This window comes from Stenella coeruleoalba (genome assembly GCF_951394435.1).
Source record: "Stenella coeruleoalba genome assembly, chromosome: 4".
In the NCBI taxonomy this organism is placed as follows: Eukaryota; Metazoa; Chordata; class Mammalia; order Artiodactyla; family Delphinidae; genus Stenella; species Stenella coeruleoalba.
Window position 1 is genome coordinate 6,285,869 of NC_137149.1, and position 60,948 is coordinate 6,346,816.

Consider the following 60,948-nt stretch of genomic DNA (forward strand, 5'->3'; position numbering starts at 1 on the left):
TTCAATAAATTTTTGCATCCAAACTGTTTCTTAAACAAAGTATCATTAGCGTAGGAATCAGGAGGCCTGGCTTCTAGTTTTTGCCCTTCTGCTAATTAGCAATATGTCCTTGGGCACTTATTTCACCTAAAGGAGCCTCAAGAATTCTCTCTGTATGTATATAAATATAATATATATATGCATGTGTATGTGTGTATCTTTGATTTTTTTTACCATGTGTTTATGTTTATCTTTTTAATATAAAGAAAAATGAATAAACTTAACTGGATTGCTTCTAAACTTCTGTTCAGGTTAAAAAAGAAGCATTCTGTTATTTGCCATCAGTAAGTTATAACCATGTAATTACTTCTCTAGTAGAGGTAACAAGATTGCCCAGCTCCATGGCCTTTTTCTTGACTGGTTCTCCTGAGAAATTTGGATCTCATATTTTGTTTGTTTGTTTGTTTTGTTTTTATGGGTTTTTTTGCGGTATGCGGGCCTCTCACTGTTGTGGCCTCTCCCGTTGCGGAGCACAGGCTCTGGACCCGCAGGCTCAGCGGCCATGGCTCACGGGCCCAGCCGCTCCGCTGCATGTGGGATCTTCCCAGACCGGGGCACGAAACCGCGTTCCCTGCATCGGCAGGTGGACTCTCAACCACTGCGCCACCAGGGAAGCCCGAGGATCTCATATTTTTTAAGATAACCTATTAGAGCTACTTTGTGGTACAGGTGATGGTGAGAAAATATGCAAGACTTGTAATAATCTAACACACAATCTCTGCTAATGACTAGCTGGTAACCCCTAACCCTAAATCTAACTTTATTTTTTAACTCCTTTCTTTTCTTTCCCAAAAGAAACCCATGATTCTATTGCTTATATGAGGTCTAAGACTTCTCTATATGGAACAGTGAAATGTGAACTATTCACCACAATGCTTTTCTCTGCTGTATTAATTTTTCAAGAACAAGTATTGGCTAAGAGATACTAAAATGTGATGCACCCTTATAATAACTTAATCACACTGGTAAAACTCAATTGTATGTTCTTTTCTGTCCTTTTCAACAAGGGTGATATTTAATTAAATGTAATGTAAAGCCACATAAACAAAAAACCTTTCTTGTTATTATAAACTCTCATTTAACACGTTTTTCTTCTAGAAGTTTTGATATAAAGCTTTCAGATTTTCTTATGAATTATACTCTAGACGTGCTAAGTAAGATGTCTCTATTAAATTTGTGGATCCCTATTCAAGACATAAATTTATTGTTTGACCACTGCAGCATACACATACAGTGATACAAGCTTCATGTTTCTGTGCTGTATTTAAAACAGCTTTAGACATCAAAGATTTGCATTATACTGATGTGAATTGAATTATAGGGCCAAAGAATAGCCTTTTGTAGGGGGATATGGAGCTTAAAAGAAATAGCTAAGCGGTCATCCTTCACCCTTTCAAACTGCATATTTCATATTCAGTACCACAAGATGGTCTTTCTCTGAATAGCCTTCATTTCATGTGTCTGTTGGGGTGAGATAGCCTGTCTCAATGCAGGCTGGCTAAGTACTTGAGAACTGAAAGTTTCTTAATATACATACCCAGACCTCTCAGTCTGCAAGGGTAGATAAATTAGTTTAATTGGAGATGTATACTGAATATTTGTTCATGTAAATATTTGCATTAAGGGTAAAGTTTTGAAATACTGTCTTTATAGCATTAGTTACATAAAAGCTGTGTGACATTTAGCGTGGATGACCAACAGGGACCTACTGTATATCTCAGGGAACCCTGTTCAATGTTATGTAGTGACCTAGATGGGAAGGGAATTTGAAGGAGAATGCATATATGTGTATGTATGGCTGAGTCACTTTGATGTACACCTGAAACTGTCACAACATTGTTAGTCAATTATATTCCAGTATAAAATAAAAAGTGAAAAAGAAAAAAAATTTAAAAAGCTGCATGACAAATATGGAGTCCAAAAGAATAGGAGAAAATTTAGGAATCTGCATGTGGACTTCATGGGTCTCAGAAGAGGTATGCTTCTCTCTCTATCACACTATAAAAAGTACTTCTGGTGGCCAAAAGGTACAAACGTCCAGTTACAAAATAAATAAGTCCTGGGGATATAATGTACGGCATGGTGACTAGTATTAGTAATACTGTACTGCATATTTGAAAGTTTCTAAGAGGGTAAATCTTAAAAGTTCTCATCACAAGAAAAAAATGTATAACTATGTGAGGTGATGGATATTGACCATATTATTGTGGCGATCATTTTTCAATCCATACAAATATCTAGTTATTATGGTGTACAATTAAAACTAATACATCATTATATGTCAGCTATATCTCAGTATAAATACATACTACGTAAATAAATGAATGAATAAATAAAATTACTCTAGTCCCTTGTAAATGTTCTATATGCCACATTTAGTTATGCATTTTTACTTGTAAAACTATAAAACTCAATAGTAAAAAGAATAAGCAAAAAATACATAATAGGTACTCAGCATTTGGCTAAGGGGATATTTAGGACCTAAAGTTGATTTTAGTCATGAATTGTCTCCCTGAGAGGTGATTCTGTCAGAACTGAAGGGTGATGTGGGAATTGAGAAGTTGCGAGGAGAATTCTGGATTGAGCTACTCTAACTTTACATAAACACATCCCAGAATCTGCTTAACTACCTTATTCCTGCCAAAGATTTCTTTCAGATGAGAAACGTATCAACAAGATATAATAACATTTGAGACTCCATGAGTCTAATGTGAAGCCAGAGAAAGTATCAATATAGATTAAAACCTTCAAAGATTAAAAAAATCTTAATTGTATGTTTTCACTTATGACTATCAATTATAATAAAATAACCGTGATTAGCTGTCAAACTGACTAGAGCTAATTAGATCATTTTTATGTGTAAGTATGTACGTTATGTATCAGGATCATTAAAGAAAACAGAAACCACACTAGGTAATTCAAATAGAAAGAGATTTAAAATAAGGGTTTGAGATAAGGGAAAACATTTTTTTAAAATAAAAAACATCAATGAAACCAAGACCTGGTTTTTTGAAAAGACAAACAAAATTGATAAACTCTAGCCATGCTCACCAAGAATAAAAGAGAAAGGACCCAAAGAAACAAAATAGGAAATGAGAAATAATAACCGATACCACCCAGATATAAAAAGTCGTGAGTAGACTGTGAACAGTTATATGCCAACAAATTGGATGACCTAGAAGAAATGAACAAATTTCTAGAAACATACAGGCTGTCAAGACTGAGGCAAGAAGAAACAGACAACTTGAACAGACAGATCACCGAAAGTGAAATTGACTTCATCATTTAAAAAAAAAACAAAAAAAAACCTCCCAGCAAACAAAGGTCCTGACCAGAAGGCTTCACAGGAGAATTCTATCAAACATATAAAGGAGAACTAACACCTTCTCTTCTCAAACTATTCCAGAAATTTGAAGAGGAGGGAACAATCCCAAAGTCATTCTACGAGGCCACCAACACCATGATACTAAAACCAGACAAAGACACCACAAAAGAAAATTATATGCTGATATCTTTCATGAATATAGATGCAAAAATCCTCAACAGAATATTAACAAACCAAATCCAAAAATACATAAAAAGCATACTATACCATGATCAAGTTGGAATAATTCCCCGGTCAAAAGTATGGTTCAACATTCACAAATCAATCAATGTGAAACACCACATTAACAAAAGGAAGGATAAAAATTACATGATCATCTCAATAGACACAGAAGAAGCATTTGATGAAATTCATCATCCATTAATGATTAAAAATTCTCACCAAACTGGATATATGGGGAACATATCTCAACATAATAAAAGCCATTTATGACAAACCCACAGCTAACATAACATTCAACAGTGAAAAGCTGAAAGCCTTCCTGCTAAATTCAGGAACAAGACAAGGATGCCCACTTTCACAACTTCTATTAACGTAGCCCTAGCCACAGCAATCAGATAAGAAATATATGGTATCCAAATCTGGATGTGAAGAGGTACAACTGTCACTATTTGCAGATGACACAATACTGTATATAGGGAATCCTGAAGTCTCCACCCAATTAGAACCATTAGAAATAATAAATGAATTCAGCAAGGTTGCAGGATACAAGATTAATATATAGAAATCTGTTGTGTTTCTATACATTAATAATGAAATTTCAGAAAGAAAATTTTAAAAACTCCCATTTAAAATCACATAAAAAAATACCTAGGAATAAACTCGACCAACCATAAACTTAACTTAACCATGTCTTAACATGACATTTTTCATAGAACTAGAACAAACAATCCCCAAATTTATAAGGAGCCACAAAAGACACTCAATTGCCAAAACAATTCTGAGAAAAAAGAACAAAGTTGGAGGCATACCCCTCCCAGACTTCAGACTATACTACAAAGCTACAGTAATCAAAACAGCAGTGTGGGGCTTCCCTGGTGGTGCAGTGGTTGAGAGTCCGCCTGCCGATGCAGGGGACATGGGTTCATGCCCCAGTCTGGGAAGATCCCACATGCCACGGAGTGGCTGGGCCTGTGAGCCATGGCCGCTGAGCCTGCGCATCTGGAGCCTGTGCTCCACAACGGGAGAGGCCACAACAGTGAGGGGCCTGCATACCGCAAAAAAACAGAAAACAAAAAAAAACAACAGTGTGGTTTTGGCACAAAAACAGACACACAGATCAATGGAACAGAATGGAGAGCCCAGAAATAAACTCACATACCTATGATCATTTAATCTATGACAAAGGAGGCAAGAATATACAATGTGGAAAAGACAGTCTCTTCAACACGTGATGCTGGAAAAACTGGACAGCCACATGTAAAACAATGAGATTAGAACATTCCCTCACACTATATACAAAAATAAACTCAAAATGGTTTAAAGACCTAAATTTAACACCTGAAACCATAAAACTCCTAGAAGAGAACACTGGCAGAACACTCTAACATAAATCACAGCAATATTTTCTTGGATCAGTCTCCAAAGGCAAAAGAAATAAAAGCAAAAATAAACAAATAGGACCTAATTAAACTTGAAAGCTTTTGCACAGGAAAGAAAATCATCAACAAAACAAGAAGACAACCTATGGAATGGTAGAAAATATTTGCTAATGATGCAATTGACAGCTCATACAACTCAAAGTCAAGAGAACAAAGAACCCAGTCAAAAAAATGGGAAGACCTGAATAGATAATTCTCCAAAGAAGACATACAGATGGCCAATAGGCACATGGAGCTGCTCAACATCACTAATTGCTAAAGAAATGCAAATCAAAACCACAATGAAATATCACCTGCCATCTGTCAGAATGGGTATCATCAAAAAGTCTACAAATAAGTAATGTTGGAGAGGACGTAGAGAAAAGGGAACCCTCATACACTGTTGATTGGAATGTAACTTGGTGCAGTCGTTATGGAAAACATTATGGAGGTTCCTCAAAACTAAAAACAGAACTACCATATGATCCAGCAATTCCACTTCTGAGTATATACCCGGAAAAAAGTGAAAACACTAATTTGGAAAAGATACATGCACCCCGATGTTCACAGCAGCATTATTTACCAAGACATGGAAGCAACCCATTTGCCCACCAACAGACAACTGGATTAAGAAGATGTGGGATACATATGCACAATGGAATATTATTCAGCCATAAAAAAGAATGAAATACTGCCATTTGCAGTGACATGGATGGACCTAAAGAATATTATGCTTAGTGAAATACGTCAGACAGAGAAAGACAAATACTGTATGATATCACATGTGGAATCCAAAAAAATAATATAAATGAATGCATATGCAAAACAAAAACAGACTCACAGATATAGAAAACAAACCTGTGGTCACCAAAGGGCAGAGGTAAAGGGGGAGAAACAAACTAGGGAATGGGATTAACAAATACAAACTACTATATATAAAATAGATAAACCACAAAGATACTGGATAGCATGGGGAATTATACCCATTATCTTGGAATAACCTATAATGGAGTATAGTCTGCCAAAATACTGAATCACAATGCTGTACACCTGAAACTAACGCAATATTGTAAATCACCTATACTTCAATGAAAAATAAATAAAAAGGTAATAAAGCAAAATAAATAAATAATACAAGGGTTTGGGAGCTTAGAAAAAATCATTGAAAGGCTTAAGAGAGTTACAATTAAGATGGAGGTGGATGTCATTAGGTTTTAGTTTTGGTGTCTCAGTTTTGCTCCTGAGAGTCAAAACCTTGTTGCTCCCACTTTGAGTTACAAAACTGTAGGACACAGGTGTCAATGACACAACTGATCAGTAGCCTCAAGGCTGGGTATTGACAGGGAAGCATAGTCTAGCTGGCCACAACAAAACCTTCCATCTGCCAAAGTCCATGGGCCCACAGCCCTCTGGAGCTAGAACAAATGCCACAAGGTGGCAGCATGGTTGGTATTCTGGGCTTGGTATTGGGGAAAAAAACCCCAAAAAACTATGCCTAGAAATATACTAGAAGAAAATTCACTAAAATATTAACAGTATCTTACCTATGTTATGACAGTAAATGAGATTTTGGTCTTCAATATATGTTGATTTTTAAAAATTACATGGGATTATTGTAGCAATTCCATTTCTACTGATATCAGTTTCTTATCACTGCATAATAAATCACCACAAACTGAATGGCTTACAACAACCCATTTATCATCCTAGAGTTTTTTGAATCAGAAATCCGGGCACAGCTTAGCTGGGTCCTCTACTAAGGGTCTTGTAAGACTGCAATCCAGGTGTCATCCAGGACTGGGGTCTCATGTGGAGGCCTGACTAGGTAAAAACCCATTTCTAAGCTCATCATACTGCTGGCTGAATTAAATTTTTTGTAGTTATAAAACTCATGGGGGCTTGCTTCTTTAAGGCTTCTGTGAACTCAGGGAAAACTTAATCCTGGTTTTAAATGTCTTACCTGACTATGTCAGGTCCTCCCAGGATAATCTGTCTTTTATTAACTCAAAGTCAACTGATTCAGAGTCCTCAATTACATCCTTTAGCTTTTTCCTATATGGAGAAAGTAACATAATCTTGGGAGTGATATCCCATCACATTCACAGGCCCTGCCAACACTCAAGGACAGAAGATTACACAAGGGCTTAGGTCACTGTAAATTATTTTAGAATTCTGCCTACCGTAATTGTTAAAACAGAGATGTATTGGGAATTTTCTGCTTCATGCTACAGGGCACAACCTTTCAGGGTGTTCTTTAGTTGGCTCCATCAGAGTCTTAGGATAATAAATTTCTGAGGTGGGAAGGGAGTGGTCATGAGAAGTATTATTTTTCTCCACAGCAGAGAGAATTGGTACAATTTAATTCCGGAATCCTAGATTACATCATTCCAGAAATAGAATTTGCAGTAGGATGAACCTTGACATTCCTTAACACTAAAAAAAATAAATAAACAGAACGAGAATATGGGTTGTACAATGTCATAGTTAATTAGAAGTGTAGCCACAATCAGAACCTTCATCTCTTGACTCCCTAATCCAGTAGCATTTTTCGTAATACCACCCTATTGAGGCCAGGAGATTATAACAGGCACATTTGTTTATTAGAATTACAACTGTTTTCCAATTTCAATATAAGAAAGATATGACGCCAATCTTGTGCCTCGTTTATTGTTTTAACTGTACATATTTTTAACTGAGGCCTTGAGATTGTTCTATTTGTGTTACACCCAAATAATGGGTATTTAGAGCACAGTGATACAAAGAAAAACAGTACCAAAAAAGAGACGCGCTAGCTCCCAGATCTTCCCCTTATATTTCCATGGCCTGCTCTCTCATCTCCTTCAGGCCTTTAGCCAATGTGACTTTCTTATTTGAAACAAAAACACTCTCCCAATTCTTCCAATCTCCCTTGCTCCAAAGTACTGATCACCACCTTGTTAGCTTATTGTCTATATCAACCCAGTAGGCTGTAGGCTGCATGATGGCAGGGGAATTTTGTCTGATGTGTCCAGTGTTGTACCTTTGGTACCCACAATAGTAACTGGATATGTGTGGAATGAAAAAAATGAAAGAGTGGGTTAATTAATATTTAGTTGTAAGAGATCAGGCTCACCCTGAGAAGCAACATGGCCAAGAAAATGCATAGAAAATATGGATAAAAACCCGAGTAAACCTGGGAAGTTTTATTATAAAAATACTGGAAAAGTTTAAGTGGTAAAAACATACGGTTGGCCTAGGACATTAGACTCACTGCTTTAGATAACATAAAGCTATGACACGGGCTCACCTGTCATGAGCAGTTTAGAATACCAAACAGTAAGGCCCTTGATCAAACAAGTAACCTCCAACTCTGCTATTCAGGCCCTGGGAAATATCTATCAGAGATATATCATTGTTACAGGATGATATCTTAAGGAGACATACTAGCTACTTACTGCTCAAGTATTTTATATGCGTTTTATATACATAACTGCTCAGAAACTTGCATCAACTCTTTAGATGCTCACAGAAATACATTTATTTAGTGCAATCCAGGCTTAGAGCTTTACTTTTCCAAAAGGCAATGTAAGAATTAGCCCTATAGGTTCTACATCTATTTTGGGGTTGGTTGGTTGATTTTTTTGAGAAACTGACATAGAATCCTAAATGTTATTCAGTACCTCCTATATAATGCTTAACCTAACTTTCCTTTGAATTTAGTAATTAGCAATAAAACAAGCAAACAACACACACAGACACCAGGTTTCACAGAAGAACTGATTCTTTATACTTTATATATATATAAAGTATATATAAAGTATATATATATAAAGTATACTTTATACTTTATTCTTTATACGCCTCATAATGAGTTACATGATAAATAGCAACTTTTCATCTTTGCTTTGGCTGCCAGGATGTTTAGAACTATTGTTTTGGCTGCCAGGATGTTTAGAACTATTGTTACGTTCTTAGGGATGACCTGTTGCCCTGCTTCACCCGGGATTCTTGGGTGTCTCAGGACACAGGTCTTTCAGCACTAAAACTGGACAGTTTCAGGCTAACCAGGAAGGCTGGTCACCCTATATTTGATTACAAAAGAAATATATTTTTGTCTTTGAAACTTTAAAAGTTATAAATGAAAAAAACTGCATTTATTCAATAAATATATTTTACTTGTATATTTATAAATTTATAAAATTTAAAAAAAAGTAAAGTAGAGGGGAGACTTTCAAGATGGCAGAGGAGTAAGATGTGGAGATCGCCTTCCTACCCACAAATACATCAGAAATACAACTACATGTGGAACAACTCCTACACAACACCTACTGAACACTGGCAGAAGGCCTCAGGCTTCCCAAAAGGCAAGAAACTCCCCATGTACCTGGGTAGGGCAAAAGAAAAAAAGAATAAACAGAGACAAAAGGATAGGGACGGGACCTGCACCAGTGGGAGGAAGCCGTGAAGGAGGAAAGGTTTCCACACACTAGAAGCCCCTTCACTGGTGGAGACGGCGGCTGGGCGTGGGGTAAGCTTCGGAGCCACAGAGGAGAGCGCAGCAACAGGGGTGCGGAGGGAAAAGCGGAGAGATTCCCGCACAGAGGATCGGTGCCGACCGGCACTCACCAGCCCGAGAGGCTTGTCTGCTCACCAGCCAGGGCGGGTGGGGCTGAGAGCTGAGGCTCGGGCTTCAGGCGGAGCACAGGGAGAGGACTGGGGTTGGCGGCGTGAAGACAGCCTGCAGGGGGCTAGTGCGCCACGGCTGGCCGGTAGGGAGTCGGGGAAAAGTCTGGACCTGCCGAAGACGCAAGAGACTTTTTCTTCCCTCTTTGTTTCCTGGTGCGCGAGGAGAGGGGATTAAGAGCGCCGCTTAAAGGAGTTCCAGAGACGGGCGCAAGCCACGGCTATTAGCGTGGACCCCAGAGACGGGCATGGGACACTAAGGCTGCTGCTGCCGCCACCAAGAAGCCTGTGTGCAAGCACAGGTCACTATCCACACCTCCCTTCCGGGGAGCCTGTGTAGCCCGCCACTGCCAGGGTCCCGGGATCCAGGGACAACTCCCCCGGGAGAACGCACGGCGCGCCTCACGCTGGTGCGCAACGTCATGCTGGCCTCTGCCGCCGAAGGCCCGCCCCGCCTCCATGCCCCTCCCTCCCCCGGCCTGAGTAAGCTGGAGCCCCCGAATCAGCGGCTCGTTTAACCCTGTCTTGTCAGAGTGAAGAACAGACGCCCTCCGGCGACCTACACGCAGAGGCGGGCCCGATCCAAAGCTGAGCCCCTGGGAGCTGTGAGAACAAAGAAGAGAAAGGGAAATCTCTCCTAGCAGCCTCAGGAGCAGCGGATTAAAGCTCCACAGTCAACTTGATGTACCTGTATCTGTGGAATACCTGAATAGGCAACGAATCATCCAAAAATTGAGGCACTGGACTTTGAGATCAACAATATATATATTTTTTCTTTTTTCCCTTTTTGTTTGTGTGTATGCTTCTGTGTGTGATTTTGCCTGTATAGCTTTGCTTTTACCATGTGTCCTAGGGTTCTGTTTGTCCTTTTTTTTTTTTTTAGTATACTTTTTAGCACTTGTTATCACTGGTGGATTTAATTTTCGTTTTGGTTGCTCTCTCCTTTTTTCTTTATTATTACTTTTTAATTTTTATTTTTGATAATTACTTTTCACTTTTTATTTTAATAACTTTATTTTCTTTTCTTTTTTACTTTCTTTCTTTCTTTTTTCCTCCCTTTTTTCCTGAGCCGTGTGACTGACAGAGTCTTGGTGCTCTGGGCAGGTACGAGGCCTGTGCCTCTGAGGTGGGAGAGCCGAGTTCAGGACGTTGGGCCACCAGAGACTGCACAGCTCCACATAATATCAAACAGCGAAAGCTCTCCCAGAGACCTCCATCTCAATGCTAAGACTCAGCTCCACTCAATGACCAGCAAGCTACTGGGCTGGACATCCTATGCCAAACAACTAGCAAGACAGGAACACAATCACATCCATTAGCAGAGAGGCGGCGTAAAATCATAATTAGGTCACAGGCACCCCAAAACACACCACCAGACACGGTCCTGCCAACCAGAAAGACAAGATCCAGCTTTGTCCACCAGAACACAGGCACCAGTCCCCTCCACCAGGGAGCCTACAAAACCCACTGAACCAAACTCACCCACCGGGGGCAGACACCAAAAACAACGGGAACTACAAACCTGCAGCCTGCAAAAAGGAGACCCCAAACACAGTAAGTGAAGCCAAGTGAGAAGACAGAGAAACACACAGCAGATGAAGGAGCAAGGTAAAAGCCCACAAGACCAAACAAATGAAGAGCAAATAGGGAGTCTACCTGAAAAAGAATTCAGAGTAATGAGAGTAGAGATGATCCAAAGTCTTGGAAATAGAATGGAGAAAATTCAAGAAATGTTTAACAAGGACCTAGAAGAACTAAAGAGCAAACAAAATGATGAACAACACAATAAATGAAATTAAAAATTCTCTAGAATGAATCAATAGCAGAATAACTGAGGCAGAAGAACGGATAAGTGACCTGGAAGATAAAAGAGTGGAAATAACTACCACAGAGCAGAATAAAGAAAAAAGAATGAAAAGAATTGAGGACAGTCTCAGAGACCTCTGGGACAACATTAAATGCACCAACATTCGAATTATAGGGGTTCCAGAAGAAGAAGACAAAAAGAAAGGGACTGAGAAAATATTTGAAGACATTATAGTTGAAAACTTCCCTAATATGGGAAAGGAAATAGTCAATCAAGTCTAGGAAGTGCGAAGAGTCCCATACAGGATAAACCCAAGGAGAAACACCCCAAGACACATATTAATCAAACTATCAAAAATTAAATACAAAGAAAAAATATTAAAAGCAGCAAGGGAAAAACAACAAATAACATACAAAGGAATTCCCATAAGGTTAACAGGTGATCTTTCAGCAGAAACTCTGCAAGCCAGAAGGGAGTGGCAGGACATACGTAAAGTGATGAAAGGGAAAAAACTACAACCAAGATTGCTCTACCCAGCAAGGATCTCATTCAGATTCAATGGAGAAATTAAAACCTTTACAGACAAGGAAAAGATAAAAACATTCAGCACCACCAAACCAGCTTTACAACAAATGCTAAAGGAACTTCTCTAGGCAAAAAACACAAGAGAAGGAAAAGACCTACAAAAACAAACCCAAAACAATTAAGAAAATGGTAATAGGAACATACATATTGATAATTACCTTAAATGTAAATGGATTAAATGCTCCAACCAGAAGACATAGACTGGCTGAATGGATATAAAAACAAGACCCATATAAATGCTGTCTACAAGAGACCCACTTCAGACTTAGGGACACATACAGACTGAAAGTGAGGCGATGGAAAAAGATATTCCATGCAAATGGAAATCAAAAGAAAGCTGGAGTAGCAATTCTCATATCAGACACAATAGACTTTAAAATAAAGATTATTACAAGAGACAGAGAAGGACACTACATAATGATCAAGATATCAATCCAAGAAGAAGATATAACAATTGTAAATATTTATGCACACAACATAGGAGCACCTCAATACATAAGGCAAATGCTAATAGCCATGAAACGGGAAATCGACAGTAACAACATCATAGTAGGGGACTTTAACACCCCACTTTAACCAATGGACAGATCATCCAAAATGAAAATGAATAAGGGAACACAAGCTTTAAATGATACATTAAACAAGATGGACTTAATTGATATTTACAGGAAATTTCCTTCAAAAACAGCAGATTACACTTTCTCAAGTGTCATGGAACATTCTCTAGGATAGATCATATTTTGGGTCACAAAGCAAGCCTTGGGAAATTTAAGAAAATTGAAATCGTATCAAGTATCTTCTCCAACCACAACGTTATGAGACTAGATATCAATTACAGGGAAAAAATGTGTAAAAAATACAAACACATGGGGGCTAAACAATACACGACCTAATCACCAAGAGATCACTGAAGAAATCAAAGAGGAAATCAAAAAATACCTTGAAACAAATGACAATGAAAACACAATGACCCAAAACCTATGGGATGCAGCAAAAGCAGCTCTAAGGGGAAATTTAAAGCAATACAATCCTACCTTAAAAAGCAAGAAGCATCTCAAATAAACAACCTAAACTTAAACCTAAAGCAATTAGAGAAAGAAGAAGAAAAAAACCCAAAGTGGGCAGAAGGAAAGAAATCATAAAAATCAGATCAGAAATAAATGAAAAAAAATGAAGGAAACAATAGCAAAGATCAATAAAACTAAAAGTTGGTTTTTTGAGAAGATAAACAAAATTGATAAAGCATTAGTCGGACTCATCAAGAACAAAAAGGGGAGAAGACTCAGATCAATAGAATTAGCAATGAAAATGGAGGAGTAACAACTGACACTGCAGAAATACAAAGGATCATGAGAGATTACCACAGGCAACTATATGCCAATAATATGGACAACATGGAAGAAATGGACAAATTCTTAGAAAAGCACAAGCTTCTGAGACTGAACCAGGAAGAAATAGAAAATATAGACAGACCAATCACAAGCACTGAAATTGAGACTGTGATTAAAAATCTTCCAACAAACAGAAGCCCAGGACCGGATGGCTTCACAGGCAAATTCTATCAAACATTTAGAGAAGAGCTAACACTTATCCTTCTCAAACTCTTCCAAAATATACCAGAGGGAGGAACACTCCCAAACTCATTCTACGAAGCCACCATCACCCTGATACCAAAACCAGATAAGGATGTCACAAAGAAAGAAAACTAAAGACCAATATCACTGATGAACATAGATGCAAAAATCCTCAACAGAATACTAGCAAACAGAATCCAACAGCACATTAAAAAGATCATACACCATGATCAAATGGGGTTTATCCCAGGAATGCAAGGATTCTTCAATATATTCAAAGCAATCCGTGTAATAAACCATATTAACAAATTGAAGGAGAAAAACCATATGATCATCTCAATAGGTGCAGTAAAAACTTTCGACAAAATTCAACACCCCTTTATGAGAAAAACGCTCCAGAAAGTAGGCACACAGGGAATTTACCTCAACATAATAAAGGCCATATATGACAAACCCACAGCCAACATCGTTCCCAATGGTGAAAAACTGAAACCATTTCCAGTAAGATCAGGAACAAGACAAGGTTGTCCACTCTCACCACCATTATTCAACATACTTTTGGAAGTTTTAGCCACAGCAATCAGAGAAGAAAAAGAAATAAAATGAATCCAAATTGGAAAAGAATAAAGCTGTCATTGTTTGCAGATGACATGATACTATACATAGAGAATCCTAAAGATGCTACCAGTAAACTACTAGAGCTAATCAGCGAATTTGATAAAGTAGCAGGATAAGAAATTAATGCACAGAAACCCCTTGCATTCCTATACACTAATGATGAAAACTCTGAAAGAGAAATTAAGGAAACAGTCCCATTTACCATTGCAGTAAACAAAATAAAATACCTAGGAATAAACCTACCTAAGGAGACAAAAGACCTGTATGCAGAAAAGTATTAGACACTGATGAAAGTAATTACAGATTATACAAACAGATGGAGAGGTATACCGTGTTCTTGAATTGGAAGAATCAACATTGTGAAAATGACTGTATTACCCAAAGCAATCTACAGATTCAGCAATCCCCATCAAACTACCAATGGCATTTTTCACAGAACTAGAACAAAAAATTTCACAATGTCTATGTAAACACAAAAGACCCTGAATAGCCAAAGCAATGTTGAGAAAGAAAAACAGAGCTGGAGGAATCAGACTCCCAGACCTCAGATTATACTACAAAGCTACAGTAATCAAGGCAGTATGGTACTGGCACAGAAACAAAAATATAGATCAATGGAACAGGATAGAAAGCCCAGAGATAAACCCATGCACATATGGTCACCTTATTTTTGATAAAGGAGGCAAGAATATACAATGGAGAAAAGACAGCCTCTTCAATAAGTGGTGCTGGGAAAACTGGACAGCTACAGATGTGTAGTGAGGTGGATGGACTTGGTGACTGTCATACAGAGTGAAGTAATTCTGGAAGAAAAAAACAAATACCATATGCTAACACATATATAAGGAATCTAAAAAAAAAAAAGTTCTGAAAAACCTAGGGGCAGGACAGGAATAAAGACGCAGACGTAGAGAATGGACGTGAGGACACGGGGAGGGGGAACGGTTAGCTGGGATGAAGTGAGAGAATGGTAATGACATATACACACTACCAAATGTCAAATAGCTAGCTAGTGGGAAGCAGCTGCATAGCACAGGGAGATCAGCTTCGTGCTTTGTGACCACCTAGAGGGGTGGGATAGGGAGGGTGGGAGGGAGATGCAAGAGGGAAGAGATATGGGGATATATGTATATGTATAGCTGATTCACCTTGTTATAAAGCAGAAACTAACACACCATTGTAAAGTAATTATACTCTAGTAAAGATGTTAAAAAAAAAAAGTAAAGTAAGCTGTAGGCACTCAGTCTAAAAGGGAAATTCTATTTTACTAGTTGGATTAAGGAACCAGAACTAAGGGTGAGAGAGTGACTAAAGGAAAGGATTTGAAAGTCACTGATATGGAGAAACAGCTAAAGAACAGATGGTCCCTTTATGTGCCCTGTTGAGAGAAGCAAGAGACACATAATAAGTGGTAGGAAAAAAAGAAAATGGAGAACACAAGAAGAGAAGCTTCATCTTTTATTATTAGCTACAGCTCTTGTATTTTGTTTAAAAGTCTTCGTATCAAGATTCTATGTTCCTTGATAATTTCTTTATTGATTTTCACATTTTTAAACTGAGACTTCCTATCTTTAAACAGTGTTAAAAATTAATGGATTAGGTAGGTGCTAACTAAGGAGAAATGTCTAAACTAAGATAGCAATCTAAGAAGTTTCGGCCGAAATACTGTCACTGGAAAGTGACAAAGCTCTGAGTGGAGATGTTTGGGTTGCAAATGATGCAGAAAGAATTCCAGCCACTGCCACATATTGCAAAGCACTCCCTGGTGTCCCTGAATCACCACTTTCTCAGCCTGTCCTGAGCCAACATATTGTTTTTCTGTCCAAGTAATTTTCAGTAACACCCACAGAATCCCCAGCAGTGACTGCATTGAACATAACACCTGGCAAAAATTCAACTTAATGTGAGCAAAATGGCATCACAGATTTTATGCTCCTGAATGAAAATCTCCCTCCACATTCTGAAAGAGAGGAAAGGAAATGAACAAGCTCATGGTTATGAAATTAAGCAGTCTTTAGCCACTAATTCCAAGACAAAATAAATAAATAAAACATGCATATTTTATAACCTTGTTCCAGCACCACTAAGGAAAGCAAAATTATACAATTCTACCCAGAGAGCATCTGCATGATAGCAGCAGTTTAATAATTAAAACCAAGTCCTTTTCAGAGCAGCTTGTTCCATCAGATTCAGGACACATTCAAGGGGTCTTTCTTATGTTCCAGGGACTATGCTGGTTCCATTCACTTACACCATTATTTCCATCAGAGAAATTTCACCAACTATAGATGATTTGTAAATTTTTTAATTCACTTTGTATCATACCATCATTTTACACTAAGTTTACCATAAATGTATCATTTCTGACAACGCAGAGATATAAGAGAACGAAAACTGTAAAAGTTGCCAAAACATTTGCACTGTTTTGCTCAGGTTTTTATGTATTTATTTATTTATTTTTGGCTCTGTTGGGTCTTCGTTGCTGCACGTGGCCTTTCTCTAGTTGCGGTGAGCAGGGATTACTCTTCGTTGCGGTGTGCGGGCTTCTCATTGCGGTGGCTTCTCTAGTTTTGGAGCACGGGCTCTAGGCACGCAGGTTTCAGTAGTTGTGGCGCACGGGCTTCAGTAGTTGTGGCATGGGGGCTCTACAGCGTAGGCTCAGTAGTTGTGGCGAACGGGCTTAGTTGCTCCGTGGCATGTGGGATCTTCCCGGACTAGGGCTCGAACCTGTGTCTGCTGCATTGGCAGGTGGATTCTTAACCACTGCGCCACCAGGGAAGCCCCTCAGATTTTAAAAATTCAATCAATTGCTCTGTCACATGGAAAATTGGTCACCTAGATGTAGATTTTTCATGCACGAGACTTAATACCCACAAATCCCATTAGTAAATAACAGGATCTACAGGGCTTCGTTTGAAAATGTGCTCCCTTTGGTTTAAGCTGAATTTTGTCATGTGTACTGTTGACTAAATAGCCCAACTGTTAGCCCCATATCCACAAGCTGACATCCCAGCCTTGGCTCTGGTATAATGTTTTATGTTTTGTTCCGTTTGGAGGTACAGTCCTTAATTATACTAGAAGCTATTATAACCCCCTCGCCAATAAGACAGCTTGCTCTTGGTAGGGCCGTTCTTGCTGGACCCCACTGCTTTACGAGTAATGGTTTTTCATGACACTGATGATAGGACATGATCCTCTCAACATAGGTCCTTTTTGTCCAACAGCTGGTGCTGTTTTTCTATTCCACACACAAGTCTAGAACACACAGGAGAGTGTTCGAATAGTTGCAGAAAAGAAAACTTTTTCTCCAAACATTTTTACTTAAGATATTGTTCTATTTACTTTGTACTCTGTGAAAGCAACTCTCTCCAGGATCAACCTGCTTTTCCACTTCTTATGCTAGGATGGAAAAAAAACACTTTAAAAATGGACAAGCTGCACTCACATCGCTCTAAAGTTTCATGTCCAGTTCTGGGTATTAATAAAGCACAGTGGTCAAAAAAGTGACCTATGTCATTAGCTGACCCTGGTTTTGAAACCTGACTTTTTCTTGTATTACCTAGTGACTTCTGGGAAGTGACTCAGACTCTCTATATAGGAGTTTACCCATCTGTAAAGTGTACATAATAATAAATATCTACCTCTTAACGTGTTTGGGGAAGTTAAGGAAATAATGCCAGTATGCATTAGTAGTATATCTGTCACATAACTGCTGGTTATCATTATTGTTATTAGAAGACATTATAAAAGTAGGTAAAAATACATCTTTATATATCTAGAAAATTAAGATAACAGTCCACACCTTTAATAAGTATATAAGTTCTATGGTAAAATTGTACATTTTTTAAAAGAAAGTAACAGAAAAACACACATGCAAAAAAGTGTAGAGTTCCACATTAATAAAAGTGTTTTAATTCTAGCAAATCTTTTCTTAAAACATCTGCTGATACTAGTTCTGCGCATTCTCTCAAAACAGCGTAATAACCAATATTTACCCAAATCATTGATCATGAAGCAAATTATTGAAGGGCATATTGTTCAGAGAGACCTATTTCAGCATTTGCCCCAGGTCACACATGGATATATACTTAAGGGCTCTTCATAAAACTAACATTTGAAAGATCAGAAAGCAATTCCTCCCTGTAGCTCAAATCGTACCTACCAGGAATGAAATAGAATTCTTAGAGGCACAGGAAAACACCTGCAAAGATTATGACACCTAAGACACAATTGTTTGTTCTGATAATGTAACACCAAAAAAAAAAAAAAATCAAAATCACACCTTTTTCAAGGAACTCTGACACGACGTATGAAAGTAATTGGCGCTGCCCACCAATTCTGGCAGGCTAGACCCATGATGGCTTTTCCTGCAGAACGACAGAAGTTTCTAAGATACCCACAACAACTACAGCAGTGTTTTCAAAGAGCTTACGTCCATAGTCACTGAAGCTATACAAAATAAGGCCACATAGAAATTTCATGGCCACTAGTGTTTTTTTTTTTTTTTTTTAAAAAGGTGATATGAATATTTTCTACTAAAAAGAGACCCAGTCAGCCTCTTTCCTGCCCATTTTGAGGGGGAGGTACTATCTAGGGTGTAAAAGTGGTTATGAGGCAGGTACACAGGTTTTCCATATAAGATGCAGAAAAAAAAAACCAATCAAGCAAGAACACCCACCTTCATTCCGTACTTTTACTATTTGAAAAAACAGCCACCACTGCGCTTCCAACACACACACAGCACAGAACATCAGTGGGTTTTGTTTTGTTTTTTTTTTCCTTTTCCTTCCAATTCCAGAAAGAACTCTGTGCCAACAACCTTCTGCAAACAGGGCCTGGGTAAATTCTTTGGGAAGCCCCACAGCCCCGGCCAGGAGAAAGCATGGTTGCTTACACTTAGTATCCCTGCCTGTGCTCTTGTTTGCTATCTCCCTCCCAAACAGAGGGACTTGCAAGCGGGAAGATGACCAGAGCCGGACCGTGGGCAACAGCATTTGGAAACTGAGAACAAATTATATAGGGGAGTTGTTAGAATCAGTGAGAGATCTGAAAAAAGATGTGGAATGGGGAGGTTTCAGAGAAGAGGGATATGCGTAGTGAAGAGGGAATGGAGGGCTTCAGGTTTCCAACAATTCTGCAACTAGCAAAGTGCCCGCAGTTAGGTGGGTTCATATGTAATTCCATGTGATTAACGTCAGGCTTGCGCTTGTAATGGGATTATTTGGAAGCAATTAAGAATAATAGATGTGAGACCATTTCATAAAAATTCAAGCACAATATGAATGTGAAGTTTTAGTTGTAAGTGGTTATAGCTATTTTATCAAATGAAAGGCCTGGGGACATGGAAGAGATTTAAATTAACAGGATATTGATTAATCCATAGTTCATTCATTTTTAAATTCTTTTCTCATTAAAAAAAAAAAGAGGGGCTTCCCTGGTGGCCCAGTGGTTGGGGGTCCGCCTGCTGATGCGGGGGACGCGGGTTCGTGCCCCGGTCCGGGAGGATCCCACATGCCGCGGAGCGGCTGGGCCCGTGAGCCATGGCCGCTGAGCCTGCGCGTCCGGAGCCTGTGCTCCGCAACGGGAGAGGCCGCAGCAGTGAGAGGCCCGCGTACCGCAAAAAAGAAGGAAAAAAAAAAAAAAAAAAAAAAGAAGAGGGTAGTATAGGTATGAAAAAAAAATCCATTTGCCCAAATCCACATACCTCTTCATCTTCTAAATAGCACAGCAACTGCCTCAGTACCTCTTCAAGTCTTACAAACTACATTACCACAGTTGCCTGAAGATTCCTCAAACCACTGGCAATTGAGTTTTTGCACAGGGGTTATAAGACCCAACAGACTTACCCGGCTGATAAGCCCTTCAACTGTGTGGTCTGGAGTCAGACGATTCGATTCTCAGTCTTTTCTCGTCAGCCAGAGATTACACTGGCGTAATAGCTTGCATCGGGGCCCCGGATGCTTCACCTGTCCTTTTATAGGTGCCCTTTGCCACGTGACTTTGTAGCTCCTCCTTCTAGGATACAGTATATTTTCTTTCCTCTGACTTTGGCCTTGGCCATGTGACTTGCTTTGGCAAATAGAAGATGGCAGAAATGATGGTGTAGCAGCTCACTACCTACGCCGCCTCAAGACGCCTTGCAACTTGAAAGTTGCTTTCCTAATCCTCTGCTGTTGCCACGAGAAGGACTCGCCCTAAATATCCAGCTCATTAAAGGGAGATGACAGACCTGTGGGGAAGAACGGCCGCAGATGAGCCCAGTTTAGGTTACCCAGCCCCCAGGTGCATGAGATAAACCAATTCTTATCTTGTGTGCTGCTGAGAACTTGTGGTTGTGCGTTAAGCAGGTTTATTGAAGCAATTGTTAATTGATACACTGACCCTCCAAAGTTAATCACTTCTGCTGGCATCATGGGAGTGAGGTCAGCACCAAACCCTTCAGGCCCCCTTACACTTGGTCTCTTTTTCATTTGTCTCTCTATTCGCTCCACACAGCATCGATAGCCACTCCCCTAATCAATCTGCAGTCCCTTTTTTAAGCCATAGTTAAAAGAAATTAAAGAAAAAGAATGGAAAAATCCATGCATGGGAATATGCAAAACTTCTTGCACAATCCCTTACACCCAAAGGTTTAAATCCAGCATTTAAGCTGATCCGAATGTATAGCCACTAAAACGAAACAAAGCAGAGACTTAAAATCTGCCATTGCATTAGCAATCACACCGCTTGGGATGATACGAAGTAGGATGGGTTAAGAGTGACTCAGCTGTAGAGACACAGATGTAGAGAACAAACGTAGGGACACCAAGGGGGGAAAGCGGGGGTGGGATGAATTGGGAGATTGGGATTGACACATAGACACTGCTGTGTGTAAAATCGATAACTAATGAGAACCTGCTGTAGAGCACAGGGAACTCAGTGCTCTGTGGTGATCTCAATGGGAAGAAAATCCCCAAAAGAGGGGATATATGCATACATACAGCAGATTCACTTCTCTGTACAGCAGAAACTAACACAACATTGTAAAGCAACTATACCCCAATTTTAAAAAAAAAGAGTGACTCAGCTGTGCTCTTGGGTGAGCACAGAGATACCTTTGGAACCAGGCCAAAGCAGGTTACTGAAGGTAGGCACCAACTAAGTGTGTACACTTGGGAAGCTAAGTAAATTTTGCAAGCATCTCTGTCTTTCTTTGCCAAAGCGTGGATAATAATCTATTTCCTCAGCTTATTAAGAGGGACAAATGAGAAAAACATACTGGAGGCATTTATTGGAGTTACAGGCAGCCTCCCTTTTCTAACCAAAGATATGTATCCCGTAGTATCCTTACTATACTCTCCTTATTTTTGTTTAAACAAGTGATATTGTATTTCATGGTCCTTGCTACTACTAAACAGTAAGACGTATATTATTATCTCAAATGGAACTGTGTGAAACTCAGCTGAAGAAGCCCAGGGCACATACAATTTTTTCACCCTTATTCTACAAATCCATGCTCAAAGAATAAACCCCTTGTGTTTTTACTTTGATTTGGGATTCAAATAAACCTGAAAAGCCTATCAAGTTTTTTTTTTTTTTCTATTTGTGACTTTATCTCCTGTATTTCTTCCCTAAGCTCATAGGGATGGCTGAGAAGTCGATACTGCTTTTCTTAACCATCATCACCTGAAAAGTTCAGGATCCTCAATTAGCCTTTGGATCCAAGGACAGACTTGATTCCCACAAAATCAAAATTGGTAAGATTACTGGATACCCACTGTGCACAAACAAAAATTATGTTAACTTGATTGTATAAAAATTAATAAACACTAGTGTATTTTTTAAAAACATATGAGTATAGTGGCTTGTTCTAGTAGTTTAAAAGTGGAGCAAAAGAAATGGGTTACTTTTTTCCATTAGAGCCTTTCCAAATAAGCTAATAAACGTGAATAAATGTATTTCAAGATTTTCTCTGCTACATAATCCCCTCCCACAGATGCTTTCAGACCCTAAAGAAATTTTCGAAGATTAACCTTTGGAAAAAGATATCTTTTTAGAAAAGAATAAACAAAAGGAAAAAAACAAAACAAAACTATGTGAAATTTCCCAGAAAAACTCAATCTAATTTACAGTAATGGGCATGCAGGTCACATGGAAAATTAAACACCAAAATCTAAATTTTCAGGGCAACAGAATTTATGCACACAAATCCTATTACCAGCTAATGGGATTTGTGGGGATCCCCAGTGGCCTATTTAGAAAATTTACCCCCTGCTGTTCAAGATGAATATACCATGAGAGCTAAACCAGAATGCACAGTCCTACCGTTGGCTTTATCCCCAGTCTGTCAAGTGATCCCTCTTTGATTTCTAAAAAATGCTGGCAACCGTATCAGTTCGCATATCTGATTGACACTGCAAGATGACATCTATATTTTCTACCTTAAGTTCTCCAAAACTTGTTTCAAATAATTGTTCAAGTCTTCTTCCTTCCTTTCTCCTTTCTCTCTCCCCTCCCCTCTTCTCTTCTCCTCCTTTTCTTCCTTCCTATCTTCCTATTCTCTTCTCCTTTTCTTCCTCCCTGTCTTCCTAGTCTCTTCTCCTCCTTTTTCTCCTCTCCTCCTTATTCTTAAATGTAGAAAAGAAACAAAGCAAGCATCAAAGCATTAATATTCTCTTTCTGTCTGTACGTGGCTGAAGACATTGAGGCTCGTGTCACCACTGAAACACTTATCACCACTGTGGTTTCAGAACTCTCTCTGTGATACACACATACCCACATTTTTGGGAAACGATTCATAACGGGACTATCAGGCGCTGAGAAAACCAAATCACTGGAGTGACCAAACATGTGGAAAAGTTTGGCGGTGGTGAGATTGTATTCCTCCCTGTATAATGCTCCTTTGGCAAAACACCTATTTTCTCTGGGACGTGGGTTCTCACTACTCTCATGCAGTCCTCTGACTGGATATAAAATCACTCTTCAGATGGCATTGCCCCCTCCTTCAAAAGGGCATGTTTCTACTTACCAGCCAATGAAATATCTATCTCCTCAAAGCAAAAATCTCAAATTCTGTTTTGCAACATGCCCTCTGAAAACAAACATATAAAACCAAATCAAACTAAAGCACAATTGAATTATTCATCCTTAAACATATGAATTTTAAGAATGTTTTTATAACTAAAGGATTAAACTGTTTGACCGTGATGAGATACCAGACAACATCTAAGAATTATCAGGTAAGAAAAGAGTTTGGACATGAAATCCTTGGCATTACTCAGATCACCATACATAATCCCACAGAGACACTGATAAATTAAAGATGGGTAAGACTTAAAGTAATTCAGAATTGGATTCATGTGAAGCCAGTATAATGATATACAATAAAATAAGGTTCTTTATATAAGCTCTTTCTTACTTAACACCAAAAGGTTAGATTACTTACTGTTCAGCACCTGGGCCTTTTAAAACATGTGGAAATCACAATTTGTTTGGATATATACAGTTTATTATTGCATTCTTATTTATTTCATGTAGAAGTTGACTTTTCCTCCAAAATTTCAGAACATCCCTAGCAGATGCATTCTGTACACAATCATCGACTGTTTCACTGTCTATTGATTTGTGTATATCCATGACCTCTTGGCCTCATTCTTTTAACTCTCAGTATTGCTGAGAGTTATTAGACTTCTGGGTCATTAGACTCAATTTTAACTTTTGAGTTTCTTTTTTGAGCATTTTGTAAGGGTTGATATCTCATGAATCTTATTCTTTCTTAAAGATTTCCGAAGTTCAAACATAAAATTGTTAACAGAATAAAGTTCATTCTATTTTGTAATTACCATAAGCGTTCATGAGTCACTTTTATTTTTTAAAAAGATATACTATGTGAAATTAAGGATCTGTTTTTTCATGTCTTGAAATATTTTCGTATTTTGTAATTCTAGACATTATTTCATCTCTACTCTTCATTACACATCAATTTTTCTCAACTATCCAAAAAATCCCCAAATAATAAGAATCAAGAAGAATGATGAAATATGTAGAAGGACAATACAAAAGTGAAATAAATTATTCTTCAGCTCTCTTACTGTATTGTCCAAAGTAATGCATCATCCTTCAAGAAGGCATAAAGGAAATCTGCCTGTCATTATTTTTTGTAATCTGCTTTTAGCTTTCACTGAACACAGTAAAATCTCTGAATTTTTTTTCTGCCTATCTGAGCAAAGAGGAGAAAATTGACGGAGAAAGACATTTCACAACCATTAGACAAATCAGAAGGTGAGTGCAAAGAGAAAGAGAACAGCTCTCTGTACTACGACATCCTGGGGAAACTGATCATGTAAGCAAAATCTCAGACTATAGGTCTTCAGATTGATGATACCTTACAAGAATTTTTCAAACTCAAAATTGATAAGGAAGCAATACACTTCTAAGGACAAAAGGTAATATGGTTTTCTCATCCAGTCAGCCACTCAACAGGAAGAAAGACTTCATAACATAAAAATTTTGACAAAAACCTAGACCATCACATTTTGTTGGAAGGATATATGACTGTATTATTTCATATTTTATGAAGCAACATGCCAAAACTTACTTGATAAAAACAGTAAATGTCTTGATACTACTGTTAATATTTGATAGTTTTGTATAACAAAATTGATGAAAATATTAATAAAAATTAAGTAAATTAAACTTTTAATTTAAAAATTCTACAGATTACTTATAAAATGATTTAAAATATTTTGAAAATTAAATTCTAAGTGTTTATTAGGTCCAGAGAGTAAACAGTTATGATTATTTTTCCTGGCAAATTGAGGGTGAAGCTGCCTATATTCTAAATGAGAGAGCTTGTGTGTTCTAAATGAAAGCATTTTAGCAAATCCAATAAAACTATACTTCCTCATCTGGACTTCTAACGTTGGCAAAAGAAAGGGCTCACAGACTGATCGTTGCTACTCCCGGACCTGCAGGATATGAAAAACTGTAGAGCAAGGAGCCAAAATGAGAGGACAAAGTCCTGGGGTGACCTAAATTTTCTCTGAATGTATTTGCGTGCGCATACTATTTTCCTTATTTATTTCATATGGAACATATTACTGTTGAGTTTGGCATTTGAAAGATCAGCGCCGCTGATCAAATTACCAACTAGGTTGGTTTGAGATATTTCTCCAAAACTTTTGGATCCACCTCCCCAGTTCATCCCAGGCAGCACCATCAACACTCATGGCAGCGAGAGGGTACTATAAGAGGATCCTTTGTTGTTTTATGAGCAAGTGTCAAGCCAAAATTCCCATTGTGCACCTACATAACCAATGATCAAGACCACCATGTCAATTCAACTACAGTGCACTTATGTTTTTCCTTATTTGCAGACCTGTAATTACTTGCATTTAGCTCATACTACTTATCTTAGAAAACAGCCATAAAAAATGTCATTGGCTATACACATACGAGTAGGCCTCGTTTATGCTGTTGAATAAAATCTATCAATCCAATTAAATTAACCTGCAAGCTATGCTGAGTGGCAGAGCTCTCAATATACTGGTTCTTTTGATGATGTGGTAACAAAACACGTCCATCAGGTCCCAGGTCCCACTCATGTGTGTCAAGGACATTCAGCCATACAGACTGTTCAGTTAAAACTCATCTGCTTGGTCTCTATTCATTAAAGTCTCCCAACTGTGAACCATCAGTAGCAAGAATCAATCCAAAGTTTGGGGCAACGCTGCCTCCAGCCTGGCCCAGTCTCTTAGTTCCTATTGTAAAATTCTAGCCTTAACCTTCACGTAGCCCAAAAAATAAGCTTCTTAATACTCAAGGCCATTAGTTTTCCACAGTTCCATCTTAAGAGAGGGAAACTAAGAGTCTAGCCTTAAATTCATGTTCTTTACTTCTCCCCATTTCTCTCAATTATTTGTGTAAATCATAATAGCATTTTCAATTTATTTTTATTAAGACTATTTGTAGAGCAATTTTAGGTTCACAGCAAAATTGAGGGGAAGACACAGAGATTTCCCACACAGCCCCTTACCCCACACATGGACAGCCTCCCCTATTATCAATATCCCCTACCAGAGTGGTACCTTTATACAACTGATGAACTTACACTGACACATCATAATCACCCAAAGTCCACGGCCTACATTACTGTTCACTCTTGCCATTGTATATTCTATGGGTTTGGACACATGTATAATGACTTATATCCATTATTATGGTATTGTACAGAGTACTTTCACTGCCTAAAAAATCCTCTGTGCTCCACCTATTCATCCCTCCCCCTACCTGATCCCTCACAAACAATGATTTTTTCCTTCATAGATTTGCCTTTCCCAGAATGTCATATAATTGGAGCATACTCTACATAGCCTTTTCATATTGGCTTCTTTCACTTAGTAGTAATATACATTGGTTTCCTTTATGACTTTTTATCACTTAAGAGCTCATTTCTTTTTAATGTTGAACAATAGTCCATTGTCGGGATATACCACAGTTTTCTTTTCCATTCACCTCCTGAAGGACATCTTGGTTGCTTCCAAGTTTTATGAACAAGGAATTATGAACAGGCTGCTATAAACACCATGTACAGGTTTGTGTAGTTTTAAGTTGTGAACTCCTTTGGGTAAATACCAAGGAGTGCAATTGCTGGATCATATGGTAAGAATGTTTGGTTTTCTAAGAGGTCACCAAACTGTCTTCCAGAGTGGCTGTACCATTTTAGATTCCCACCAGAAATGAATGAGAGTCCTTGTTGCTCCACATCTTCACCAGCACTTGGTGTTGCCAGTGTTCCAGGTTTTGGCCATTCTAATAGGTGTATAGTGGTATCTCAGTGTTGTTTTAAGTTGCATATCCCTGATGACCTATGATATAGAGCATCTTTTCATATGCTGATTTGCCATCTGTATATCTTCTTTGGTGAGATGCCTGTTAAAGTCTTTGGTCCATTTTTTAATTAGGTTGTTTGTTTTCTTATTGTTGAGTTATAAGGGTTCTTTGTATATTTTGGATAACAGTCCTTGGTCAGATGTGTCTTTTGCAAATTTTTTTCCCAGTCTGTGGTTTGTTTTCTCATTCTCCTGATCCTAATTGGATTTAAATTTTTATTCTCCAATGGACCTTCTATAAGAGAAGGAATGTATAGCATAAAACTCATAAACAGGTTTATATACTATAGAAAACAGTATAGATGAACTTGATTTCTCTGGTTAAAGAAATATTTTAGAGAACCTACTATGCATCAGGTTCTATGCTAGTCTCCTGGAAGAGTTGGAAAAAAAAAATAAAACCAAAAATCTAAACAATATGTTGTGTCACAACAGAAGTTTATATCAGACTTTAGCATTCTATGGAATCAGGAAGGAGAAAGCACCAAGCTTCCGTGGGAGTACAGGGAAAGATTCACAGGGAGGGTGATGATTACTACGAGAATAATATTCTTCCAACTATGTGCCTATCAAATTGATCAATTTGCTATGTCTCCAAGTGATAGTGGACATTCTCTCTCATTGGGCTCTTAGAATCTCCCTTTGTTTTTAGACCAGAGCTGCCTTCTGTGAAGTCATTCTAATAATTCTCTAGTCTCTTGGAACAAAACTTTTATTTCTTTGCAAGACTCCTCCACCTAGCCTCATATGCCCTTCCTAGGAAAAAAATGCCTGTAATTTTGGAGTCTTTCCTGACTAAACTGCTTATTGAGTTAATTGAATATAATTGTTAGTCCCCTACAACTCTCTGCCCCTTGAATAAATCCACATCCCACCTCATTCCCACTTCCTTGTAACGGCCTCTTTTCATCTGTGGCTTCATCCTTTCCAGCAGCTTCTGCTGATTTATCATTCTAAATCCATTTTTAATTTTATAGCTTTTACAACATGAAAGCATAATCCTCAATAAAGCCGGGTGAGAGACGATTACTGTTTGTAAATGCTTTAGGGTTCATCCAAATAGCTCTGTTATTTTTTTTAAATTTCCATACTCTTGATAGGCAAGTTGAATGCATGTTGAATTCACAAACATTTGTATGTGTGTGCGTTTCAGTTTTCAAAGATCTGTGAATGCCATATGTAGAGAAGAAATCACACAAAATCAAGCTAATTAGTAAAAAACAGCCTAGAGGAAACAAACCTGGAATTAATGGGGACTCGGCCAACCTAAGAAGGCAAATGTCATTCTACAGGAAAATCCCAGAACATTCCTTTCTTCTTCTGAGGGTCTTAGGATCAGAGGAACAAATGCCGCAAAGGTAAATAAAAACCCACATAGCCACAGCAAATGTTGTTTGTGTAGACCAGACCCAAATAATCATGTTGGTTCAGAGCAGAGCTTTTTAATTGGAGACCTTTTGTGCCCAACTGAAGATGTCTTAATGAGACAGAACCACAAAAGGGAAGGTATATTAACACAAAGCTTGTTTATAAGTCAGCTGGAAATCATTATTTTCATAGGAAGCATTCCAAATTTTGTTATTTTCTACTAGTACTAGATAACTACTGAGTATTTTACAAATAGAAAATAAGAATAAGTTAATGAACTGGCAATAACAGAGTTGTTTTTTGGAAACTTTACCAAAAAAACTCAGACAAAACCACTCATACATGTGAATAAGCAAAAATCTATTCTTTTTTTTCCCCACATATGCTTTCTTGTTATTGAGTTACAAGATATAAGATGAGCAGCTCCCTTTCACTAGTGGAAGTCCAAAGTTCATTCATCTTGTCAAAGTTCACCTTTGGGTAGATTTTGGTCTTTCCTCTTTAATACAGAGAAAGATTCAAAATCAATTTCATGAGACAAATTAACTACATAGCTTTTTCCCAGTTACTATTCAAGAAAGCTTGTTCCAGTGTGGCTTCATTTGAATAAACAGTCTATTCAATGAATTTGACCTTATTTACTGAGTCTTCTGAAAAAAAGAGAAAGAATCTGGGAGCTAATGGGAGCCACTATAAAGATTTTTGTCCTTCCCACTCTCTTTGCCATTCTCATCTTGAAGTGTATTTCATTAAAGTTTTCTTTTTTAGTACTTTTTCTGCAGTTCTCTATAACGGGAAAATCATTTTACTAATGGAAAAGTTTTATTTTTTTTACCTCAAGGTCCAACTGAAACAAATTTGGAACTAGAATATCTTTGAGAGAGGAAGGGTTAGAAAACTCTGAAATCGTTCGTTGTGTTAACCCGAGGGTACATGATCGCAAAGAGTTTATTTTGGAGCATGTAATTCCTAATAACTTAGGTTGGGAAGTAGAACTGAGGAGTGTAGGGTCTTCTTTGAGTGTACAAGCAGGGTCAATTTATTTAAATTAAAACAGACATTGGCTTTGTAGTTTCTGGGCCAACATATATTATATATGTTATAAGATATATATTATAAATGTTGGATAATGTAATATTAAATAAATACATATTTTATATATATATAATATTCAGTGGTAACAAGGAGCAATATAGCATATTATTCTTGGAAACATCTGATTTTGAATGGACCAAAACAACTCTTCTGATCTGCTTTTTAAATCTAGTTAATCCTCTGAAGCTATGTACTGAGATAGCATAGTTAATTTCCTTTTGTATCTTGCATGTGTTTCTATTACTTAGCATTAAATATGATCTGTTTTAAGAATTGTTCATGTATATTTTATACAACTATCACACCAAATCAACCATTGTAGTAGTAAGATATAATGCCATATACATTTTGCATATTCAGTCTAGCATAATGAATGTCCTTTGACGTCAAGGTGTTTAAGAACTGAGATGAGGTGGCTCTAGATTTTAAAGTCACGTCAGGGTTGGGTAGAGACTTTCTAATAAAAAGAAAACTAAACTATTACCCCTCAAAAACACCACTTCCCATGACTGTTCATTGACATGTACCTGGTCACCCAAGAGTTCTGATGGAGATGTACAATGAGATTAATGTTGTTTCCATACTTACTAACACATTATCCATTCTGTAGCCCATGAATCAAGGAGTAATTTCAGGTCTTGTTATTCAAGAAATACATTTCATAAGGCTGTAGCTGTCATAGATAGTAATTCCCCTGATAGATCTGGGCAAAATAAATGGAAAACCTCAGAAGAGGATTCATCATTCTAGATGCCTTTAAGAACATTTGCGACTCATGGGAAGAGGTCAAAATATCAACATTGCAGGGGTTTGGAAGAAGTTGATTCCAACCCTCATGGATGACTTTGAGGGGTTCAAGCCTTCAGTGGAGGAAGTAACTGCAGATGTGGTGGAAATAGCAAGAGGACTAGAATTGGAAGTGGAGCCTGAAGATGTTCCTGAATCACTGCAAATCTCATGTTAAAAATTTCACAGATGATGAGTTGCTTCTCATGGATGAGAAAAGAGAGTGGTTTTCTGAGATGGAATCTACTCCTGGTGAAGATGCTGTGAAGACTGCTGAAATAACATCAAAGGATCTAGAATATTATATAAACTTAGCTGATAAAGCAGCAGCAAGGTTTGAGAGGACTGACTTCAATTTTGAAAGTTATGTGGGTAAAATGCGATCAAACAGCATTACATGCTACAGAGATATTTTTTGTGAACAGAAGAGTCAATCAATGCAGTAAATTCAATTGTTGTCTCGCTTTAAGAAATTCCCACAGCCACCCCAACCTTCAGCAATCACCACCCTGATCAGTCAGCAGTTATCGACATTGAGGGAAGATTCTCCACCAACAAACGGATTAGGACTCGCTGAAGGGCCAGATGATGGTCGCATTTTTTAACAATAAAAATATTTTTAAAAAAACACCACTTCCCTTGATAAACTTTGAAGTCTTACTTTGCTTAGTTGTTTTTTGTTATAAATTTATTTATTTTATTTATTATTTATTTTTGGCTGTGTTGGGTCTTCGTTGCTGTGTGCGGGCTTTCTCTAGTTGCGGCGAGCGGGGGCTACTCTTCGTTGCAGTGCGTGGGCTTCTCATTGTGGTGGCTTCTCCGGTCGTGGAGCACAGGCTCTAGGCGCGTGGGCTTCAGTAGTTGTGGCACACAGGCTCAGTAGTTGTGGCTCACGGGCTCTAGAGCACAGGCTCAGTAGTTGTGGCGCACAGGCTTAGTTGCTCCGTGACATGTGGGATCTTCCCGGACCAGGGATCGAACCCATGTCTCCTGCATTGGCAGGCAGATTCTCAACCACTGTGCCACAAGGGAAGCCGTGCTTAGTTGTTTTGAATGTATCATAGAACAAATACTGTCTTGATTATATGATGCCATAACTTCTGGGCAATTATTTTCATTATTTATTGGAATTGTAACGTAAATAACTTGGTAAATTGATATTCAAGAAACAGCACATTATAGCTCAAAAAAAGTAAAATTGAAAGTGGATAAAACTTCTTAGCAACAATGAAATACAGTAAAGGAGATTTATAATTTTTTTAACACATACCATTTGGGATGTATTTGAGACAATATGATTTTTAAATGCTTTATTTTTCCCCTACTTAATAGAACTTTCTTTTCCCCAAAGAATCCAATTATTTACTATGCTAAAAAGGTGAAAACCATAAGATAAAATCAAAATCAGCTGAACTATCTCTGGTTTAATTCGTTATTTCTCCCATTCCCTTAAATGAAGATGCCTACAGAAATAGCAACATTTTCATAAGAAACTAGAGACCCCAAAATGAAACCATATGTCCTGTTGAGCTTATTTCCTTAAGCTCAGGAAATACCAATTATCTTCATTGTTTTTTTTTTCTTTTAACTCCTAAAAATGTAGACATGGTTTTGAATTCCAGTTTGGCAACTATATGCAATTCCCCATCAATGTCACTCACTTTTGTGCCTTTTATCTTTTCTTTTTATGTTATGTTTGATGTTTTCTCAAATAATTGTTTTCTGAATGAAAGGAAAAAACTGTGATTTTAGTTCACAGTTTAGTTTTGAATCTTTCTTCACATACTCAAACCAACTCTGAGCAGGATTGGTGGAAACATCTTCTATTCTTTGCTAAAACTGAGTTTTATGGCTGCTGAAGACTGACCTCATTTTTAATTTTACAAGTATTGTATGGACTAGAATGTACTATTGCTTGAATATCCATTTACCATAAGTTATTTACATGGAACTTTTAATAAATAATGAGAATTAAAGAAATGTGTCACTTTGCTGCTTCTCATTGGGTGATATCTTTAAAATCCTCTTTTCTGCTAAAATTTCCTGGCTAGTACTTCTAAATTTACCCAGGAATGACCTATATCTACCATTTTAAAGTTTTCTGGGCCATAACTATGAATTCATCCAGTAAATATTTATTAACTAAACTATGGGATGAGAAACATGGTGGTAGAGCATCTCTATACAGGCTTTCTATCTTGGGCACTAGTGTTATTTGACAGTGAAGGGCTTCATCTTTTTTTTCTTTTCTTTTCTCATTTTCTCTGTTCCACATAAAGCAGCAGGTGGTGAGTGGCATAGTATGCAGGAGAATTCCTTCTGCCAGTTACTCTTCTGTTACCATTAGCGTTTTTCACGATTTAGTTTTCAAACATTTCGAAGTTTTGTTTGTATGTTTGAAATCAATTGTTTAACAATTTGGAAACAACTAAAGCTAATGGCAGTCCCTAATACTGGTAATTTTGTTTGTCTTGCTTTGTGTAGATAAAGCTTAGAGAAAAGAACTGAGATCTTTAATTTCTAGAGTCAAGTGTTTATGTCTAAGAACTATAATTGCAGAAGCGGTAGATATTTACAAAAATGGCAAAATCTTACTATGTCCTGAGAGCTTAACCTGGTAACTGTCAGGTTGGGAGCCTCAAAATATGGCCAGACAGAAACGTGGGTTGAACTCCATTTGCAGCTAGGGTCCTACCAAACTGCTGCCAGCCCTCAGGGGAATCACAATGGTCATTAGAAGGGACATTTGAATCAGATAAGATTAGTTTAAAAGTGCACTTAAAAACAAGAGCTTCCAAATCAAACAAACAGAATGGGATACCTATTTTAATTCGTACACGGTAGCCTCCAAAAGACTTCAAAATAGCTTCATTGAAAGATTCGTTGTAAAAGGCTAATGAGGGCTTCCCTGGTGGCGCACTGGTTGAGAGTCCGCCTGCCGATGCAGGGGACGTGGGTTCGTGCCCCGGTCCGGGAGGATCCCACATGCCTCGGAGCGGCTGGGCCCGTGAGCCATGGCCCCTGAGCCTGCGCGTCCGGAGCTTGTGCTCTGCAACGGGAGAGGCCACAACAGTAAGAGGCCCGTGTACCGCAAAAAAAAAAAAAAAAAAAAAAAAAAGGCTAATGAGAAAATTAAAGATATAAGACGCACCTAAAGCAAAAGACTATACGACGAACATAGCTCCAATTGTTCGCTTCCTTCCTTTACTTGTGCACTCATTCTAGTAATCCTCTTTCCAAATCGGTTTTTTTCACTCTAAAAAGACTACATGACCATAAGCAAAATACCAAGTTAATGGCCTTACAGATACCCCCATAGCTTCTTTCAAAGGAGGACCCCCATATGACCCTCTCCCAAAGCTGATGACACTCTTGAGGGATTTCTTTCTGGAAAACTGCTATGTTATTCCACTTAACACCCAGGGGGAAACTAAAATTAAAAGCAAAATTCCTACCAAAGTCAGCTCTCCCAGATCTCTGTTGGTAGTAGCCAGTGGAGACAGGAAAATAAAATATCTTTTGCACCCGCTTTGGGGACATCTCTTAAGTCCAAGGAATCGTTCAATATTGCCAGAAATATTTACTGGTTGTCCAGCTAAAATATTGACAAGATATTTAAAAGGATTTTTTATTAGGTAGCTCTACGGTCAAGTGTTGCTCAGAGATTGAAAGCTGATAGAGCCCAACAGAAATATTTCTCAAGCTTTCTCCCCTAAGCAAATTGAAGATAATGTAGTTGGATGGTAGATCAACCTATGACTTTCTTTGACTTAGTTGATTTTGATTGGTTTGGGTCTTGGGGACAATGGCTCTGAAGTGCCCCCCAAACACTGGGAATTATTCTGCTCATTATAATCAGAATAATATCCCTGATGCACTGTATTCTCTCAAAAGCTTTAAATGTGTGTTTGCAGCCGCTAACCATTAAGCAAATGATCTCCCTAAGACTGGAACATCAGAAGAGGAATGAAGAGAACCTGTGAATATCACAGGACTTAAGCAAAAACATCATGACTTGTGGATTCCACACAAGGGATCAACAAAGCTTTGAGAATTAGAGTGGTAGCTAAGAGTGGCACTGATGCCTTAAACTTTGATCACATCTCTCAGTTAACCTGACAGTCTGATTATAAAAGTGGGGAATTGGAAAAAAAAAAAAAAAAAGGCCTGAAATGGCATCACTTGTGCTAAGCTCCACATCAGTAAAACAAGACTTAATACCTAACTTAATTGCAGTTACAATCTCCCCCAGGAATGTAATCGTAATTGGCCAGTCTGGAATTTTCCGGTCAGCACCAATGAGGTAATCTGCCACATAGCTCCCTTCCATTCCCCATAGGTACTTTACCTAAGCCTGGAACAATCTACTCTTTTCCCCTTTCTGCCTATCAAAGCCTTCCATTTTGTATAGCTCCTTGAAGCTCCTCTCTACTTCCTAGGTGGGATAGCGCCCAATTCAGGAATTTTTCAATAAAGCCAGTTAGATCTTTAAAATTGACCGGGTTGAATTTTTGTGAGCTTCGTTTTTCTTTTGGTGATATATGATATAAACAGTGATAATATTTGCCCTGTCTTCCTCAGGGATTTTTTTGAGGATCTAATAAACTAATGTGAGTAAAATCACTTTGTAACATGTAAAGTGTCATAAAAATATAATCTGTTATTATAAAGTATTCATATAGTGAGAATTCTGTAATATTCGATTTCTAGATAATGTGTTCATTTCTTACAGTTTCACTCGGAAAGAGCATACTTTTTAAAAATACGATTGTGTCAAACGGAAGCAAACACATTTAGTAATAAGCAGAGCTGAGAAAATAATACAGTCTCCTAGCTTCCTAAAGAAACATACCTTGTGTGTTAAAGTTACTTTAAAATTTAATGAGGGGCTTCCCTGGTGGCGCAGTGGTTGAGAGTCCGCCTGCCGATGCAGGGGACACGGGTTCTTGCCCCGGTCTGGGAAGGTCCCACATGCCGCGGAGCGGCTGGGCCCGTGAGCCATGGCCGCTGAGCCTGCGCGTCCGGAGCCTGTGCTCCGCAACGGGAGAGGCCACAATAGTGAGAGGGCCGCGTACCGCAAAAAAAAAAAAAAAAAAAAAAAAAAAAATTAATGAGTTGGAGTTTATAGTTATCCTTCACTAGAACTCCAACTGGATAGACTAGAAAAAGGAACAACTGCTATCTGTAAACCTGTTTTTCAGATTTCTGTTTCACAAAGCAGATCTGAATCCCTTGCTCTTAATGGGGAAAGAAAAAGAAAAATCTTCCAAACCATCAGCCCCTGAGAGCTGTGTAAAATGAAATGGAGGTGGGAGGACAAAACCTTTCAGGGTGGAGCAGAGGCCATGTAAACAGATGTGGCTGCAGTGAACAGAACAGGGTGAATAGTTGCTTTGTGGCTTGCTTTCTGTTTGTATCACAGAGGGTCCTCTCTATACATATCTTTCTGGCAGATGATGTACCACATAACTCTTACTGCCTGCAGAAACATACAGAACCTGATTTGAGCTAAACACAGGCACCCTCAGCTCTTGGCTCTGTTTATTTTAATGAATGTTTATTTTAATGAATGTTTCACGTGAGACCAAACATTTATGGTCATTGTGAAAGAGAATTTATGAAGAACATAAATGAAAAGCCCCTATCATTTTGCTTTTGAATCTACTGGAAGATAACCATGCATCTCAGACTACACTGAACAAAGAAAATCACTATATATGAGTTTTTAAAACTTGCATGTATAATTGACGGGCATTAAATGACTTTATAGCTAAAGAGGGAAGGAAGGTATGTTCATAGTAAAACTATGAAAAGAAGCCCTGTTAGGAGGGTGTATTATGAACAATGCGTTGGGATGAGCCATGTAAGCTTCACTCTATTTTTAAAGATTTTGGTGGAATAGTACGTGGCAGTGTTGAGGTACTCTACGCATGTCCACTGATCTACTTCATGAGGAACTGTCATTGTTGCCTCCTTGTAAAAGGTCGGACACCAGAATCTGGAAGCTTGCCGAGGCTCCTTTAAATAACCCGAGGGGCCTGGCATACTGTGATCCAGGATGCCTTGTAGGGTGGGTGGACCGTGGTTGAGAGAGGTGAGAGATGCCTGTTCTACCTTTTATTATACTCTTACGTTCATCAAATAAAATCAACACCAGCCTCGAAGGCCAGCAATAGTCTACAGCAATAAAGCATAAAATGTTCCTTCATAAATGTACATGGTCATATTCAACTCTTCCCCTGTAGTAGAGGGTTTTTTTCATATGGAACAGAATAAATGAGTCTCCTGAAAGCTGGCGGATTTACAGCTTGAATGTACTATTCTTCTAGCATGGTGTTAACTTCACCAATAAAAATGTTGTGTCTGCTTTGCAGAAATTCTCCACTGAAACAAATCATGCATACACAGGCACAGGAGAAGGATGCAAGTTCAAGAAGAACAAGAAAGAGGGAAGAAGGGAAACACTGAGAAGGCGCCTTTTTCTCTTGAATGACATACTAAACCCTAATAAATAATAAAAGGCATAATCGTAGAAACTGCAGTTAAGTTGTTATAATCAGAATTCTCTCCTTAATGCCTGTATCCTCGTGTATTATCCAGATACTGTTCTTTCATGAGTTACTTAATTCATGTCAGTGTGTAGAATGATTCCTCACGAGAAAGGAAAAAAGGATGTGGTTTTCTTGAAATGTATCTGTTTTCCCCTTCCATGTTTAAACACGTGTTGCTTGACATACTCTCTAGAGATATTTCAAAGTGTGTAAATAAGACGACTTGCTTTAATTCTCTAATTTCTTGTACTGCCCCACATTCTGACTTTGTCATTAATAAACAAATATGTTTTGGGCACAGAATTAAAAAAAGAAAACAGAGGGAAGGAAAGGTGGGGAAAAGGACACACTGAAAGAAAGAATTTAAATTTGAGGCCCAGGGAGCTCCCTCTTTCTCTGTCTACATGGAGTCGGCACTGTCAGCATCCGTTTGGTCCTACCCGACAGGGCTGGAGGCCCTGCTATACATGACTGTGTCCCATGCATTCATGGCCCGCTCTGACACCACAGCCCCTTTTGTTTGGAGGCAGGTCGTCACTCTCCCTGCTCTCAGCTGCCATATGGTGCAGTGGAGACCCAAGTACAAAGACAGAAAGAGGAATGGAAGAAAGAGCATCAAGAGCTAGCAGATGAAACTGATTTATGTCCAGTGTTGAAGGGGTAAGTAGGCAAGGTGGGGCTCGGAAGAGAGAGGGGAAAGGGCGGGCGGAGCGGATGTTCTTGGAATATGAAACTTCTCACAGATAAGCAACCGGGCTATTTCCTGTGAGACGTGGGCTCTGATTCTTCTCCAAATACGGTGTTAAAAACAGAAAATGTCCACTATGGTTGTGTATCTTCTGTTGTCATCTTAAAATTATTTCTGTTACTCCTCGTGGCCAGGACTTATTTTTATCATAATGATATAGTTAACAAAACAAATATGCGGTGTTTTTATGCATGTGCTCACATACCTGTGCTGTGATCATTTTTAATATTGTGGAAAGTCGATCTCTTCATAAGAAAATTGTAATGTACGCGTGTTTTCTTCCCCTTAGTCAGTAGATGTCCTCCCAAATAATTCTCTGAACATCATATTGTATTTTGAGGACATCTAGGGAGCCTACTGTTTCAGGAGTCTACGGCCAACCTGTTGGGACAAAACTTCATACTTTATTAAAGCACAGGAACACTCCCAAATTATAGGCTTTTGTATCAAGACTTCGATTTTTAAAGTCAAGGTGGCCAGAATACATAATGCTAATGTATTTTGGCACCTCGAAAAAATATTTTATGCTGATTTGCGTGAAACATTTGATTTTCCCGCCATTTATTTTCTGTATAATACAATGTACTGCCGTATTTATCATGTTTCATAATCCAACGAGGCAGAAGTATCGCTCTCTGCCCTAAGAATAGCTTGATAATTTTGATGATTTTCTTCAATGAGTAAGTAGTACAGCAAATAGTGCAGCTGCCCAATACTTCATATTTGACTCTGACCTCATAATGTCTGATAAAATAATGGTGTATGAAAATATTGCTACTTCACACGTCAAGGAGTACTTAAATATCCACAAATTTCAGGGTGATATAAGTTATCAAGAGTTTATCTCAGCTATAAGTATGCCACCTATTAGAAAGAGTAAAGGCTGCTTGAAATTCTGTCTTTAGCTTGAAGTCCAGTCCAGCACATTCTGCTAGTTTTACTGCTGCACTTTGACAGTTACCTCTCAGTACATGTTGCTGATGTTTCCTAATCTCTCTCTCTCTTAAAGTTGGAGTGAGCGAGCTGCTCAAAGTTGGGGTTTCTTTTCATCTCTCTCTCTCTCTCTCTCTCTCTCTCTCTCTCTCCACTTACTCCCTTGGGGATCTTATCTAATCTCGTGCCTTTAAACACCATCCATGTGATGGCAGCACCCACATTCACGTCTCCTAAACTCCACCTGCTGCGTATTTCTAGCTGCATCTCAGCAGTCTTGGGTTCATCTGATAGGCATCTCAAACTTAATGTGTCCAAAACTAAATTCCTGATCTGCATCCACTAAACGTGCTTCTCCCATGGTTTCCCAATCTTAATTACCGACCATTCTATCATGCTAGACCCTTAGGCCAAAATTCTTGAAATCATCATCGACTGGGCTCTTTCTCTCACAACACACATCTAGTACAGTGGCAATCCTTGTTGATTTTATCTTCAAAATACATTAAGAATCCAACCACTTCTCACCAGTTCCATGGCTACCATTTTGGTCCAAGCCATCAGTGTTTCTTTACTGAATTTTTGTGATGATCTCCTTATTTGTTTTTCTGGTTTCATTCTTGTCCTTACACTATCTTCTCAACAGAGCAGCCAGGGTAAACCTTGTATACTTTTTTATGTTGTATCTTTTCCTTCTATGTACAAAAACCTGTGAACAATCTGCCTACCCATTACCTCTTTAATCTTGTCTCAGTCATACTGGCTTCCTTCCTACTTGCAAATGCACTAATTACACTCCTGCCTTTGTACCAGCTGTTCTGTCTTTCTAGAACGCTCTTTCCCCAGATTTCCTCACTTCATCCAAGTTTCTGCTTACCTGTCACCTTCTCAGTGGGAGCTTCCCTAACTCTCCATTTAACATTTTAACCCTCCTCCCAGCACACATCATCCCCATTGCTTGCTATATTTTTTCCCACAGAACGTTTCACTTTCTAACTTCCAAAAGAAAATTTCTTCCTGTGAGAGTAGCAGCATGAGGCACTGGAGTCACTGAAGATATATCAGGTATGTCTTCTTGTGAAGCCTAAATCATAGTTACCATGTCTAGTTACTACCAGAAATAGACCTAGAGAGAAACAGTGGTTTTATTTTTTTCTACCTTATATGATTCACCAAAATATATTTTATAATCGCTTATTTTTTTTTTCTCGGCCATTTCCAAAAAATGAAGAATTGATGTATGTTAGATGCCAGGACCTACTCTTCAGTTCCCCAAACTGAACTGACTTTAAGATACAAGGAAAACTGCCAATAAAAGAGAAATTAAAATTAATACTCTATAGAGAGAAAAGTAACTGATAGAAAAATAAAAGCGGCATCCTAAATTAGCCTAGATATTATCCCTCAAAACAGGTAAATTAAATGAAAAACTTAGGGAAAAACATATGCATTTAAAAACAAACAAACCAACAAAAATATGCATTGCCATAAGAACCGAAACACTTGGTATGTTCTGTACATTTAGTAAATGGTGAGGAGAAAATACTCTTCCGTTTAGAAGTAGATAAAGGTTCTAAGTAGCCTGTTTTTTGTGCTCACTTTTCTTCTATTGCTGCTACCGTGTAACGCAAGAACTTGCTGAAGATAGGTTCTCTGGTGAAAAAGTACTCAAAACATGGAAAGAAGGTCATTTGAATTCATATAACCAAACCAAAACCTCAGAAGTTATTTTTACATGGAAGAGCCTGGGACCTGGAGTCATCAGCACTGGTTAATATCCCAGCTCATATGTGTAGCTGCCTCAGTAGCTTAGTCAAGATACTTAAACATCCTGAGCCTATTGCCTCATCTGTTATATCTGAACGATAGCTATCTCAAACCATTGTGGTGATGATGATAATAAATGCCTCTAAGACACATTCTGGCATGTGTAAAGTACTCACAGCAAGTGCACGTATTATCAGTGTTAATATAATGAAGTATTGAATGATATATAAAAGTTAGAGGTATGGAAATCACTTTCAATCATGTTTCTCCTTTTAAAATTTAGAAGTTCATAATATTTCAATTTAATTTTACATAACCTGCTCTTTATGGTTTTCACTAGAGCAATAAAAAAAGAGAGAAACCCTGATGAGTAATGGGGACACCTGGTACCTTGATCATCACTATCTGTTTCTTCTCAAATGCATCTCAAAATATACAGAATCCCTACTTGATAGCATATAAAGAGAATTTCCTGAGCTCAACCTAAAGCTTGCCTAATAGCCACAATTTGATTTCTTTAATTTTTCAAAAACGAGGATAACTTACTTCAAGGGAATCAGCACAAACTTGTTGTTGAACTCAGAAACTTTGGGGAGCTTCAGTCCATGACATGTTGAGGGAGGGTGTGGTTATAAAATGAGTGCTTATGTTGTGCTTTTGTCAGCTCAGGCTGCCCTAACAAAACACCACAGACTGGGTGGCTTAGATAACAGACACCTATTTCTCACAGTTCTGGAGGCTAGGAAGTCCAAGGTTGAGGTGCCTGCACATTCAGTTCTCTGTGAGAGCCCTTTTCCTGGCTTTCAGGCAGTAATCTCCTCTCTGTGTCCTCACATGGCAGAGAAAGAGAAGGAGAGAGAGCTCTGATGTCTTCCTCTTCTTATAAGGGCACTAACCTCATCATGGGGGCCCCACCCTCATGACCTCATCCTAATCTGAATACTCTCAAAGCTCCACATCCAAATACCATTCACATTGTAGGTTAGGGCTTCAACATAGCAATTTGGGGGATGCATACATTAAGTCCACAGCACACTGCCAAGCAGCAGATGATCTCTAGTGAATTTATGAAACTGGTGGAAAGTATTACTGATTAAAATAGTGATGCTGATTTCCAAGTACAGACTCCGTTCTTAGACAGTTCCTTTCTCTGCATGTCTACCCTTTATACTTGTAGTTGTCATCTAGATTTTGCTTAATTTATACACTCTTTTTATCTGCTGTGGAACTATTCTAGGCTCTGCTGCTGTTTTCTGGCACTTTAAAGCCTTACCACGTTATTTGAAGCAGTACAGTGCCAACTTTTACATTGTCCTCCCCTCTTTCTTCTTGAGATGGTTTCCATTTTGTTCACTGTCTGAGCAGTCATGATCCAAACTGGGCAAATGATCAGTACTATATGTCAAAGATGGCAGATGGGCTAAGTCTCAAGGTTTTCTGGTTGGGCAAACTCTCCCCAGTGTCATATGACATGTACTAAGCTCTGTGTGCAAGATATTAAGCTCAACATTTTTATTGACCTTCCCTCATTTAACATTTGTGTTACCCTGTATGAAATATATTGCACTCCTCATTTTTCAGCCACTGAAATTGAGATCTACAGTGATTAAAATACCTTGTCTCAAATCACACACCTAGTATAAAAAGAGATCCAGCATTGAATACATATCTTGTGACTTCAAGTCCAGGTAATTCCATTACAATAAGTTTACTATCAAACAGGACCCATAGGTGATACAAATCCTATTTCATATCGACAAAATCAGATCTCTCTGTCATTTGGAGAGGTGGATGGTACCAGTATATTACAGAACTTAAATTTGAAGCTTTTGTCTTCTTTCTGTGAACTGTCCTACCACAGTGCATTCTGGACTGGCTTACTAAATATTCATTTCCATCAGTACATTCTCACATGACGTACTGTCTGAAAAACAATGCAACAATAAACTGATATATAACATTAGGAGTTTGAGCTCTGACCACCTTTAATTTCACCTATCATTCATTGTAATCCAAAGACAGGCCACTTGAGTTAAGTCTTAAAATATAAGAAAGGCTTTTCTAGTGAGGATGTGATGTTACTATACAATTTATTTGAGGGAAATGCCCTCCCAACTTCATCTTGACCCGTAGGAACTCTATCTCCTGTTTGTGTTTGTGTGAAAAATCTACCTCTTATTTCTCAGCTGTTACTGGAGTCATCACAATTAGCCCTTCTGCAGTTCTTGAGTACATCCTTCATTAAGGAATGAATGAGTGGCAAGTGAGAAATGGAGCAAAGAAGTTATATGGAGAAAAAAGTAGCAGAGGAGAGGGGCTTGGTACACAACAAAGAACCATGGCCTGGACAGAGAATCCTCTCTGGTTCAAATCCTAGGTCTGGCATTCATTAGCAGCAGGACTTTGGGCCTCTTTGAAATTAATTCCCCTTATGTTCAACACAGGTAACTTAATAGCATCTACCTCAAAGGATTTTTATGAAGCACAAGTTATAGAGCTTGTGTGAATATGTGATTGAACTACAACAGGTACTCAATAATTATTAAGTTCTTTTCTTCATATGTGTTTATTTATTTTCCCAATTAGGGTACAAATTCCTTTAGACCAAGGTCTTCATTTTAGCATTCTTTATCAAACAAAGCTTAGCATGGTATTTGTAATATAATAGTCCCTCAGTAAGTGAAACTACAGAAAGAAAAAGAGAAGAAAAAGATGGCTAGAAAGGAAATGAAAATCAACATATTAGGATATCTTCAATAAATTGCTCTGGAATTTCTCACTTTCTGAGCAGTACTTTGCTTAGTTGAGGTATAGAACAGTTTAAGTGTAAACTTTTCAATCAACAAGATTTTTTTTCACAACTTGCCCAATAATGGGTCCGGTTCAGCCTTTTTCTCAAACTGTGTTATTTTATTTTAAAATTTATCTAAAACCAAAAATGAGCCCACGTGTGCTATTTGTTGAGAGACAAGGATTCCCATACTACATCATGAATCGGTCTCTATCTCACACACACACATACACACACACAGACAACACATACAGCTCAAACTTTCAAGGTGTTGATTAATTCATTCTTCACGAAAATATAAATTGAAACTCAAGCCTTATTGGGGAGACTCACAAATTAACTGAGGTGAAATAATTGTACTCCTTTTCTTCTGTTTTTCTAAGAGGACTGACACCAGCTGTGATGAGGAAATATGACCTCCTACGCATGTTTTCCATGAGGAATATGTTCGTTGCACAGCCACTGAGTTAAAAGCAAGCTTCATTCCCTGGTGCACAAAGGTAATTTGGAAAATGAGCCAGGAGTCAGGACTGCTATTTCTCAGTCTGCTTTAACCAGTGACAGACTATTTTTATACCAACTGTAGAGATATTCAGGTGAGACAGACACCCCAGAGAATATTGGAGAAACACTTACTTCCACATGGGTATTACGTTATGCTCACTAACATATTCTAATAACATAATTCCTGTTTCAAATGTAAACAACTTTTAGACTATTTGGTAGAGTGCCTGAGACTAACCCTTCTTTCACCCTCCAGATTTCTCATATGAGGATACCCACGGAAATTTGTCCTTCACTGTTCTTGAATCCAATTAAGGTAACGCTGTCTCTAGTTTGCATTCTGATGAAATCACTGAGGTATCACTTTCTCTGACCAATACGCAGATATCTTAATGAGGTCAATGTCACTACTTGTCTAAGTAACTTTTATTTTCAGGAATTCACACTCTGGGAGTCTCCACTGGAATATTGATGGGGTTCAGGACATACTACCCCCAAATCTGGCACCTTGGCATGAATAATATTTTAACCTGAAGGGAAGTGAGAAACAGCAAGTGCTGGAAAGGCTCTCTGACCTCCTCCCATGAGGCAGGTCATTAGATCTTCATGTGAGGGGTGCCCTCCCTATACCCAGAGGAAAGGAGCATCCTTAACTCTGAAGACAGGGACACTGAAAGGAATCTAAACCAATAGACTTTCTAGGTTTCCCCCAGTTTACTACACCTAGCTCATACCCCTTGTCCCATCACATTTTCCTACAACCTTCCACTCTTCATCAAACCTAGCATAAAACTGTTCAGGTTTAACTATTTCTTCAGAGCTCTATTTCCTTATGAGGGCCCCTGTGTTAGGCAAAATTTATATTAAATAAGTCTGTGTGCGTTTCTATTGCTAATTTGTCTTTTGTTACAGAGACCTAGCTAAGAACCTAGAAAGATAGGAGGAAAAAGATATTTTTCCTCCCATACAACGTCTTATTGAAAGGAAGTGCCGTTATTAAATAGCGTACAGTAAAAACTATCTCTGTATATGAGCTTCCCTGGTGGGGCAGTGGTTAAGAATCCGCCTGCCAATGCAGGGGGCACGGGTTCAAGCCCTGGTCCGGGAGGATTCCACATGCCGCAGAGCAACTAAGCCCGTGCGCCACAACTACTGAGCCTGTGCTCTAGAGTCCACGAGCCACAACTACTGAGCCTGTGTGCCACAACTACTGAAGCCCACGTGCCTAAAGCTCGTGCTCTGCAACAAGAGAAGCCACCGCAATGAGAAGCCTGAGCGCCACAACGAAGAGTAGCCCCACTCACCACAACTAGAGAAAGCCTGCGCGCAGCAATGAAGACCCAACGTGGTCAAAAATAAATAAATAAATAAATATATATATATATATATATATATATATATATATATATATATATATATCTCTGTATAACTCCATAATTGAGGAAATTGGAGACTTTATATAGTTCTTTTAATGAATGTATTTTAAAATGATAAATTAATGGTCAGTATTTCAAAGAGAATGAATAAAGTTATGTTTTGGAAAAAAACTTTTTTACTGTATCTTATCTTTATTTGTATATTCTCCTTTCTAGAAGCTCTCTGAGTATTCTGATTCAAAGCCCAGGGGGGATGCAATTTATTAACCATAGCTCTTTGAATCTTGGATTACTCAAAATTGTTCTCAAAATTCTTGAGCAATTTAGTGTTTGGAAAAGAAACCTCTAGCCTTAAAGATACTAACACTGAATATGAAAATCTAGACTCTATTGCTAACCATGCGAAGAGGAAAATGTCCTCTGGGTGTTTGAATAATTTTAGTTATCTAGCATTTATTCCCTCTGATTATGTATTTTTAGAGCAGACTTTTTAAAAAGCTTAAATTTAAAGGAAGGAACAAACATTTTCTTTTAGAAGAATGTTAATTATCCCTTGGGTAGGTACTTTTCTTCTTGAACACACAGAAAGGCATTTCTCCATTATACATTTGACATAGTTATATGTCCAGTGCCTGAAACTTCAACATGTTTTATCTAATGGGTAAAATCAGCCACACTAAGGAAATGTAAAAGTGAAGGTATTTTTACATGATAAAAGTCACATTAAGGGTTTGTGCAACTTTGGCAAGCATTTTCACTCTTAACTAAAGTTCATATAGTGAGACTTAAATGAGGCTAATACAAAAGGGGCATTTCTCAGCCTCCCTCCCCTTTTTTTTCTAAAAGACTTTTCAGTTTTGAATATGTCTAATACCACTGTACTAAGCTACTCGTTAAGGGTGGTTCTGCCTTGGTTTCCCTGCTAGTGATTCACTGGTTTATGGCACTTGCAAAAAATACTGTTAGAAATCAAACACCTATTTCATCAATTGACCTTAACCCTAAGATGATCACAGCTATATGCCTGACACGCGATTTTCATCACTGAAAAGGAAGCGATAGTATATGTTTGAGTACACGTACTACGGTATGAATATGTACTTTTCAATTTTATCTTTAAGGCGCTGAAGCTAAGCTGAACTCTGGATTAGCAATGTTGGAGGTTTTAATGATTGAGAGTTTTTTTTATGCCTATTAGCCGCAAATTATTTTTCTACTAGACATTGGGATATGAAACAGACCAACTTCTTTAGATAACTGAAATGATTAAGTCACTTAGGTTCCTCCCCATTCAACCCAAGCAGCAGCCATTCCTGACTAACAACTTCCTCCCCACCTCCTCCCAGCAACTCTAAACCAGACAGATTTTTAAAATATAAACCAATGCTTTAGGATAAAATTTGTTTCTCATATAATACACATCTTCCAGAAATGCTGGACACGGTGGTTCATGAGAAGGCGAATTGTTTTTTCTTGGCCTATAGCGTTTCATGTTAAAACTGAAGCAAGAGCAATTATATTCTTCATAAAACTACAATTTAGTGACTTCTGACCTCTCTCCCATCCGGTCCCCAAGTATTCCTCATTCCAATAGTAACAGCATTAGGGAAATAAAAAAAAAGACCCACATTTACACGAATTTAGCTTCTGGCAAGCATCATTTTAAAGAATTCACTTCCTGGCTCATGGTTTACATGACCTGTCTGTCTGCTCTCGCTTTTTTCTTTCCCTCCGCCCTTCCCCCCTCCTCCTCAGGGCAAGCTGAGTTTTAACTATTGCATTCACCGCGGCTTCCTGCCTCTTTTGCTTTCTATTTTTCCCATCCGTGGGAATGGAATCTGCTCAGAACCATCAGACCAATATCCCCACCTATCACCACTGTTCATGCTACACCAGCCACCATTGACTAGAGAAGTATTAGCATAATTAATTCAGAAATAAAACTACCTCATAAACTATTAGCTGAGTTAACTTCTGTAACGTGTCTTCAGGTATTCTTGTTTTTTTTAAAGCTGTTATTCCAAAGAAAAACTTGATTAATGTTAGGATCTCATTTTCTTTGGGGGCACAAAATATGTAATCTTACGCGTAATTAAGGAATGAGTTTATCTTATTATTTTTAATACCAGTTTGTATTTCTTGTATTTCATTATTTTTTATAACCCTCCCCCAAAACAATTCTCACTCAGAAGTCGTATGTATGAAGAATCAAATTTCCATTCTTTGTTCTATCAGGAAATGGGAGAATCAATCTTGAGGCAAAAATTAAGGGAAAAAATTAAGTTATTGTAACTCAGTTTTTAAAATCAATGCATCCTTGAAACATTAGGAACAACACACAAGAGAATTATACTGGTAAATGTGGAAAAGGTTTTCATTTGTCTTATTTTTAGGTAAATAAGATTTCTAAGTAATTTCTGAAACTTGAGAAAGTTTCCAATTAAAAATAAAATTACATACCTACTTAAAGAAATAGTTCAAAAGGAAAAGAGCAACAAGAATTTAGCCTTACAACTATATTCATTATGGTTTTATTTTATCTACACTTTTTTTTTTAAGTTAGAGTTCAAAAACATCTGTTTCCAATACAGTGGGAGAGGGTACAATTAACTTTTTTTTTTTTTTAAGTGAAAGGAAGCTAACTGTTTCCTTATTCTAGTTTTGTTCATAGGATCATCCTCTTCTCTTGATCTGATTCTTATTACCTATATATTCTTGTTTCTAGTTCTGCTACTACGGAGCTATCCTAACATTTTTCTGTTCAAATTCCGGAGAACGAATATATGACTAACAGCATATCGCCACTTTCCCTCTCAGGGATAGTTTTCTGTGTCAGACAGGACCAGCTTTGCTGACCTGTGGTTTTCACTCTCCTAAAATCAGTGGTCACCTCTTCAAGGGATGCCCTGGGCTCTCCTTCTTCAGTGGGTGTTTCCAGCAGTGCAGTTTCCCTTAGAAGAGTTGGGTAGGCGTAACAAGTGCTGAAATCCACATCTTAAACAGTGGAGAAAATGTGGAGGTAACTATATAGTAATCCATTTGTAATAATATGACATCATTTATTTATCCTCTGATGTAACTATTGCAAAAAGTATGGCAATTGAATTAGAATTCTTAGGTCATAAGGTATGTAAGTTTTAGTTTCTATAGATATTACATACTTCCTTTCAAAAGTAGTTACAAAAATGTAACAGGAGATTTCCCAAATGCTTGCTATCTTTTAAAAATCTTTTCGTATAATGATCAACCATTCTTATTTTAGTCTTCTGTGAATTACCTAATCATATTCTTTGAAACATTTTCTACTGAATCGCTGGCTCTTTCATGCTGAATTATATTTTTTTAATATATCTGTGTTATAATATATTCTCTCAGTCTATGGTCTTACCCTGTTTATACTGTCATTTGTCACAGTAAAGTTTTAATATTAACATAGTCATACTATAATACAGTACAGTCATATATTCATAATAAAGTTACCCTTTTTGTTTTATTTTTGTTGTTGTTATGTGTTAACATCATTGTTCTTTATCTTGATAGCATAAAGATATTTATATACTTTTTAAGAAAGATTTATTTTTAATTCATCTTGAATTTATATTTTTAAAAACAGATTTTGTTACTCCTCTTGAATATACTGTAATTTTGTGGCTTCAATATTTTGTTTTTTACTATTTCTGGAAATTTTTCAACTATTACCTCTCCAAGTGTTGCTTTCTCTTTATTCCCTATTCTCCATCCTCAGTCTCCTATTAAAAATACACTGGCCTTCCATTCTATTCCCTAGATCTCTTCTGTTTTGTATTTCTCATCTCTTTATCTCTTTTTGCAGCTTCTAGATAGCTTCCTCAGATATATATTTAAGTTCAACAACATTCTTTTCCTGTGTTCCTAATCAGCCTTTTGGCCTGTCTAAAGACTGTGTTCATTTGTACATTTTCATTTCTAAACAATTTATTTGGTCCTTGTTTCTCTTGTTAATCTGCCTCTTTTTCATTCAAAGCATTTTGCATTATCATTTAACTTCCTTCTTGTAGCACCTTAACAATTATACATTATAAAGTATCATTTATATTGTTCTATTAGCTCAAATCCTTAGAGAGTTCATCTTGTTACTGTGTCTGTTGAATCCACTTCATGGAATAGTACCTCTTTTGTGGTTCAAAATTTTTACAGAGATAGAACCTCAAAGGATTTCCCCTTTTCTCCTGGCAATCACTAGTGCTCTGGTTGGTGGAAGTGTCCTCTTAGAGACACTGTGCGTGTTTTTTTTTTTTCTGCTAAGTAGCTCAGAATGACCTCTCCTAGATAACTTTCTATGCTTATTCTGTGTGAGTTTTGACGTCATGCAGTACTGAGACAAGAGGGAAGGGGGCAGAGCACAACCTTTAAAAAAATGACAGAGCTATTGAGGATATGACAAAAACCGGTCAGAACCTACTAGGCCCAGATGATGAAAGATACGACTTCCATTTGACCTTAAGCCTCATTATACACTCATTGTAATACATCAGCATGCTAAGTGACACACCCACAGACGCATGACAGGCAGACCATAAAGGGCCAAAAAGTGGGCAGCGGCCCAATTCCTGGACGTCCCCACCCTTTATCCAAGATTGATGTTAGCTTATGAAATTACCCAGCACATAAAAACTAACGACCCTGCACCCTGGGGCCTCTCGCCTTCTGAGATGGTCTGCAGTCTGCCTATGGAGTGTGCATCTCTCTAAATAAACCTGCTTCCACTTTACTGTGGCTGCTTTTGAATTCTTTCCTGAGTGAAGCCAGGGACCTTCACTTGGCAGCGGTCCCAGGAACTTGCCCAAGACTTAGGACAAGACCATGCTCGCACAACACCCTGCTCTCCTGCAACAATACTGTCATTTTAGACCTACACCCATACAAAAGCTTTGGTTTTCCTTTTCACAGGAGAATTTTTTCTATATGGAGCCATGCATAGAAACAGCCTGCTCTTTTGTGGGTCAGTGGGTATTTTTTTCTCGTCCTTTGTTCAAGGAGGCTACATTCATTCCAGCATACTGGCTTTTTGCATGGGTCTCAGTTCCAGACTTCCTTTACTGTTTTGGACCTAAAAGCTGCAGCCCTTACGGTTAAGAGTCCTTATCAGATCAGATAATCTTTGGGTTATTGTGGATTTTACCACTTGTTTAGTAGTTCCTTCTTTCTTGTTTAGTAGTAGTTCCTTCTTTGTCACCTCTGGTAATTTTTTCTTTCTTTAGAACTTCCCTCTTCCCTCTCTCTTCTCTTCTTTTCCCTTTCTCCCCTCCCCCCAATGAGCCCACCACCATTTTGTTCAACTTTTCTGTTTTTGAAGGGAGGTCTTAGGACACAGGACAATAAATTACCAGGTATCCCTTAACTCATTTTGACTGGACCATTTCAATATAATCCCAACATTTATTCTTGTTTCCAGTCTGCCTTCTCCAATCCATAGCATAAACTGATTCAAATTTTCTCTTCGTGACCAATATTCTTACCACGCCAAACACCCTAAACTTATCTTTGTTATTTTCTCTGATCTAATTTGTGAGGCCAAACTTACGATGGGAAGCTACCTACAGAAAGTAGGTATTCTCTGTATTTTTTTTAAGATTTTTTTTTTGATGTGGACCATTTTTAAAGTCTTTATTGAATTTGTTACAATATTGCTTCTGTTTTATGTTTTGGTTTTTTGGTTGCGAGGCATGTGGGATCTTAGCTCCCCGACCAGGGATCAAACCCACACCCGCTGCATTGGAAGGCGAAGTCTTAACCACTGGAGCGCCAGAGAAGTCCCTCTCTGTATTTTTAAATACAGAGAATATTGCATTCCTTAACTATGAAAATAATCATTAAGAGGGCAATGCATTAAGTAGCCATAATAAAAAGAAGGATTATTTATAATTGTAACAGTTGAGATTCTAAACAAAGTAATGATTAGCAATTACTGCCTCTTTGAAGACTGTACTTAAATTTTATTAACTCTCAGGCAACTATTAGGAAGTATCTCATTGGCGACATAGCAGGTCTTGTTTCTAAATCCTTAGAAAGTGATAGATTTATGTTTTTATTATCTATTCTAAAAAAAAAGAAATGACCTACCTTATCTAAAATACTTTGGTTTTTTGTGTATGAGGTTGGTTGATCGTTGGTAACACACAACTCACGTTTTCTGATGATTTTTCCTTCCATCCAAGTTTAAATTAAGTTGCATTTCCTGAAAGTACACACAACCTTGTTAGAAGAAATGAAGTCTGGTCGCATTCTCAACTGAGAAAATCTGCCTTATGTGGAAAACGCTCACCAGTAACGTAGTCAATGAGACATTTATATTCATTAAGATGAAAGTAAGCCTCCTCGACGTAGGCTGTTTCATTTACACTGTGCTTCTCCGGAGCTGTAGATCTCTTTCAAGGCTATTTCACCATTCTACACAGTAGTTTGTATTCTTAAGACTTATTCGTGACTTATCTAGAGAGTTGTACAGTTTTATTCATGAAATTTTTAAACAACGGGGTGCTAGATGTATGGTAGTAAAGTCCTTCTGATTTGTGAATGTAATATTTACAACAATCTTAAGAGTCAGGTATAGCTTTTAGCATCATTTTACAGATAAAGAAACTGGCCCAAGATCACATGGCTGTTAAGTGATACAGCCAGGATTTGACCCAGACGCTTTGCCTGTTGATACCTTGCACTTGACAATTGTGTTATACTATTTACCGGTTCCAACTGGTCATCCACCATGTGAGCAAACTGCAACTGTACTATTGAACTGAATAACTTTGTCTCCAATTTGGATACGGTCTAGTCTTTTCAAAATATTTCTGATGAACAACTTACTGGTGTGACTAATTGCATCTTTGTTATAGAATTATTTTACTATTATTTATTATTTCCAGAAGCACTGAAAAAAATATGTTACCTAAGTAATCTCTTTATTTGGGAAAATAAGTTTGGCATTGCTCTTAAATTCTGACACCAGAGCAAAACTGATTAGAATACTCAGAAATGAATCCATGAATGCAATTAAAAGAGAAAAGAGGGGCTTCCTGGTGGCGCAGTGGTTGAGAATCCGCCTGCCAATGCAGGAGACACAGGTTCGAGCCCTGGTCTAGGAAGATCCCGCATGCCACGGAGCAACTGGGCCCGTGAGCCACAACTACTGAGCCTGCGCGTCTGGAGCCTGCGCTCCACAACAAGAGAGGCCGCAATAGTGAAAGGCCCGCGAACCGCGATGAAGAGTTGTCCCCTCTCGCCGCAACTAGAGAAAGCCCGCGCACAGCAACGAAGACCCAACACAGCCAATAAATAAATTAATTAATTAATCAAACAAAAAGAGAAAAGAGATGGTTAACTGTGTTAATGCACACTCCTCTTTATAACCTGCAGATGGCCCCAATTAATTGAAGAAATAACTTTTCTCTCTCCAACTGGTGAAATGTACTCACCACTCGTTGTTCTTCTTGCTGCAACGCTTAAGGGCTTTTTATTTAACTGACTGTAGATGTTGGGAACTGATGAACCAGTATGAGAAACTCCGCCAGCTAAATGGAAGGAAACATGTTTTCATAAACTTTGCATTCTGAGTTTCATCATACAAATAACAGTCGCTATGCCAAATCTATGTATTTAAAATTACCAACTCTAATGTTTGAAGACATGTTTGTCATTATCATATAACTAAAGTTACATGAAGTACGATTTAAATCCCCTAAGGAAACATTTCAAAATGTGGTATGCATTAGGGGTCTTTCATTTCTCAAAAGGTGATTGGAAGAACCAGGTCTAGAAAAACGGTGTGCTTGGCAGTTCTTTGAGTTTCACACTCCTATCACCCATTTTTGCATTTAAACAGATCATTTACTGGCAGCAGATGGGTAATAGGATAAAAGTTTTCAATATGGTGTGGTGGGCATATATATTTCCAGACACAACACGACAGAGTACAAAGCAGAGTTCTTCAATGTGATTAACAAAGAGCCATGGAATCTGCTATCAATCTTCCTTGTTACTGTCATAGCACTTCCCAGGACTGTTAGAGAAACTTTACAATAGCTGAATGCATGTTACACATACAGATGGGGAAGTGCCTCAGGCAGTTTGGCAAAATTTGCTAGGAGTCCATTTTTGGAATTTCTGCCTTCTGAGTCACCACTTCATCTGAGTCTGACATTTCCATCACAGAAGTCCTCTTACCTTAATGTTGACACGGCTGTATTATTTCATAACCATATTTGCTGCATTTGAAAATTTTTATTAGCAACAATATGCTTCACGGAGACCAACACTAAATGACAAGATGCAAGCTTATTTTAATCTATTTGGGGGCATATTCCCCCCCCCCCCCGCCACCCGTGGTCTAGGGAAATCCTTTTCTCAATTTCAATTTTTCTAATTGTAGAAAAAAAATTAAGGATATGTGTATCATGAGAGTTTTTTGTGAACAACGTTCTAATTGATGTATTATTTCAGTAAAGCAGTGTAACAATTCCTACGAGCGACTAGTTGCAGACTCATTAATTATAAAAGACAAAAGATATAGCAGCACCATTCAAAGTAGTGCCAATGAGAGTTCTGTTTGCTTATTTATTTTTAACTTAATCTTTACTAAAAATGCTTGGCTTTGGAACCTATTAATCTCTGGTTCTAATCAGAACCATGATATTAAAGGGAAGATTTTAAATGGCTAATATTTCCTGAAGAAAGTCTTATAATAATGTTGAATGGATTTTCTATACCCATCAACTATGGAGGACTTCCCTAAGGCTTGCATTACTGTTAGCCTAGGGTCCTATTCAACCCATCATGATTCCTAGTTCCAATTTGGAATACAAAGATGATGAGATTAAGAGCCTGGGTGAAGTGTCTGGTGTTCACTGAGAGAGATGGAAAATGAAAAAAAGTGAGTGACAACCAAGGTACATTTATATGTGAAACAGGAAGTTGAAGGATACTCATTTAACGTTAATCATAAATACAGAGTAGGAGAATAGAATAATTTCAAACTGTGTATGGGAGCTTAGGCTAAAGTTAAGGAGACTTGAACAAGAAAATATTGAAATTGGGAAATCCCAGTTTTCTCAGCAGTGATGCAGACCTACCTGAGGTTTGGTAGCTTGGATTTGTAGTGTATCCAATCAACCTCTTTTATTAGCTTTTTCCAACAGGGCTCAGAGATCAGGAAGAGGGCTGGGGGATTAAATGGCAGTTATGACAGAAAGTCGAGACCATGGAGATTCTGGAGTCAAGCAGAAGTATGGAAGGAGGTCAAGTCTCCGGGATGTTGACTGACTGAGGATAAAATTCAACTTAGGAGAAAATGACAGACCTCAGAATAGTAGGTAGAGATCAGGGAAGGAAATTCTAGACATCCTGATATGAAAAGAAGGAGAGATTGGAATAATGATGACACCAAAATGTGTGGCCTGTATACCATAAATATTGTATCATTATCAAAATGTACAGACACTGGGAAATCAAGGAGTTATAAGGACAGATTATGAGGCCACCATATTTAAAAAAGGTTGGATCTTTATTTTTAAATGTTATACATAGTTACAAAGTTTCAGGACTAATTATCAAGTACATGCTTGAATATTAATTTCACTCAAAGGATATTTTAAGGGCATGAAATTATTCTCAGACATCTTTTTTTTTTTAATCCAAGGCAGAAACCAGCCTGATTCATTTCCTAATAGAGGAGAGAGTCTTCCCAAATTAGGAGACATTAGGTGTAGAAAGATTACTTTCCTCTTCACAAAGGAAGGGACAAGTTCAGACACTTTGTGTGCTTTTTGAAAATAATAAAGTCACCCCTTCCTTCAGTACCTCTTTTACGTATCTTGTTGCCTTCCCCAAAATGTTGGCTGTTACGTTTGCTTTTTATATTCATTAATAACCATTTGCAAAGTAATTCACTTTCCCTTCGTCTGTTTTTTTTCCTTCTTCTTCTTTTTGCTCTGACACTTTAATCCTGCTGACATCTTTCAACACATAATGAAAACCAGCTCTGCCTTTTTCTGGTCTCCTCATTTCTGAGTACTATAGCAACGGATGCTAGCTGACTTAGTAAAACTTGAAAATGTCACATTGCTCTTCATTCTTTGATGAATGCACACTCATGAATACAGCTCAATGCAAAAGCAATTAAAGGCAGTCTTAAAAAGCACCATAACCAAAGTCACCCTCAGATGATGTTCCCCAGGTGTTGCATTCAGAGCAAAACATGGCAAGCCATTCCTGGTATTAAAAGGACAAGGCTTTTTGTCTCTGAGAATGATTAGCAACCCCTTTAGAAACATTTTTTTATGAAACACAATGATTTCTGTAAATAAATCTTAATTCCAAATCACTGAATTCACTCAGAATATATTGTTTCCTCCAAAACCAATGAAATCCATTAAAAACACATAAGGAAGAAGAAACAAATAGACAAATTATTTAACACACACATAAATTACAACTTAAACCTAATTTCAGTGACACATACAAAACACACACAAACATACACACACATACAAATTTTAACTTACCTAATTTTAACAAGAAGTTGCAAAATAAAAACATTTAAGAATGGTTTGCTGTATAATGGCAAATATTTGCTCATCAAACAGAGACTGACTCTATCTTTATTTAATAATCTACACCAAATTGGCTATATAGAATTACAATAATAAGAGTAATACTGGATATTTGTTCTTTTAAAGTTTAAATGAAAAATAATTCATTACACTTATGAGTATATGCTTTGTCATTACCTATATACATTGTCTGGTATTGCTATGATTTTTATTGCTGAGTCTATATTAAATCACATGTAGCATCTCATATTTTTACAGGGTGCTATTAATGAATTATATTCACTTACCGTATTACTTCATTTCCATTCCAATTATCTCAATATCTATGCCATCTATAAGTGGCATATTTTATTATTTACATTTTACAGCTGAGGAAACCAAGATTCGAAAGCTTAACATTTGAAATCACAGAGTTTTGAAGTGAGAAAACTAAAATGTTACCTCGGTCTCTGATTTTATATTCGGGGCTCTTTTCTTGTTATCTTACATCCTTTATGTACATGCCTTAATTAAATCCATCTTGCAAATAGTCTATATTCCTTGGGAATATTGAAGCTGTTAAAAAAGAATTTTCTAAAGCAGCCAGCAATGAAGAAAATCAGTGAATTCCAGCCATAACGTTTTGTGACATGTTCCTGGGTTATCAGCACAGAGACATCTTTGAAGTCTGTAAAAATGCCATATCTGAAAGAAGCAGAAGCAAAGCAATGATAAACATACCCAAGGCTTGCTCACAATCATTAATTAATTAATCCTGTTTCATTGAAAGGCACAATAAAATTTGTAATAAAGTTAAAGTTTTGGGGGAAAGCAACATTTCTACATAAATAATTTGAATGTATCAAAGAACGTTATTCTATTGAAAGCCAGCATTTAGAGTACCTACACTAGGGAGCTTCAAGAAAATTTCCTTGTGGCAATTCCCTGTGGTCTAAGAACAGACAACAGGCTTAAAGTGAGTCTATCACAGAAGCTAGAAACTTAGAACTTAGGGCAGCTTTAAAATGCAATCATTCCTGCAGGAAAAGGTCATAAATGAGGTTCGTGTAAGTGAAGCTTAAAATAAACAGTTTGAGCTTCCAAATGGGATTGCATCTTGGCCACACAGTCATACAGGGGGACCTACCCGGAAGCTCATTAAAAAGAGTGCCAAGACTCACTCAAGAAGCAGTAAAGGTGAAGGGGTTAAATGTGTGAACTCTGAAATAGGACAGATTGGGTTCAAAGCTCAGCTCTGCCAATTTCTACCATGTAAATTTAGTAAAATGTCTTCACCTCTCAGGTCCTAGTTCCCCCAGATGTAAGATAGGAATGATAATAGTAACCGATATCAGGGGATGTTGTGGGAAATGTATGTGCTATAAGAGTAAAAGCAAATAAATCATTTACTTGGGCCCCATCAATAAAATATTTTCAGGCTGTGTAACATTCTGGGATTAGTCAGATTAGTAGAGCAGCTGTCAACAGTTGCTATTCCTTAGTAACTCACCACCAGCCTTCAAGGTAACATAGAAAACCATCTATTAGATTGCACTGAATGCATTTCAAAAGTATAGCAATATTAGAAAATATAAAGATTAAGAGGAATTTGAGCATACAGAACTAAATGCAAATGGCTAAAATGTCATAATCAAGATTTAAAAACAGACAATATCGAGAAAGAGAATTTGAAACAAGTAAGACCTCGAAGTGTGAGCATCTTTAATATACAAAATCCATGACAAGTCAGTTAAAATAAAAATAAATTCAAGATATGAACAAGTGTTTCATAAAATCTAGAATACAAATAAGCAAAAAGATAGAAAAATATTCTCAACCTAATTATGAACCAAAGGTAAACGTTAAAGTTACTATAAGAAAGCATTATTTATCATTACAAATGGCAGAATTTTGAGACTAAGAACAGGTAAAAAGGGGACTATAAGGTGTTTTCCTAGCTTGTTGATAGGAATGTAGAACTGACATACACTTTCTAAATGTCAATACGGTAAAATAGGTCAAAAGCTTAAAAACATGCATACCATTTTACCAGGTATTATATTGTTAAAATTTACAGTTAGAAAATTAACAGCTGTGCAATGTTCTTTATTCTGTTTATCATTTGAAGAAAAAGCAGAAACAAAATAAGAGTACTTCAAGGTAGGATTAATTAAATACACAGAAAAAATAAATATTCATGCAATAAAATATGCTACCCTTTAAAATAATGATGGGTATCTGTTTTCATTGGCATGAAAAAATGCATGATTCAGCATCAATTATACAAAGCAGGTTACACAACTGTGTAATATCTCATTTTTCTTTAAAACACACAGAAAGAGGAATGAGGCAATAGACATACAGAAAGGAAAGAGAGAGGGAAAGACAGCAAGAAAAAGGAAAAGAGACAGAGAAAGCAGGTAAACAGACACCAAAATTAAAATGAGTAGATACACGTGATGTATGCTTTCTTCATTGTACTTTTCTTTGTTTTCCACACTTTTAACAGGAACATATATTTAGTTGAAAATAAAAACACTTCCATTAAATGAGGATAAAAAATATTTGGGCAATAGCCTTTCTGGATAAAATAATCTTCTAGGCTGGAACATAGCAGCTCTGCTCCAAACCAAAGAATCTTAATATGATAGCTGAAAAGTAACAGAATAGTTTCACTGTCTTTCAGCTATGAGGCAGTGATCCTTTCAACCACAATATAAAATGGCTCATCTTCTGGGAATGTTATTTTGCTCAAAGATTTTTGAGGAAAAAAGTGAATTTTTGCACTGTTAAAATATTTCTGTAATATAGGAGCATCTTGTGTCAAAAAATATGTATGCTTCTGGATTTTTCCGAGGTGTTCATTAGCATGACTTAGGAAAAAAAAAACAATGGGTGGGTACTCTTCTTTGAAAAATTCATATTTTTAGACATATTGATAATGAAAATGAAATCATTTTAAATGCCTGTTTTTTCACATGCATGCAGGCTTGCATGGGTAAAAATATATTGGTAGGCCAAGTTTTTAAGTAGATTTGAAAGATCCATTTTTCTCACGAAAAGACAAGTAGAAAAAAAACCAAATATGTTTTTAAAAAACTGGCTTAATGTAAATGAAATCGTTTTAATGGAAGAGAGGCTCAAAAAATTATTACATTTAGTGTATTTTATTTTCAGAGTTAAACTATTCTTGCAAGTAACAGCTAACTGCAGAAAATTCAGTGGGAGAGACAGATAAAGTTGATTCTAGGCAGAGGAATTTGAGAGGCTTAGTTTATTTACATATTTAGAAAATATACAATTATCAGTGATCTTTATCTACAGAGAACGTGTTTTGACAAGTATTTCCTTGAAATGAAATAAATGGAGTGACTAGTGGATCAGAGAGTATTTCCTTGTGCTGTAGAACCAATCAATTTCCAGCATACTACTTCCTCTGAATAACTCTTCCACTTCAAAGTCACTTGTTAGGTTTTAGCCATTTAAAAGCTGTTATAAATATATTAGTACACAAATGGCACACCAATGTTGATGTTAGGATCTAGTATTTCAAGATGCTGCTAGGATCATGTTTTTGCCATTAAAATAGGCTGTGCATATCCTCTATGACTCACAAATTCTCTCTCACCAAGGTGACGTTCGTGAGGTATTTGTTGGATGATTTAGTAAGTATGGGCTAAATAAACTACTGTTACCCATGCCCTCCCTACTGCAAACTCATCCTGCTTATCAACCTTACTCCCAATCACCTTCAGCTTTCAGGAAAAGTTAGAAGACCTGGTGTGCCCCAGCTTTCTCACTGGCTGAACGTGGGATTTGAATAAGTTGGTCCCTTTTACTTGCAGACTGTTACATGACTAATTTATAATCAGGAATAACATTAAATTGTTTTTGTCAACCTGAGGATTAGTACGAGGATCTTTTGATCAAGTTTTTCTATTTTGTTCTCTGACACCTTGTTCCTTTCTATCTAAAGTTAAGTATAGCAAGTAAAGTCACTTAATAAATGTAAGCCCTAAACCATTCTTGCAAACAGCAAATACTACTCACTCCACATACTTTTTTCTTTGCCTTTTCCTAGATTTATCATTTCTCTACCACTTGACTTTAAAATCAAAAGATCTAACAATCTGTGAGACTTTAGGCAAGTCATTTAATGATGTTAGGCATCTCTATCAGTAAAAGAGGACTAAGTATGGCCAGATTACAGAGTCCTTAGGAGAATTAAATTGAATAATGCACTTGAAAATACTTTCTAAATTGTAAAGGTCACACAAGTTGGCAATATCATGTATTTCCTACCTTTGCAGTTTCTTTTCATTCCATAATACAAGCATTATTTTCATAGACTTTTACATTTTTGTGGTGTAACACCTGTACACTAAAAGCTAGTCAACATTTCACTCACATATGAGTCTGCAGACAGGATATGACATTTCATTCGGAAGTGCTGAATGAAACGATGCCATCGGGTCCATTTCTGATTTTTCACTTTAGCAAGTTGTTTATTAGAAGAATGATTTCACATGAAAAATGGCTGGACTTTTATCAGTTATTCTTCCACAAAGAATATTTAAAAAGCAGTCCTTTAAAAAATTATGTGGGTTATTTATAACTTCCCGTATTCCTTGCATCTTAATGGCAACACATTATATGATATTTTATAACCCCTGTAATTTCCATTATCAGTCTGAAAGTCTGCATTTCTTTCTTTGTTGACTCATATATTTGCAAATTATTTATTCATCCCAAGATACACCCATGCAGTTGAAAGAAAAGAATAATGTCAAGGCTGAACATGAGTAAAAGTGACTCAGTAAAAGGCACATAAATCTCTCATTTTTCTCTCCATGTCTGAAATTACAGTAGTACCAAAGTTTTAGAATAAGTTTTAAAAATACTGAAAGATGATTTCTGTGAATAAGGGTCCACTTTCTTTTATACCTTGCTGATGTTAATTTCACTTCCTCCTCTATTCCAGGTAATGTTTGTGTTGTAAATAAATGTATTCATCATTTTTTGAGATTTCCCATGGAAGATGGGATTTTTCTCATTTAGATTTTTATTTGTTTTTATAAATTTAGTATTTCACATGGATTATTGTTTCTATAAACTTCCCTAGCCTTTATCTTGTTTGTGTCTTCCTAGAATGACTGGTTTCATTTGCTTATTTTAACTTACTATCTGTGCTATTGAAGGTCACCATCCTCAGACTTACTTCCTTGAGAACTTTCCAGTTTCACATTCTGTGTTTATAAGGCTATAACTGACTTTCTAAAATTATCTAATATTACTAGTAAAACACTCAGTTACAGAGTGTTCAAGGAATACTGGGTCTGAGGATTGTT

General features: G+C 37.5%; 1 long non-coding RNA gene across 1 annotated transcript; it reads right to left on the reverse strand.

Moving 5' to 3' along the window:
• Positions 1–23,245: 23,245 nt before the first annotated feature.
• On the reverse strand, positions 23,246–56,479 carry LOC307186177. Its single transcript, XR_013828262.1, has 5 exons — positions 56,063–56,479; positions 54,143–54,279; positions 52,490–52,585; positions 51,141–51,255; positions 23,246–23,320 (listed from the first exon to the last, which is right to left on the reverse strand). It is a non-coding gene; the product is annotated as an uncharacterized lncRNA (long non-coding RNA).
• Positions 56,480–60,948: the final 4,469 nt, after the last annotated feature.